This window comes from Felis catus, chromosome D3 (genome assembly GCF_018350175.1).
Source record: "Felis catus isolate Fca126 chromosome D3, F.catus_Fca126_mat1.0, whole genome shotgun sequence".
NCBI lineage: Eukaryota > Metazoa > Chordata > Mammalia > Carnivora > Felidae > Felis > Felis catus.
In genome coordinates, this window is record NC_058379.1 from 8,757,540 (window position 1) to 8,808,248 (window position 50,709).

General features: G+C 46.7%; 3 long non-coding RNA genes across 4 annotated transcripts in view; all 3 read left to right on the top strand.

Moving 5' to 3' along the window:
• Positions 1–9,281: 9,281 nt before the first annotated feature.
• On the top strand, positions 9,282–20,568 carry LOC109493034. Its single transcript, XR_002737074.2, has 6 exons — positions 9,282–9,477; positions 10,474–10,643; positions 10,964–11,105; positions 14,114–14,210; positions 17,034–17,213; positions 18,653–20,568. It is a non-coding gene; the product is annotated as an uncharacterized LOC109493034 (long non-coding RNA).
• A 273-nt stretch (positions 20,569–20,841) lies between these two features.
• LOC123381298 lies at positions 20,842–38,155 on the top strand. The gene is made up of 3 exons (XR_006588139.1): positions 20,842–21,075; positions 22,288–22,368; positions 37,853–38,155. It is a non-coding gene; the product is annotated as an uncharacterized LOC123381298 (long non-coding RNA).
• A 10,220-nt stretch (positions 38,156–48,375) lies between these two features.
• LOC123381247 overlaps positions 48,376–50,709 on the top strand; it is a 3,054-nt gene continuing 720 nt past the window's right edge. Inside the window, exons 1-4 of one of the 2 annotated variants that reach the window (XR_006588072.1) lie at positions 48,376–49,662; positions 49,793–49,848; positions 50,279–50,369; positions 50,494–50,565. This is a non-coding gene — a long non-coding RNA (uncharacterized LOC123381247). Of the gene's footprint in view, positions 49,663–49,792; positions 50,370–50,493; positions 50,566–50,709 lie in introns of both variants that reach the window. The other variant, XR_006588071.1, reaches the window with a different exon arrangement.

The window sequence follows — 50,709 nt, forward strand, 5'->3', positions numbered from 1 at the left end:
GGGGATGGGCCCACATTGGGTGCAATTTTCTCTCTAATGTTTTCTTTCCTAAATGGGAAGATGGTACATGGGGGCTTGTTATATTACTGTGTTTATTTTATTTTTTTATATATTACTGTTTACAATCAACTTCATTTAGGGACAACTTATGTACAGTAAAATGCACCCATTTTTAAGTGTATAGTTCCATGAATTTTGACCGGTGAATACACCCATGTAACCACCACCCGGTAAGATATAAAATATTTCCATTGCCCCTGAAATTTTCTCCGTGTCCTTTTGTAGTCAATCTGCCTCCACCCCCGAACTCCGGTTCCTGGCAAGGACTGATTTGCTTTCTACCATATAGATTAGATTTATCTTTTCTAGCATTTCAGCTGAATGGGATCACACAGAGTGAGCTCTTTCTGTGGCTGGTTTCTTTCACTCGGCATAATGGTTTTAAGATTCATACATGTTGTGTGTGTCAATAGTCCATTTGTTTTTAGTTCTGAGTGGTATCCCTAGTATGAATAGATAAGAATATGTTTATCCACTCACCTGTTGGGAGGCACCTGGGTTGTTTCCAGTCTGGGGACTTAATATCATTTTTTAAATGCCTGAGATGGTTCATTAAAAAATTTATTTATTTATTTATTTATTTATTTATTTATTTATTTATTTATTTATAAGTAGGCTTCATGCCCAGCACGGAGCCCCCCCATTAGACTTGGATTCACGACCCTGAGATTAAGACCTGAGCTGAGATCAAGAGTCGGACGCTTTACCAACTAACCCACTCAGGCACCCCAAAAATAAATATACAATTTGAGATAGTTAAAAAAAATTTTTTTTTGGTAACATTTACTTATTTTTGAGAGACAGAGAGAGATAGAGCACAAGTGGGGGAGGGGCAGAGAGGGAGGGAGACACAGAATCCAAAGCAGGCTCCAGGCTCCAGCTGTCAGCATAGAGCCTGTCGCGGGCCTTGAACCCACAAACCGTGAGATCATGACCTGAGCCGAAGTCAGACACCCAACCGACTGAACTGCAGTTACTTCATAATTCCCTGATCACTAAATCTTTTTTAAAACAAACAAACAAACAAACAAACAAACAAACAAACAAAACCAAACAGGGTTGCCTGCCTGGGTGGCTCAGTCGGTTGGGTATCTGACTTCGGCTCCTGAGAAAGCTTTTAAGAAAGAAAAAGAGGGGCATCTGGGTGGCTCAGATGCGTCCGACTTCAGCTCGGGTCATAATCTTGCAGTTCATGGACTCGAGCCCCACATCAGGCTCTGTGCTGACAGCTTGGAGCCCGGAGCCTGCTTCGGAGTCTGTGTCTCCCTCTCTCTCTGCCCCTCCCTCGCTCATGTTCTGTCTGTCTCTGTCTAGAAAATAAACACTAAAAAAAAAAAAAATTTTTTTTAAGGAAAAAGGAAATGCAAAGAACAAAAAATCATAATAAACTCTGTGACATCCCCTCCCCCTCATATTATTCTGGCAATTTTTCTGGTGTCCAACCCCAGGTCCAGCAGCAAGCCAATGCTTCCTTGCCAGCATGCTGCAAAACCACTGAACGCAGCCCATTGTGGGAGCTGAAGATGGGGCCCTGGGCAAAGAAACCGGTGCTCCCGAGAGACCGTGTTGGTTTCAGCACCAACCTGGCTTCTTCTCCTAAAAAATGTCGACTGCAGTTAAGGGGCTGCTGGCTTAGCTTAGAGAGCCTTCTGTGGATCTCGAATTTGTGTGGCCTGGTATGCCTGGCCCTCTAGCTCCCTTGATGAGAAGCTGAGCCACACATTGATGGTTTCTGGAATAAGTGCTTTCCGCTAGCCTTTCCATCTGCCCACACGTTGGCCTCCACCCAGCCTGGCCAGGAAGCTCTGTCCAGATTTTGGGGCCCTCCAGAGCCAAGCCAGAGCAGGCTCCCAGGGCCTGCCCCAGAGCAAATTGTCTTTTCTGCCTTTGTGTGTTCCAAGCTTATCTCCTCCCACACCACAGCCCTGTAATTAGAGGAACACTGTGGCCTCAGAGCCATTTGGGAAACAAAGGCTAACCTTGGGGAGGCCAGAGGGGCTGTAAGGAGGTGCAACACAGCCAGTTCCCCAACGTTGGCCACACTGTCCCTGAGTTCCCCTCCAAAGGCTCTTCCCTGCCACTCCAAAGTCCTCTTGGCTGGTGCTTGCCTATTACCTAGAGTCAAACCCCAGTCTGTCCCCTTAGTAGCTGGGTGACCTCGGGCAAGTGACATCTCTGAGCCTCAGTTGTATCATCTGTGAAGTGAGAATAGTGCCAGATTGGATGAAATTATGTATGTGGGCTGCATCTCATGGCACCTGAAACACAACATGATGGGCTGTATTTTCCAAAATTGGCCATGACAATATTTCCAGTCCCACTTGCTCTTCTAGAACCTTACCACTCCCCTACCAAGAGATGGAATCCAGGTTCCGGCCCCTTGAGTCTGGGTGTGACCATGACCACATCAGAAGTCGCTACGCGGCTCCCCAGGCCGTGTCTCAGAAGGTAGGATAGTCCATCTCGCTGTCTCCTGGCCTGAAATAAGTCAGACAGAGAAGGACAAAGACTGTATGTTCTCATTTACATACTGAATCTAAAAAAGTGGAACACAGAGAGAGTAGAATGGTGATTGCCTGGGGCTGGGGGGAGTGGGGGAAGTGGGAGATGTTGGTCAAAGAGCACGAACACCCAGCTCTGAGATAAATCAGATCCGGGCATTGAACGCACAGCATGGTGAGAACGGTTAACAATGCTGTATTGTATCCTTGAAAGTTGCTAAGAGAGTAGGTCTTTAATATTATCACTATACACACACACACACACACACACACACACACACACACACAATTATGTGAGGGGATAGAGGCAGTAACTAACCTAATTGTGGTCACCATGTTGCAATATATACACGTATCTAATCATTACTTCTCCACCTTAAACTTTTGTATGTTATATCTCAATAATATCTCAGTCAAGCTGGGGAGAAAAAGGTAGTAGGGCTTCCCATGACTCTCTCTTTCTCTTGGGACACCTGTTTTGGGAACACTGCCGCTGTGCTGTGAGGAAGCCAGGCCACATGCGGAGGGCCCGAGTAGGTGTTCTGGCCACAGCCCCAGGTGAGGTCCCAGTGAACGGCCAGCACCAACCATCACGCATGTGGGTGAAGGGTTTTCAGATGATTCTAGCATCCAAGTGGCCCTCTGAGCTCCCCCCTCCCCCCGGTTGACGCCAAGTAGAGCAGAGAGGAGCTGTCCTCATGGAACGCTGCCCAAATTGAGGATTTGTGAGCTGAATAAATGATCGCGTGATTGTTTTAAGCCACTATGTTTCAGGGTGTTTTGTTATACAGCAATAAACAACCAGAACACAACAGCCACGATAAACCTCATTATTGACGTCTCTCTTTTGCTCACACTTCCCACTCCTCATCCATCAGCAAATGCAAACACATCCCAGATTCAAGCCCAAGCCACTATCATCTCTCCCCTCCGTGCTCTCCATCACATCTCCAGCCTAGGTCCCCGCCACCTTCCCCCTTGCCATCGGCAGACCTTCTGGCCTCCTTGCGATGCCTCAGACATCTCAAGCATGTTCCCGTCTTAGAGCTGTTCCGTAGACAGAAATGCTTCCCCCCCCCCAGATGATTGTTCCCTCGCTCCATTCAAGTCTCTGCTCAGCTGTCACCCTGTCAGAGAGACCTTTTCTAATCACCCTGCCCCAAATTGCCCTCCTTCGCCAACCCTTCCATCTTGCTTCTCCCCTTACCTAGCTCTGTTTTTCTCCATGTCACTCTTCATCATCTGTCATTGTATTGTGTCTTTGTCTGCTTATTTTTTGTCGCCGTTTCTGTCTGCAGGGGTTTTTGTCTGCGTGGTTCACTGCTGATTTCCCAGTGCCTGGCATACACCAGGTGCTCACTAAAAATCTGTTGAATACACAAATGAATGGAAACTACTAACATTATAGTTGCAAAATGGGGATAATAATAGTTGGGGGCAGGAATCAGTGAAATGATATAGGTGAGTGCTTAACACTGCACTTGGCTCTGAGTGGGTGTGCATTGGAAGGTTGCTATTTGCCACTTGTCACAGGTGGGGGTGAGGCCTAGGGGACAGCATGTGGGGACAGTGAGGAGCAGCGGCCATCTGTGGTGCATCCCATGGAGTGAAGCAGGCCTCTGCCTTGCCCTGAAGTGTCCATCACTGCAGGATAAGAAAGCGATCCCTGGGGTCTGGGGTACTCTGGCCTCGCTGCTTTACAGGCTATTCGGGGCTTGTAAACCTTGTTTATTTTGATGGTAGGAATGGGACTAGGGGACAAATGGCTCTTTACTGATTTTATTTTCCAAAGCCCCAAATCAGCATTACAATATCAGCAACAAAATTACAAATTAAAACCACCACCCATATTCTTTCTCTGGTTTTTGTTTGTTTAGTAGTGATGTTCAAAAATAAAATCGGAGCACCTGGGTGGCTCAGGTGGCTACCCGTCCAACTCTTGATTTCAGCTCTGGTCATGATCTCACGGTTTGTGGTTTCAAGCCTCGCGACGGGCTCTTTGCTGACAGCTGGGAGCCTGGAGCCTGCTTCAGATTCTGTGTCTCCCTCTCTCTCTGCCCCTCCCCCGCCTGCACTCTTTCCCTCTCTCTCTCAAAAATAAACAAACATTAAAAAAAAAAAAAAAGAGGAGGAGGAGGAGGAGGAGATTTTGACACAGATGGGTGCAGAGGGAAGACTTGGAGAAGACACAGAGAGAAGATGGCCATCTATAAGCCAAAGGGAGAGACCTCAGAAGAAACCAACCCCACAGACACCTTGAGCTTGATCTTCTGGGCCTCAGAACTGTGAGAAAATGAACGTCTGTTGTTTAAGCCACGCAGTCGCTGGTACTTTGCTATGGCAGCCTGAGGAAACTAACACAACATGGTAAATATTTGGAAAATACAGAAAAGTGGAAAGAATAAACTCACACATGATTCTACCACCCAGCAAGCCCCCAGGAAACAGGGGGCACTGACCCTCTTCCTACCTCCTCACTCAGGATGGGGGAGACATTTCTGGCCTGTTGTCTTCAGAAAGCTGGGAGGGATTTTGTATTTGACGCAAACCGGCTGGCATTTGATGTTTTCAGATTGCTTTGGGCTTTTTGTTAAAAGGAGATGCTTCTTCTAAAAGGTGATAAAATTCCACACCACAGAATTTGAATGTGACCTGATTTAGAGTAAGGGTTGGCAAACTTTCTCTATAAAAGGCTAGATAGTACATATTTTTGACTTTCTGGGCCAGTCTCTGTCACAACTGCGCAACTCTGCCATGGTAACAAAAGCAGTCACAGACAATATATAAATGAATGGGTGTTGCCAATAAAACTTTATTTGCAAAAGCATGTGCCAGAACCATGGCCTTTGCTGACAACCCCTGGTTCAGAGGAGTGAGTTTTAATTTCAAATTTTAATTAGAAACAATTATCTTAAGGAGAAGGTCTCCATTGGTGCTTATAAGTCTTTAACAGTGTCCTAACCCTGATAATCTTTTTTTTTTTTTTTTTCCAGCATTTATTTATTTTTGGGACAGAGAGAGACAGAGCATGAACGGGGGAGGGGCAGAGAGAGAGGGAGACACAGAATCGGAAACAGGCTCCAGGCTCTGAGCCATCAGCCCAGAGCCCGACGCGGGGCTCGAAGTCCCGGACCGCGAGATCGTGACCTGGCTGAAGTCGGATGCTTAACCGACTGCGCCACCCAGGCGCCCCCCTTTTTTTTTTTTTAATGTTTATTTTTGAAAGAGAGAGAGAGAGAGGATGGGGAGAGGCAGCGAGAGAGGGAGACAGAATCTGAAGCAGGCTCCAGGCTCTGAGCTGTCAGCACAGAGTGCGATGCGGGGCTGGAACTCACAGACCTCGAGATCATGACCTGAGCTGAAGTCCGACACTTAACCGATTAAGCCACCCAGGTGCCCCGATAATCTCTTTTTAATAACGACAAATTAGACCTCAGGTCCAGTCCTTATGAGTGAAAATATTCTATTAGAACTTAAGGAAATTGTTTTGTCTTTGACTTATATGTACAGTTATCTTCTGTTTATGGCGAGTGACACTGGATTTCCATTTATGAAATCTTTCTTTTTTTAAATATTTATTTGTTTTGAGAGAGAGAGAGAGAGAGAGAGAGAGAAAGAAGCATGAACAGTGGAGGGGCAGAAAGAGAGAGGAGTGGGGAGAGAATCCCAAGCAGACTCCGAGCTGTCAGCCCAGAGACTGACACGGGGCTTGATTTCACAAACTGTGAAATCATGACCTGAGCCAGACACTTAACCAATTGAGCCACCCAGGCGCCCCTCCCCTTTCTCTCTCTCTCTCAAACAAACAAGCAAACAAACAAAAAGCTTTAAAATAGATTTTCAGTACAAAACTTGCAAGTTGGTTAAATATGCTCGATATGTAATAGTCCAGAGGGCATAAAGATATGGCAAACATTGTGAAGAAATTCGGAAAACACTGGCCTTTGACATACCCGATACTTTTATTGTATTTGCTCTGCCTAAATTTCGGTCTTTTGATCTACTATTCTGACAGGTAAACAAGTATCTTAGTCCAGTTGGGCTACTAGAACAAAAATATCATGGACTGACTGACATATAGACAACAAATACATATTTCTCATCAATCTGGAGGCCAGGAAGTTCAAGATCAAGGCGTCAGCAGGTTGGGTGTCTGGTGAGAGCCTGCTTCCTGGTTCACAGGTGGCTGTTTCCTTGCTGTGTCCTCACATAGCATAAGGGTTGACGGAGGTCTGTGGGATGTCTTATTAGAGCACTAATCTCATTTAAGAGCCTCCGTTTCTTTATCTGTAAACTGGGATAATACTGGCACATGCTTTGGTGGAGAGTGGAGAGTTAGATTCAGTAAGGCAATTCATGCAGAGGGTTCAGAGTTTGCCTGGAAGCAGCAAGAGTTCAGTAAAGGGTAGCTGTCACGATAACTATGTTGTTTCAGAAAGATAAAAGGAAGTTCAGTGCAATAATGTAAGAGTAGTGGACTTTGAGCCAGAAAGATTTGGTGTAAATATTAGATTGTCCATTAATTAGGCCAGTCACTCTGGACACATTAAACTTCTCAGCCTCAGTTTTCCTTATCTGAAAAATGGGAACAAGGTCCAAATGAGATTATATATATGATATCTCCTATTTAGGACTATTCAGGACTCTTCATTCTCTATTCAAAAATAAATATTTAAGGAGCACCCGGGTGGCCCAGTCGGTTGAGTGTCTGACTTCAGCTAAGGTCATGATTTTGCAGTTTGTAAGTTTGAGCCCCACGTCGGGCTCACTGCTGTTAGCCTGTCAGGGTAGAGTCCGATTCAGATCCTCTGTCCCCCTCTCTCTCTGCCCCTTCCCCCCTCAAAACAGAACGCATTAGAAAAAAAATCTCTTTAGAGACACCTGGGTGGCTGAGTTGGTTAAGCATATAACCCTTGGTTTCGCTCAGGTCATGATCTCATAGTTGGTGAGTTTGAGCCCCACATCAGGCTCTGTGCTAACAGCTTGGGACCTGCTTGAGATTCTCTCCCTCCCTCTCTCTCTGCCCCTCCCCTGCTCCCTTTCTCTCTTAAAATAAATAAGTAAATTTTTTAAAAAGTTAGCAAATATTTATTGGGGCACCTGGGTGGCTGAGTTGGTTAAGCATCTGACCCTTGACTTTTGCTCAGGTCTTGATCTCACAGTCTGTGAGTTCAGGCCCCACATTGGGCTCTGTACTGACAGTGCAGAGACTGCTTGGAACTCTCTCTCTCTCTCTCTCTCTCTCTCTCTCTCTCTGCCTCTCCTGCTCGTCCTCTCTCTCTCTCTCTCAATCTCAAAATAAATAAATAAATAAATAAATAAATAAATAAATAATAAAACTTCAAAAAAATATTTATTGGGCATCAGCTATGTCTGCTGTTTTGGATTCTAGGGCTATGGCAGTAAGCAAAACAGAACCCCTTCCCCATTCCAAAAAGATATAAATTATTACCTTTAGGCAGCACTTGGGGGAAGGTTGGGGACAATAGACAAGATAAGTAAACTATATAGAATGTTATAGAGTGATGTAATGAGGGAAGGGGGATAGACAATTGGGACTTTTATTTGAAGAATCCAAAAACCCAAGTCAAGTGGCTTAAGCAAAAAAGTTAAATGCTTACATGAATGAAGAGTGCACGCATAATTAAAAAACATTCAGGAGAGGCCTGGGTGGCTCAGTCGGTTGAGCGACCAACTTCAGATTGGGTCATGATCTCACATTAGTGGGCTCAAGCCCCACATCGGGCTCTGTGCTGACAGCTCAGAGCCTGAAGCCTGCTTTGGATTCTGTGTCTCCCTCTCTCTGTGCCCCTTTCCTGCTCACGCTGTCTCAAAAGATAAAATAAATAAAACGTTAAAGAAAAAAAAGAAAAAGAAAACATTCAGATGTGGCTTGATCCAGGAGCTCAAATGATGCTAACAGGGCTGGTCTCCATCTCATCTACGCACTCTCATCTACGCACTCAGTTTAGCTTCCTTTCGTGCTAACTCCACTCCCTTCATCAGATGCTGCCCAGTGGGTGGAAAGATGGCTGCTACCAGCTCCCACTCTCACAAGTCCAAGACCAGTGGAGAAGGGAGCCAACTCTCAGTCAACAGATGGAACCAAAGTCTTCCTCTGACTTTTCAGTGATCCAAACTGGGTTGGCAATCACTGTGGCCAGTGGCATGTGAGGCTCTGATTGGCCAGGGTTGGGTCACATGACCATCCTGGGCCCTGGAAGTGCAGTTGCCAGCGCGCAGAAAAAGTGAACCACTGGGGAAAAAAAAAAAAAAAAGTGAACCACTGGTAGGAGGAGGGGGATGTCCTGCAGAAAATCGAGGTGTCCTTCCCTAAAGAAGGGTGAAAAGATGGGAGGGAGTGGGTGAGGTGATCAGTAAATGGTGGTCGAAGTTGAAGATAGTGGTTGGCCTCCTTTCTCCCAAGTTCTAACCCGGTTGTCCTTGGCTGAGTCAGAAAATTATTTCTGAAAATTGTCCAGCAGTTTCTGACGTCTCCTGCCAAAAAAATGCAACAGTCGGAATATAAAGGCCCAGCTGCTCAATTAATGGGCCCGGCAGGAAGATGGACAGGTGTGTGTGCCGGTGAGCACAGGGAAGAGAAGAGAGGGAAGAGAGGGAAGAAGGCCGAGTTGCGGGGGGGGGGGGGGGGGGGGCGGGGGCAGTTCCAACCCCTGTTCATCTTCGGCGGCCTCAGGGGTGATCTGATATTGACGGATGTATCCGCTGCTTGTTTTCAGAGAAGGCAAGAGGTACCCGGGTTAGAGCAGAACAGGGGCGGAGGCCTCTGACAGGTGACAGAGATAAGAAGAGGGCTGGACTCCAGGAGCCCGCAGGACAGCCAAACTCATCAGGAGTCAGCCTGGTAACTGTCTCCTCCTTGCAAGGCTTGAGAACTTTCTCCGGTGACCTCCAGGTAACACAGTTCCTCCCCGCCCCCCCCCCCCCCCCGCCATGTGCCCAGAGCATAAAAAATGAAAGACAAAGAAAGATGGGTACCATAGAATTCATTGTGGCTGCATAGAACAGAAACTCAAGCATATACTGCTTTGTCTCTCATATAAAACCAGGTTCATGGGTGGGCAGCTCAGGGCTTGTGGGGGGGATCTGCAAAGTCATCAGAGACCAAGCTTTTCTGGCTTTTCCCTCTGTCCTCTTCTGAATTGGCTTAAGATCTCAAGGCCGCTGGAAAGTTTACTCTGCCCGTCCGAGGAAGGAACAAAGCAAAGGGCATGAATGTGTGATTCTATTAAAGTAGGAGCACAGATACTCCAGGGCACCAAAGGGGCCAAGATGGAGTGTTAACACTTCTTTCTAATAGCCCTCACTTCCCATCTTAGTGTCTTGCAACTGGCAGGTGTGCAGTAAATATTGCTGAGTGAATTGTGTCTTCCACAGCAGCAACTTCCTGCTTGTATGGAAAACTGAACATGCAACAACCACACCTGAGATTTATCGCACACTTGACTTCAAATCAGGCACAATGCTTACGGAAGCACCTTGCATGCATCTTTTTATTTATTAGAATTGTTTTTTAGTTGTGGTAAAGTGTGTTATTTTTTAGTAATGATTTTAACGTTTATTTATTTTTGAGAGAGAGGGAGACAGAGCATGAGCCAGGGAGGGGCAGAGAGAGAGGGAGACACAGAATAGGAAGCAGGCTCCAGACTCTGAGCTGTCAGCACAGAGCCCAACACGGGGATCGGACCCACGAATTGCAAGATCGTGACCTGGGCCGAAGTCGGATGCTTAACCAACTGCGCCACCCAGGTGCCCCATTAGTAATGATTTTAAACATCTGGGCTCTGAGGCCCAGAGAGGTTAAGTGACTTACCTGAAGTCACACAGTAAGTGGTGGATCATGGACTTGAATGCTCGTTTGCTTGACTCAAAAGGTCCTTTTCTTTATTAGGTGATCTTGCTTCCTTGGTTCTGAAGAAGCTATGTCAGGAGCTGTGTGCTGGAATATTCATTGCAATGTTATCAGATATTACGCTTATGAGAGGCTTATTTTGTGCCCAACTCTGTTCTAAGCGTTTTATGTGAATTATCCTGTGTAATCCTCCCAAACAGTCCTACGAGGTAAGTACTGTAATTATCCCAGTTTACAGATGTGGAAGCTGACTCACAGGGAAGTTAAGTACGTAGCCCTTGAGTGGCTGAGCTGGGATTCAAACCCAGGCAGTCTGGCTGCTGAGCCCATAGGACACGCTGTCCGTGTGTCCCCGACCTCCTTTCAGCAGCCACCTTTCTGTGCAAGCCCATCTGATTCTTCAAACCTCCCGTGCCACACTTGCACAACCCCAAGAGTGAGGACATTTTGCAACCTTGTCGCCTCACCCGCCTCCCTGGAGTCCCGGACCTCCTAACCACCCATACTTGGACTTGGCTCTGTCCACCAGGGCTGGCTCGGCAAGTGTGGGGGTGAACCAGAAGTGCCAGGGAGTTCACGTTTTCTGGGAGCATCCCTCAACGGATGACTGACTGCAGTTCTTGCTCTGCAAGATAAATACCCAGCTCCCTTGCCTCCAGGACAACTCTGAGGTATGTTCTATGGTTCCCAGTCCTCCCCAGCAGGAGTGAGCTCCAGCTGCCCACGGTGGTAATTTGCTTGGTAAAGTGTCCCTTTTGTATTAACTTCCCTCCTCTCCCTGTCTCCCTTTCCTACTCCCTTCCTCATATGTCCTGGAATCACCTCTCAAATAAGTAATTTGCAGTAGAGCCCTTGTCTCTGAGTCTCTTTACAGGAAACTCAAACCAAGTAGTATCTAAAGTCCTAACCATTACACGCTGCCTGGACATATCGATGTTGTTTGTAAGTGCAAACAAAACCAGCAACTTGGAAAAAAACCCGGAAGTCGCCTCAACAGGGAACTGGCTAAATCAAAATCAATCCTATCCCACTTTGTATTTTATTTTATTATTATTTTTTAAACGGTTCTTTATTTTGAGACACTGGGAGAGTAGGGGAGGGGCAGAGAGAGAGGGAGAGACAGAACCCCAAGCAGGCTTTGCCCCGTCAGCATGTAGCCTCACACAGAGCTCGGTATCTCACAAACCATGAGATCATAACCGGAGCTGAAATCAAGAGTTGGACGCATAACCGACGGAGCCACCCAGGAGCCCCTTACTTTATTACTTTTGATGCTCTGGGCGTGGTGTGGGGAGAGAATGGTGTTAACTGGGAGTTGCCAAGGGAAGCTCTCAAGTGCAAGTGTGTATGTTGTCGTGTATGCATGTGCGAATGTCTGCCTGAGTGCGATGTTACATGGGCACAGACCTCTTAGGTGAGCCGCTACCACACCATAAAAACTCGCCTGAAACTTCACGGTCATACAGTCCAGCCAAGAGCAGGCAAACGTTGACTAGTGGACCAATTTCTCTTTCCAGACAGCCTAACAGGAAGGGCATCTATTGATAAGATCAGCACAAACGAATTTGCCATTTGATGTGAATTTGCAGAGTTCAAGCCAGAGTACCTCCGGCTCTGGGTTTTCTGTTTTTGTGGGTTTTGAGGGGGGAGGGTTTCTTTCAAAAGGCCGGAGGCTGGAAGAGGAGTGTGTGGAGGAAGGAAACGGAGGCAGCTTAAACTAGAGACTGTTGTGGGGTTCTTGTCAACGAAAATTTTGCATATGTTTTTAAAAATGTTTCTTTTTTATTTTTGAGAGAGAGAGAGGGAGGGCACGTGTGAGCTGGGGAGGAGGAGAGAGGCGGGCAGAGGGTTTGAAGCAGGCTCTGTGCTGACAGCAGCGAGCGCGATGTGGGGCTCGAACTCACAAACTGTGAAATCATGATCTGAGCAGAAGTTGGATACTTAACCAACTGAGCCACCCAGGTGCCCCTAAATTTTACATAGTTTTTTTGCCAAGTTTTTTAGGGGTACTTTGCCAGAGCCTGACTCAGAGAGGTTACTATCCCAGTCTGAGGTCCAGGATCAGGCATTGGTCAGGCCTGGGATCTGAAATGTCAGCTGAGCTCAGGCAGTTAGGCATCAGACTCTTGATTTCAGCTCAGGTCTTGATCCCAGTGTTTTTATTTATTATCTTAAAAATAAATAAATAAGTGAAAGGTCAGCTGAACTGGTCCTTCCACCTGAGATAAAAGACCACGCCTCAGACCTTTCTCTCTCCTCTGAACAGAGCCCTTTCTCAACACCAAGTCCTTAGTGTACCTCATGTCATCTTATCCTCACCACAACCCTATGAAGTATAAGCACCCTTATTATTTTCCTATTACGGATGAGGAAAATGGGGCCCTAAGAAGCCAAGTGACTTATTTGTTCAACGACGCCCAGCCTTAGATATTTGGCAGAGCTGGGATTTGAGGCAAGGTCTGCCTTCCTCCCAAGCTCTCAACATTTCTTAGCAGCTGAGGGAGAATGTGTGAGTCAGCACTGCTGCATAACAAATAGCCCCAAGATTTCGGCGGCTTGCAACACACACACATTTCTTGTTCTCATTAATGTTTGTGCTTCTGCTGGGCTCTGCCCCATGGGCCTTCTTGTTCTGTGCCCTAAAGGACATGTCCATTCCTGGGGCGGAAGGGAAGTACAAGAAAGAAGGAGAAAACTCTAGCAATGCCCTTTAAAACTCTCTCTTGGAGGTGATGTGCAGCAGTCCCCCTCAAATCCAATTGGCCAAGTCAGTGGGGGCAGTGACGGACAATCCTTTTATAGGGAAAGTGGGAAGGGGTGAAAAGTGGAGAACAATAATACAATCTCCTGCCTTTTTGGTCACCAATATTAACTTCTCTCCCATCACTTAAAATACCATCCAACCCCCTCGAGAAAGACACCTCAAAAAGTCACATACAGCCATGATGGAAGGCTTGGAGCATAGGACGTGATGGTGTCTGCTTCATGTGTTAAGAGAATGTTGTCTTTGAAAACCTCTTCTGCAGGGCCTTGCACCACCGGGGAGGGATGAATAGGCTGTCACTGTTTCAGCCTCCTGTCGGACAAGCTGGGGAAAGGCATTTCAGCAGCGGGAGAGCTAGAAGACCAGCCAGGCCGGTCATAGCAAGAAATAACAACAGCAACAAACATATATTGTGCACTTCCTATGGGCCAGGCAGCATGTTAAGGGCTGTGTTTCATTATATCCCCACAGCAATACCTTTTTATGATTTGATCCCATTCATTCGCATTATCAACTCATTTTACAGATAAGAAGGCCAAGGCTTGGAGAGCTTGACCCCAGTTTATAGAACCACTTGCTTAACCATTGAGATAACTCCTCTCATTGCTTATTTTATATGGTGGTTTATGGCCCTGAGATATTAACCCTTCAATTTCTATAGGTGCCATCTCACTTCTAATGCCTTTAGTGGCCTCTGAGGCAGTCTAACACTCCCACCAAGCTCTCCCAACAGTCCCACTGGTCTACAAGTTTAGTTGCTTTCATAATGAGATACCAACTAGTAGTTACTGAAATAATATAGAAATGCATTTCTCTTTTATATAAATGTACAAATAGGCAGCCTTGGGCTAAGTGGCAGCTCTATAATCATTAGGTATCCAGGCTCCTTCCATCTTGTTTTTCTTCTATTTCCAGCACGTACCTCCCTTTTCGTGATACGGTATGGCTGCTATAGCACCTGCCATAACATCTGCATTCTAACCATGGAGACCTTATAAAGGGGAAATGAAAGGTATGTCTCATACTTTTAAGCATACTTCCTAGAGCTTATACATACAACTTCTATTTGCATCCTATCGGCTGGAAGGTAATCACATGGTTATATCTTGCTGCAATGAGGCTATGATGAAGTATAATCTCTATTCTGGTTGGCCTTGTGCGGTTTTATTACAAAAGGAAGAAGGGAGCACAACATCCGGGAAAACTTTTTTTTTTAAGTTTATTTATTTATTTTGAGAGACAGAGAGAGAGAGAGAGAGCACACGCAAGCAGGGGAAAGACAGAGAGAGAAGGAGAGAGAAAATCCCAAGCAGGCCCCACACTGTCAGTCCAGAGCCCAATGCGAGGCTCGAGCTCATGGACTGTGAGATCATGACCTGAGTGGAAATCAAGAGTCAGATGCTTAACTGACTGAGCCACCCAAGTGCCCCTTGGGGAAAACTTTCTAAAGAGGGTTTCACCAAGTCTGTTGGTGAGGTGCCCCAAACTGGTTAATAAATCAAACCACTACTCTTCCAATATATGCCCCAGATTAATTTAAAGCTGGGGCTGGGCCTTGCAATGGGTAGAGCAGAGAAAGGGGTGTGGTCTGGTCGGTTTCTCCTCTGGCTCCCAAATTCATTACACAAAATCCCTCTTTAAAAGGCTGTTTATGAGATGGGCTTGCATTTCTCTTGGGGCTTTTGCCCTTTACCCGATGCCAGCAAACTTTTCAAAGTCTCCTCTGACCACACTTGACAATGAGGTGAGTCCCCATGAATGGCTTTTTGATCTGTCGCTGTACAGGGTTAATCCCATAAGTGATGGGTTCAGATGGCTGCTTTGCTGCTTGCTTGCTGGCCATGTGATCTTGGGTGAATAACTTCACCTCTCTGAGCCTCAGTTTTTCCCTCTGTAAAATGAAGGTCACAGTAGTGCTTGCTGTATACAGCTATGTCAGGGGATGGATGAGATGACGGCGGGAAGTGTTTAGCCTGCTGCTTGGCCCTGAGCACTCAATACAATTGAATGATTATTACTTGTCTCAGCGAATTTTTAAAAAATAGAGTGTCTCCTTGAGCAACTGTTTAGAACAGTACCACCCATTAGAAATAGAATGTGAGCCACATGTGGAATTTGTATTTTTCCAGTAGCTACACTAAAAACGTGAAAAGAACAAGTAAAACTAATTTTTAAAATTTTTTTAAAGTTTTTTTTTAATTTATTCATTTAAGTAAGCTCTACACCCAATGTGGGGCTCAAACTCATGACCCTGAGATCAAAAGTCACATGGTCTTCCTTCCAAGCCAGCCGGGAGTCCCAAGAACAAGTGAAATTAATTTTAATTTAGCTCAATATATCCAAAGTGTCATTTCAGCATGTAATCAATATAAAGAAAAATATTCATGAAATATTTTTTACCCCCCCCCCATTTTTTAATGCATTAGGCTTCAAAATCCATTGTGTATTTTATACTGACAGCACACCTCGGTTTGGACCAGCCACATTCAAGGGCTCAGAACCACATGTGGAGAGTGGCCTCTGTATGAACAAGATAAACTTATCCTTCCCTGGTTTTGTCTCTGTGCATAGCCAAAGAAACATTATTGTACATCCAAATTGCTGGGACCTTGGCTGAGTCTATCTGCTGGAAGCTTTCAGCATATTCTTAGGTCACCGATCTCTAGAAAACAGAAAGTGAGGACATCTCCAGCCCCCACCAGCTTCCTCCAATCTCAGGGTTGCTGCCTCAACTACTGTCTTCTAGAGGCCCAGCAGAAAGGGTCTGATGCAGCAGCAAGTGCATATGTAAACGTACAGGAAAACGTCTGTAAGATTCTTACCAAATTGTTGAGAGGAACGTCAGAGCAGACTTTGTAGTAATGCCCCTGAATTTTCCCACTGAGAATGCATTCATGTGTTACTTATTTAAGCAAAAAATGAGAGAGAAAGAAAGGTAAAGGAGTGTAACCATGATTTGGAGTAAGTCTCCAAGAATTTGAACAGAAAACAGGGCAAGTGTGGAGACTACAAGATGGACCTTGGTACCAGCTGTCTGCATTTGCAGCCAGCCCTGCCATCTACCCGCTGGGTGACCTGGGGCAAGTTTCTTTCTTTTCTTTTCTTTTCTTTTCTTTTCTTTTCTTTTCTTTTCTTTTCTTTTCCTCTCTTTTCTTTTCTTTTCTTCTCTTTCTTCTTTCTTCTTTCTTTCTTTCTTTCTTTCTTTCTTTCTTTCTTTCTTTCTTCTTTCTTTTAATATTTATTTGGGGGGGGGAGGGGCAGAGAGAGAGGGAGACACAGAATCCAAAGCAGGCTCCAGGCTCTGAGCTGTCAGCACAGAGCCCCACATGGGGCTCGAACTCACGAGCTGTGAGATCGTGACCCGAGCCAAAGTTGGAGGCCCAACTGACTGAGCCACCCAGGCACCCCTGGGGCACGTTTCTTATGCTCTCTGGGCCTCAGTTTCTTAATAAAATGGGGAAAATCAGGGGACATATGCCCCTGGGTCGTTTTGAGGATTAAAAGCGTGAACACGGTAGGGTGTTGTGATCATGCCTGACAGAGAAAGTACTCAAAAAATGTTTTTGTGGTTTTTGGTTGGGAGAAGGTAGCAGGAAACTCTCTCAGTGAAGACACACTGAAGGGGGATCCGGATGAGGAGTCTGGATCTGCCATTACCTAGTTTGTGTGAACTTGGGTCTCAGTTTTATGCTAATACTAATTCTAATATTAACAACAGCAACGTACGTGTTTGCGTACTTACTATCACCCAGGAACCTCACGTGTTTTATTTCGTTGGCTATTCGCAACATCTCTCTGAGGCAGATGCTATTATTATTTCCCTTCTCCAAATGAGGAAACAGAGGCTAAGAGGTGTGAAGCAGCTTCCCCGAGGCCACACGGCTACTAAGGCCCAGAGGAGGGATTTGAATTCAGGGCTGTCTGCCAGATGGAAGAGCCTGAGGCGATGCCCACTGCACCACCCTGCCCCATCTGTACGGTCTTTCCCAGTTTTGCTGGTCTGTGATGCTGGGAGGTGAGTTGCATCCTGGGAGCTAAGAGTTCTGGTTTCAAGTGCTAGTTCTGTTGAGTTTCTGGACCCCAGAGTGGGCCTGTCAGTTTTGTCATCTGTAAACTGGGGCCAAGAAAATGCAGCACCCTGCATTTGAAGGTTGTCTTGCCAGCTTCCTTTAGACCTTTGCTACCTCTTTTTATCTTCCCAAACACCTCACTCATGAGGTCACAATGAAGATCACAGGATGTAGGTGGAAGGTCTTTGAGATGCTTAAATAGCACCAAGCTTCTAAGCCAGACTACCCAAGAGGAGGGGGAAGGAGGGAGTTGTAGGGAGAGAAATCCGAACCCAATTACATTAAAGGATGCATGTGGGGTTTTGAGAGAACAGTGACTTTTGCACAGAATCTCAGGAGGGAATGCACGGGCGCACACACGCATATGTCCTCACGTAGGCACACGTCTGAGACACCCTGGAAGCTGACATTTGGGGGATGGGGAACAAGGAAGTCGTTAAATTATCCAGCTGTTCTGTCTAAATATGTTGTACATCTGGCAGCCTGGAAACCTCTGGGTGACTTTTCACTTTACAGTCACCGTCTTGCTGTTTGGACTCAACCTTAGGGCTCTAGAGGAGGAAATAGGAAAGATGAAAAGAGAAACATGGGTAGATTGGAGGCAAGGGGGTTGATGGGGGGGGGGAAGCACAGAGAGAGAGAGAGAGAGAGACAGAGAGACAGACTGAGAGATAGACTTAGACACAAACATACAGAGACAGACAGACAGACAACAGGAGAGAAGCAGACAGGGGGAAGTGGGGGGAAAGAGAGTGAGGGAGAGGAGACCCAAGCAGAGAGACGGAGAGAGATAAACACAGAGACAGAGAAATTCACACAGAGGCAGAGACACAAACACAGGAAGAGATAGAAAGATAGATGAGATAGAGAGACTCACTCAGAGAAAGTCAGACCCGGACGTACAGGGTAAGAGAGAGAAAGAGACAAAGGTTGGGAGCAGAGAGACCCACACGCAGAGATGGAAGCGACACGGACACAGACACTCAGACATACTCCAAATGACAGATTCGCATGAAGAGATGGGCTGCCTGTCCAAGGAGGAAGTAGGGACAGAGCTGGAGAGGGACAAAGAGATTGCGATGGCGAGAGGCAAACACACAATGGAGCAGAGAATAGAGAGACAGAGAATAAGAGAAACGCTGAGAAAAAGGCAAAGAAACAGAGATCCACAAAGAGAAGAAAATAAACCATTCGAACAAAAAGAGCCGTCAGGATTTTCTGTTCTGCCAAAAAATCTTGGGAGTCAGAATGTGTTGTGTTAGGGCCTTAATGCAAAACATTAATCTCTTCAGAGGAAAGAGTGGGCTTTAAAATATGGTTTTGATGCAAGTAATTGCTCCCCAAACAGGAAATTATTTTATTCATTTTTTCCTTTTCTTCTTAGAACACCAGGACCTTCTGAGGAGCAACCAAAGACAGCATTTGAGTGTTTATCTACTTTCCGCAAACATCTCGCGTCAGCGGTTTCTTTTTAACAGGAGGAAAAAGTTTCTGGACAAGAATGAGGCCTCTTGATGAATGCTGTGGGGGCACAGAGTAGACTGCCATGTAGAAAGTGCTAGAACAGGGAAAGAAATCCTCTTGCACTTCTCAGGCTGATGGGCGATGAGTAGTGGCTTCTTAAAGTGCTCTCTCTGAAAAGGAGTTCTGAGGCCACATCTCAGGAAGGAGGATTGCTGTGATCCACAACGGATGTCTGTCACGCTCAGGGTGGCCATATCTCGGGAGCATGGTCCAAGATATTGACTGGGTGAACTGAGATGGCCAGCTTTAAACTGAAGCAGCCACTTTATCCTCAATGCTGCCTTCATGTCTAATGCATAGTTTTCTCAGTAACTGTTTTTTTTTTTTTTTTAACGAATTCTTTAATTTATACTTCTTTGGATGTGACTTCATTTGAGTCTGTCAGGTCCTACAGCTCAGTGATCCCTCCCAGAAGTGAGTGGCCAGGGAGTGCTGTGAGGAAGGCGGTGCTGTTTCTGTTTCATACACGTGGTCAGCAAAGAACTCACTGGCAGAGTGACATTTGAGCCAAGACTGAGGCAAGTGAGGGAGCAAACCATGAGGATATCTGGGGGACGATGTTCCAGGCAGTGGAAACAGCCAGTTCAAAGGCCCTGAGGCAGGACTGTGCTTGACATGTTTCAAGAACAGTGAAGAGGCTGGGATGGCTGGAATGAAGGGAGTGAGAGCCAGGGCAGTGGATGTTGTGGTGAGAGGTGCCTGAGACTAATTCCTATAGGGCTGCACGGTCATATTACAGGCTTTGGCTTTGACCCTGAGCAAGATATGGGCCATCAAAGGATTTAGAGCCTAGAATTGACTTACGTTTTAAGAGGATCCCTCTGGCTGCTGGGCTAAGAACAGACCAGGTAGAAGCAGTGAGGAGGTCACAGCGTTTCCAGATGAGAGGTGATGGTGGCTGGGTCAACAGTATAGAGATAGGGAGAAGTGGTCCGATTCTGGATATGTGTTGGAGGCAAGAGATGGCAGAATTTGCTAACGGATTGGATTAGGTGTGGGATGTGAGAGAATAAGAGAGTCAAGGGTGATCCAAGAGGACAAGAGAGTCAGGATGATCCCAAGTTTTGGCCTGAGCAATTGAAAGGATGGAGCTGCTACCATTCCCTGAGTCTGGGAGGGGCTAGTTTAAGGCAACAGATCAGGAGCTCAAGGTCAGACATGGATTCTGGGGTGAGATCATGGAATTCAACTGAAGGCGTACTGGCTGCATCAGGCGATTGCCCTTTCTTTTTTGCTCCTTCTATGGCCTCTTGGCATGTCTATATTTTGATTCTTCCTCTTCTCGTTGCAAACAAGTTTTCTCTGATTATTTTTTCAACATGCCTCAGCATGAAAACATCTGCCTCTACCCTGATCTGACTGGCTACTGCCTCTCTTAGTGTGTGGTTTAGAGCAGCAATTTTCAAATTGTGTGCCAAGGCACCTGGGGGTTCTGCAGCAAACTCATAGGGGCACCATGTAATGTTTTACATTTTCAAGGCAAATACAGTGATAGTTGACATCTCCCCGATGCCTCTTGAACTACTAGCTCAAGGTAGCTCAGTGCAGTTTCAGCATTAGATTGCACGACATTCCTTTCCATGCCGCCATATCTTTGTAAGGTGGGTTTTCCGTGGTTGTTGTAATAAAAAGCAATTGTTACTTGAAAGTCAACCTGGAACGGGAAAGAAGGTGTTGCCCAATCTGCTGCCAAGGTTTGAGAATTCACGCAGTGCCCCAACATCCCATTGACAGCAATTGTGATTAAGAATGAAATAAAAAAAAACTTTCTTTCAATTTATCTTTTCAGAGTCTAAGTTCTTAGGCCATAAATTCTTATGAACTTGTTTGGATCTAGCTACTTAATACATGGAACTGTTACCCATTTCTTTCCACTTAGCGCTTCCCCAAAAAAATGATGGAGAAAATAGATGTTTGCAGGGGAAGTTTGGGCGCGCCTGCTCGGGACAGCGTCTCTAATCGGTTACTGGCCAGCCAATGGGTTGTCTAGCTTTGGATCAGGTGACCATGACTGATCCAATCAGGTGTCCAGTTGGTCTAGGGCCCGCGTCCCGAGGAGGGGAGTGTGGGCGGGCAGGTGGGTAAATCACTTCCCTTAACCACATCCCTGACGCCAACTCGCGCGTAAACTGCAGAAACCTTACTCTAAGTCTCAGCCTGAGCCCTGCTGGTGTGGGGGAATTGTAAGATTCCAGAACTTGGTCACCTTTAAGACTCTTTCGATCCTTTAGGATCCATTTTGGCGTCCATCCCTCGTCTCTGACACGCCTGGCACACAATGTGGTAATTTCCAGTTTTCAGCTGCTGAGCCTTCCTGAATTTGGGACTTGCCCAGATAATGGCTCTCACGGGGGCAGGCGGCGCCCACTCCCAAGGAAGCAGAGGTTGGCGAGTCCTGTCTGAGCCTCGCCTGCAGCTGGCTCGACCCGTCAGATGCCCGCACCGAGGGTTTTGACCGTGGAGTCGGCAAAGCAGCAGGGACAGGGAGAAGTTGAGGGGGGCTGTGTGGGTGGTGTCGAAGCGGCAACACCGTCTATGTTCCGGGGCCAGCAGCGAGGTTGGCAGGAGCGTCGGTCCCTTGGCCGGCCTGGCTGGGTGGGCAGCACCAGCCGCAGTGGGAGGAGCCGTGTGTCCTCAGCGGCCTGGTCCGGGCAAGTTTCTGGCCGTGGGCCCTGCTGTGTGCCTGCCTTCTGTTTGTGCCTATTTTCTGACCTCGTTCTCCAGCCTTCCTGGCAATTGTGTGAGCTCAGCGCTCTCCCTGTCATAAATTCCCTTTCTGCTGAATTTAGTCAAGAGTCTGCTTCTGTATCTGGAGTTGCTACTAAAAACTGAACTGATTCTGGAACCCACTTTATTCATTTGTTGGTTGAAAAAAAAAATGATTCTGACATATATCTATCTATCTATCTATATATATATATTTGTCCAGTCTAAAGGCACTAATGAAACAAATTCCCATGTCTGCACCCACCGGCCATGAAAGAATAGCTTATGTGTCTCAGAAGTAGGGTGATCTTTGTTTTTTGAGTTTATTTATTTATTTTGAGAGAGAACGCGCATGAGCGCGTGTGTGCATGTGTGCGCAAGTGGGGAAGGGGCGGAAAGAGAGGGAGAGAGAGAATCCTAAGTAGGCTTGGGGCTGTCGACACAGGATCCAAGGTGGGGCTGGATCCCACCAACCGATCTCAGATCATGACCTGAAATCAAGAGTCCAATGCTTAACCAACTGAGACACCCAGGCGCCCCAGAAATAGGGTGATCTTATGTTCCGGTTTGTTTGGGACAGTTTTGGTTTGTACCTGTTATATGCCATAATTATAACTAGCATCCTCCCTTTCATCCCCAAAGTATGCCAGTTAGGCAACAGAATACGTGGTCACCTTACCCAGATGCCTCCTGTGTGTCTCCAGGATAGTCCCCATCCTAGACTCTTCCTTCCCTCAAATAACCACCGTCTGGAGGTTTGCTTTAATTATTCTCCCCTTTTCTTTACAGGTTAAGCACCAAAGCAAGAGCGCCTGGGTGGCTCAGTCGGTTAAGCGTCTGAATTCGGCTCAGGTCATGATCTCATGGCTGGTAAGTTCAAGACCCGTGTTGGGCTTTGTAATGTCAGCTCAGAGCCTGGAGCCTGCTTCAGATTCTGTGTGTGTGTCTGTCTGTCTCTCTGTCCCCCACCCCCACTCGTGCTCTCTCTGTCTCTCAAAAATAAATACACATTAAAAAAAAAAATAAACACCAAAACAATGCACTGTTTAGTTTTACCTGTTTTTGAGCTTTATATAAACAGAATCATACTGTTCATTTTGTGTGTGTGACTTGCTTCTTCCAGTTAGCGTTAGGCATGTGAGATTTATGCTTGTTGTTGCAAATTGCTGTCGTTTGTTTATTTTCCTGCTGCATAATATTCCATTACGTGAATATGCCACAGTTTATCCTTTTTCCTGTGGAAGAGCATGTAACCTGTTTCCAGGCTTTGTCATTATAAACAACGCTGTGAGGAATGTTCTTGCATGTGTCTTTTGGTGGACACCAGCAAGGGTTTCTTCAGGGCTTACCCCAAGGGAAGTTGCTGGCTCATTATTATGTACATAACCAACTTTATAATTTGTTTTTGCCAAACTGTTTTCTAGAAAGGAGGTTATCAATTATGTTAGTTTCCTAAAGCTGTTGTAGCAAATTTCCGCAACTTTGGTGGCTTAAAACAACAGAAATGTATTCTCTTACTTCTGGAAGCCAGAAGTCTGAAATCTGTATTATCAGGCTGAAATCAAAGTATGAGGGGGACCCTACTCCCTCTGGAGTCTCTAGGGCAGGATCCTTCCTTGCCTCCTCCAGCTTTTGGTGGCTCCAGATGTTCCGTGGCTTGTGACCCCATCACTCCAATCTCTGCCTCCAGGAGTTCACGGTTGGATGGTGAGATGGACATTAGTCAAATGTTGTGACAGAGGCAACTCTTAGGTGTTTCTAGAGCATTTGACCTAGCAGGGGGAGGTCAAGGGAGGCTTCCTGGAGGAGGTGACATTTCAGCTGAGACTTAAACGACTAGAAGAAGTTAGGTAGGTGGGAGGAGTCAAGGAAGTGGGAGAGGGTGTCTTAGGAAGAGAGAGTAGCAAAGGTAAAGGCTTGGAGTAAGAAACAGCATGACATATTGAGAAGGTGAATAGTTTAATGTGGTCAGAATGAAGACGAAGGCAGCGGAAGAAGTGGGAGGCTTTGCAGTCTAAGTTAAGGAATCTGAAATGAAATATGAATTAAAAGGTATATATTTCAAAGGATTCATAATTATGTGCTTGAGGTAAAATGTTCAGCTCTACATTGGAAATCAAAAGCCCCCTGACCATCCCAACTGTCCCAGGAGATGGTATCTAATAATGTTTGGGGGTACATCTTTTTTTTCCTTTTATTTTTTTAATGTTTATTTTATTTATTTATTTATTTATTTATTTATTTATTTATTTATTTATTTTAATGTTTCTTTCTTAGAGAGAGATCGAGTGTCAGAGTGTGAGTGGGGGAGGGGCAGAGAGAGAGGGAAACACAGAATCAGAAGCGGGCTCCAGGCTCTGAGCTGTCAGCGTGGAGCCTTATGTGGGGCTCGAATTTTTTTTTTTTTTTAAATGTTTATTTATTTTTGAGACAGGGAGAGACAGCATGAACAGGGGAGGGTCAGAGAGAGAGGGAGACACAGACTCTGAAGCAGGCTCCAGGCTCTGAGCTGTCAGCACAGAGCCTGACGTGGGGCTCGAACTCACGGACCGCGAGATCATGACCTGAGCCAAAGTCGGATGCTTAACCGACTGAGCCACCCAGGCGCCCCGGGGCTCGAATTCACAAACCTTGAGATCATAACCTGAGCGGAAGTTGGACGCTCAACCGACTGAGCCACCCAGGAGACATGATTTTTTCCTCTTAAAAATTGAGCTATAGCTGTATATAGGAAAATGTCCAACTGTTAAATACAGATGGGTGAATTTTTACCCACATTTTTATTCACATAATTATACTAAGATCAAGATAACAAACCAGCAAGTTTAGGGTCTTTCTAGATTTTTTTTCTTTTTATGAACCAATAATCATGTACATGTACATGAATGCACTAATAGGTATGAATTTATACTGAGTATACTAATACGCAATATAATTTTATGAATATGCAATTATCTTATTTTTCAAGAATGGGATCATCCTTAACTTAATATTCTGCAATATTCTTTTTTCATTTAACATGGACTTCCCCCTATCAATATGTAAAAATTAAGAGAAAAAAGGCGATTGGTTCATTTATTTACCCGTTCACTCAACAAATACTTTTTTTGAGGTTGTACAGTATGTTCAGCTGTCTGTCGTTGAAGGGCTTTAAACAGAGGAGTAACATAAAGAGGAACAATAGAATCAGTTTTACTTTGTAGATAGATCATTCTGGAAGTATGCTCTCCCTCAGTCCCTTGGGTGAAAGAGGAGGGGTAAAGCAATTCCCCACCGTGAGTGGCAGCTGCATTTTTCTTTTCATATTTTAAGTAGTTTTGAATAAGTACTACATTCAAGGGCTTCAACATTCAAAAGAGGCGAAGGGGCATTTAGTGCCGTCTTCCCTCTATCCCATCCCCCAACCACTCATTTCGGTGCCCAGAGACAGCTGCCATCACTAACTTTCTTATGCATTTTTCCAGAGGTAGTGAAGGCTCACATGAGCAAACATGGCATATGTTATTGTTTTCTTTTAGTCTTTTTAAAATTTGCCTCTTCCTACTCGACAACAGCTCTCGAGATCACTCCTATCAGTGCATACAGAGCATCCCCCAGGGTGCCAAGCCGGCTCAGTTGGTAGAGCATCTGACTCTTAAGCTCAGGGTCATGAGTTTGAGCCCCATATTGGGTGTAGAGATTACTTTAAAAAAATAATAATAAAGCTTTTTTTTAAAAAAGCATCCTCGTGCTTTTGGTGGCTGCATAGTTGTTTTCTACTCAGTGGAAGGACAACTCCTATTGTCAAACCTTGCCCAGAAGCCTGGTATCTTTTGCTCCCTGCCAGACTTCTCTGTGCCCCCAGCTGGCGGACACCTAGGTGGGCTGGGCTCTGAGAACTGGGAATATTCCTTGGCTTGACTGGGGAGTAAGGGGTGCTAGTGCCAGGAGGCCCCCGGGAGACATTCAGTGTCCCACTCTCTCTGTTACGTTGAGAAGCCGCCCTGGCTCATGTATAGTCTTTGCCCCTCATTCTTGTGTCCAGATGCATCACCAGTTGACCTTCGTGTTATCTTGCCCACGCTGACGTCCCTCCCACGTGAGCAGCTGTTCCGTGGCCGTCTTAGGGCCCCCAGGCCTGTGCCCACATATTCTGCCAGATAAGATCACCCTTGGTCGTGGATGAAATACTTATTTAATGAGTGCCTATGTGCCAGGCTGCCTGGTAGCCTTTTACAAGTTAATTCTTGTAACAGTCATGCCTAATAGGTACTGTTGTTCCCATTTTATGGATGAGGAAACAGAGTCCTCTTCCGTATGGACAGGGAAAGCCAGAGCTGGGTAATGGTGAAGCCTGAATTCGAACTCACTGATGCCAGACATGTTGGTTATCCTTGGTTATCCATCAAGCAGTAAGTACTCAATATGTATGTGCTGACTGAATGAGTGAATTTGAGAAATGTTTCCTGAGCAGGTCCTTTGTGTCAAACATTGGTCTAAGCGCCAGGGACTGAGCAGTGAAGTAGACAGCTTTCTCGGAGCTGAAATTCTAGTGGGGAAGACAATCTAAACAAGTAAGCAAATGAAAATAAGATAATTAGATAGCAATAAGAATTGTGGAGGAAATATAGTATGAGATACTAGGCAGTGGCTGGGGGAGTGAGGGCAGGTGGGTCATCTTTAGATAGGGACACAGTCTGTAAGGAAGTGAACTTTGGACTTAATCTGAGTGGCGAGAAGGAGTGAGGTGCACAAATATGTGGTGGAGAGGAGAGGATTCCAGGCGGAGGGAACAACACGTGCAAAGGGCCTGAGGTTGGCTCAAGCTTGGTGTGTTTAGGGAACAGAAAGAATACCAGTGTGGCCAGAGCAGGATATAAGGGACAGTGGTCGGAGTTGAAGTTCAAGATGCAGACAGGGGCCAGATCATTCAGGGGCTTGTCAGCCACATAAAGTCTTGGATGGCTTTAGTAGAGGAATGATATGTCCTCAGGTTGCTGTGTGGCAAATAGGCTGTGGGGTGGCAAGAGAGGAAGCAGGGGGCATATTGAGGAGGTTGCTGCCGTCCCCTGGCCTGGGAGGGTGGTGACCTGGACCAATGCGGGAGCCATGGAAACCAACAGAATGGGGATGCATTTTGAAAGGAGAGCTGGCAAAGTCTGTTGATGAATTATAGTTGGATGATGGGAGAAAAAGAAGAACCAAGGATAACTCCTTGGTTTCTGGCTCCAGCAGCCGGGTGGATGGTGATGGAGCCGTTTATTGAGATGGGAGGACGGGGATAAGTAGGTTGCGGTGGGGGCAGTTGGGGAGAGGGGAGGAGGAAATGGAACTCCGCTTCAGACCCAGGAAGTGCGCCCTGCCCATTAGACATCCCAGTGGACGTATCGGTTAGCAGCTGCGGGTAATGAGTCTGGGACTCAGGGGAGGAGGCAGGGCAGGAGGCTGATGAGTCATCACATTGATGGTATGAAAAGCCACAAGACTGGATGAGATTGTGTGGGAGTGAGTGAAGACAGATCCCTCCTCAAGAGACAGGAGGGTGATGAGGATGCACATTACCCAGGGTGGGGGACTAGCTTCTGGAATGGTGATGGAACGCCCAGCAAGCAGCTCAGCCTCAGACCCAGGGGGGCCCTGAGGGGCTCTGGCTGGGGTGTTCTGGAGGTAGATCTTAGCTGCCATCCACAGGCCTGTGTCCCAACGCCCTCATTCTGAAGGCCCTCAGACAGCATTACCCAGATTTGCTGTTTACCTAACGCTTTTTCCAAGGGCTTCAAAAGCTGGAGTCCCCGGGGAGACGCCGTTCTTCCCTTAGGGCCTTTGGTAGAATGCAGGCCAGGAAACTGGGACAGCAAGTACCTCATTCAAGGTCTCAAGGGTGGGTCTGTCTGCAGAACCATGAGGCAAACCCCTTATCCACCCACATCCATATTGGTTTGGTTTCTCATGAGGCTTCTGTTTTGCCAAGAGGGACGTGAAAATAAAATAGAACTTCCCAGAATAATTAAGATGTTTAGCAGTGGTGGAGTGGGAGAAGACTTCCCGAACAATAGAGCATGAGGAGAGAGAAGTGTAGTAGAGAAGTTTGGTAACGTTTGGCCTGTAATATGTAATATAACACTGTCCTTGGTCTCTACTTGGAACTTCAGCAAAATCTCTTGTACATAATGCCTTGGGGTTGAATTTGCCGTTTGGGGGTGAAACAATGTGCTTAAATGGGTTTCTGGAAAGTCCTGGGGTCGGAACCACATAAGAGTTATATTGGGAGTAATCTTAAGGGGGTTGAGGAATACAATGGAATGGTTCCTCCTCCAGACTGGAGCTCCTGCAAGTCAGGGAACACGCAAGACTCACTTCTGCATCCCCCTCAACCAGTACTGGGTGTGAACACAGCAGGGTCCCCATCAACCAGGACTGAGTGTGAACACAGCAGGGGATCAGGAATTGTTTGCAGAATGAATGAATCAACAGAGGAGTAGGTGAGTGAATGAGTGAAGTGTAAAGAAGGTTGTGCATAGGAAAGAGAGAGAAGAAAAGTGGGTGGTCACCGACAAGACAGGCAAAAGTTAAAAGGTCTGACAATATTGAGTTTTGGTAGTCAGTCCCCAGGATGGCCCCCAGTAGTTCTTGCCTCCTGATATTCACAGTGGTATGAGTTTCCTACGGCTGTGTGACAAATTGCCATGAATCGAGCAGCTCGAAACAACACTGGTTTATTCTCAGGTTTTGTAGGCAAGAAGTTCTTTGTTCAGGGTCTCCCAAGGCTGAAATCAAGGTGTCAGCGGGGATTATGATTCCCCTGAGGGTCAGAGATCTCTTCAAAGCATGGGGGCTGTTGGGAGCACCCCTTCCCTTCTGGCTGTATGTGTGGAGGCCCTGGTTCTCTCCCTAGTTATCAGCAGGGCAGCACTCTCAGCTCCTAGAGGCTGTTCTCACGTCCTGGCTACACAGCCTCCTTGACAGGCAGTTCATACATAGCTATTGGCTTCTTCAAGAATCTCTTGGATCTCTTCGAAGGCCTCACCTGATTAGTTCAGCCCCTCCCAGGGCATTCCCCCTTTGATTAAGTCAAAATCAACTGATTAGGGACCTTAATTACATCTGCAAAATCTCCTCTGCCCTATGACCTAACATAATCATGAGTGACATCCACTGTATTCACAAGTCCTACCCACATTCAAGGAGAGGAGATTCTATGGCACATGCACACCAGTGGGGAGGAAGCTTGGGGGCTGTTTTCATTTTTTTTATGTTTGTTTGTTTGTTTGTTTACTTATTTAATGTTTATTTATTTTTGAGAGAGAGACAGAGTGCATGTGGGGGAGGACCAGAGATAGAGGGAGACATAGAATCTAAAGCAGGCTCCAGGCTCTGAGCTGACAGCACAGAGCCTGACGTGCGGCTTGAACTCACAAACCACGAGATCATGACCTGGACCAAAGTTAGACACTCAACCGACTGAGCCACCCAGGTGCCCCGCTTGGGGTCTGTGTTAGAACTCTGCTACTATAGTACCTTTGTGTAAGATGCTCCCACACTGAATAGGGCTGACCTGTGTAATAACTAGAATGATATCTCAGAAATAATGGTGTGTGAACTCCACATCCAGGTCATAAAAGACACACATGGTGGCTTCCACTTTTCTCTCTCTCTTCGATTCCTCATTGTGGGGGGAGGGATGGGGTTGGAATATAGCTGCCATGTTGTGAGGATGCTCAAGCAGCCCCGAATATTACAAACATACACACATAAAGGATGAATTTATTAAAAACACATGGGGCTTCTGTCACTCAGACTCTGGCACCCAAGGCTGTCACAGAACAACTTGTAATCCTAAACTTCTCTCTCCTGATTCACATCATTCAGGCCCCAGGGAGAAGCTTCTCCGTATCTCTTAGGTCACGACCTCAAAATAACAGTCGTGTCCAAATGTAGTGTCATGGGTCGTACTGCTGCCTAATCGGAGATGGCCACTCCAGTTCTGGTTCTAGTGGAGGGATAATTGAGAGTTGCAAGCACTTAGATAAGAGCAAAGAGAAATGGATTAACTTGCAGATTCCTTCCTCTCTGATAGCATAAATGCATAAGGAATTCAGGCTGCTTTTTATGTTCCATTTTGTCCTTCTGGAGGTGCTCAGGCGTTAGTGCAATTTTTGTAACAACTACACGTGGCAATTGTAGGGAATAGATTCTAAAATGTCCCACAATGATTCTCACCTTCTGGCATTCATACTCCTGTGTAATCTCCCTTTAAGTGTGGATGGGACCCGTGACTCGATTTTAACGAATAGAATACAGCAACAAGGATAGGACTTCACATCTGTAATGACCTTGCATAGGATGTAACTACTGCTTGCTTGCGGATTCTCCCTATTGATGCTCTCCTTTGCTAGCTTTGTTGAAGTAAGCCACATTATGGAGAGGCCCCCACGGTACAAAACAAAACAAAACAAAACAAAAAGACTGGCGGGCAACCTCCAGCCAATAGCCAGAGAGGAGCTGAGACTGAGTCTGTCAGCCCATGAAGAATTGAATCCTGGACCACTACCTGGAAGCAGGTCCTTCCCCAGCTGAATCTCCGATGGGATCCCAGGCTTGGCCCACATCCTTTTTTTTTTTTTTAGTGTTTATTTATTTGTGAGAGAGACAGAGACAGCGTAAGCAGGAGAGAAAGAGGGAACAGAGGGTCTGTAGCAGGCTCTGTACTGACAGCAGAGATCTGTGCTGACAGCTGAACTGTGAGATCATGACCCGAGCTGAAATCGGATGGTTAACTGACTGAGCCACCCTCCCCTTGCCTTTTGATTTTAAAAGGTAATTTTAATTTAATAGAGAATTTAATTTTCACAGAAGAAGTTAATAAAATATTCTAGGAGAAAAATAACTTAAAAAAATTTTTTTAACGTTTATTTATTTTTGAGACAGACAGAGACAGAGCATGAACGGGGGAGGGGCAGAGAGAGAGGGAGACACAGAATCGGAAACAGGCTCCAGGCTCTGAGCCATCAGCCCAGAGCCCGACACGGGGCTCGAACTCACGGACCGCGAGATCGTGACCTGAGCCGAAGTGGGACGCTTAACCGACTGAGCCACCCAGGCACCCCAAAAAATAACTTTTAAAAACATAAAATATTTGGGGTGCCTGGGTGACTCAGTCGGTTAAGACTTTGGCTCAGGTCATATCTCATGGTTCATGAGTTCGAGCCCTGCATCGGGCTGTCTGCTGTCAGTGCAGAGCCTGCTTCGGATCCTGTCTTCCTCCCTCTGCCCTTCCTCCCCTGGCTGTCTCTCAAAAATAAATAAAAATTAAAAGTAAATAAAAGTAAAATATTTTAGTTTGTTAATTTTTTACATTTACTTTAATAATTCACATTTCTGGGGGCGCCTGGGTGGCTCAGTCGGTTAAGTGGCCAACTTCGGCTCAGGTCACGATCTCGCAGTCTGTGAGTTCGAGCCCCGCGTCAGGCTCTGGGCTGATGGCTCGGAGCCTGGAGCCTGTTTCCGATTCTGTGTCTCCCTCTCTCTCTGCCCCTCCCCCGTTCATGCTCTGTCTCTCTCTGTCCCAAAAATAAATAAACGTTAAAAAAATTCACATTTCTGATGAAAATATATTCAAGCTTTTATACTTCCATAGAATTTCATTTTATTTTTTATTCCTTTAGATCATCACGGTCAATAGCACAAACATTATGTAAAAACTTTTACTATAACGACATAATGAGCAATTTTGCTAAAATGAAGGCAAGAAGCCGTGCCTGGGTGGCTCAGTCAGTAAAGTGACCGATTCTGGTTTCGGTTCAGGTCATGAGCTCTCAGTTATTGGGTTCTGCACTGACAGTGTGGAGCCTGCTTGGGATTCTCTCCCCTCTGTCTCTGCCTCTACCCTGCACGTTCTCTCTCTCAAAATAAGTAAACTTAAAAATATAAAACAAAGGCAAGAAAAATTTTATGGAATAAATATATAATCCTTTGTTAATTATGTATTTTTAAATTATTCATTGAGAGGAGTTCCTGGGTGTCTCAGTTGGTCAAGCATCTACTTGATTTTGGCTCTGGTCATGGTCACCCTGTCGTGAGATGTTGTGCCCCTCCCCCACTTACGTGCACATGTGTATGTAGGCGCATGTGCACGCACTCTCTCTCAACACTGGCACATCAATACAATATCCAGGCACGTACAATCATCATTTAATTCACTCATCATTGATATTTTGCCAATTTTAGGACATATAAAAACCATAGCTTTACACATATTCCTTCACTTTGTTATAATGAACAAACTTCGTTTGTTAAAATAGGAGGTTAAAACATATTTTATTTGACAATTTGTAAACTTGTTTATACCATGAAGACTTTTAGACACACGGCCTGCAGGCCTCCGTTTGTACGCTTGTCCTGGGCCCTGTGGATGTTGGGGCAGGTCAGCCCAAGGTTACTCAGCTGGTAAACGGAGCCAAGATGCACACTCCCATCTGCTTGGACTCCAGGTCCAAGCTGTGTAAGATGTGACCTTCTCTGATTCAGCTCCCGGTGGAAGAGCTGTCACCTTGGGAAGCCCACAGAAGCTGGGACATTCAGTGGTCCTGGGCAAGGGTGACTACAGAATTCACAGGGCCTGGTGCAAAATGAAAATACGTTGTAGTTCTAATTAACAAGTTACTGAGAGTTTCCAAATGCTTACAGTAGATCGCTAACGTAAGCAAGAGGTCCTTGTGAGTGCAGGGTCCCGTGCAACTGCATGGGTTGTGTGCCATTGGTCCGGGAGCTTCCTGGAGCTGGCGACTGGATACTCCACCCTCACGTGGAATGGGTAGGATTGGGTGTGGCCAGAAGAAGAGGCAAGAGCAAATGGGAAATCAGGACCATCTATTTGGAGCACTTTCCTTTAAAAACAAATTTATTTAAATAAAAATGTTAAGTCATTTAAAGAAAAAAATTAAGGAAATAAAAGCATATGTTACATGCAGATATGGAAAAATTGTGACGACTCATTTGAACAACTGGAGCTTGGGAAGTTGCTATCTGTGTGTGAGTGTACAAGCATGTAATTGTCAGTGTGTGCACATGAGTCTTGTATGTGAATCTTTGCATCAGTGAAGATGAGTGTGTCTTTGAGTGTTGGTGTATTTGTGTAAAGTGAAAGTGTGTCTGAGCTTATGTGTACTGTCGTGTCAATGTGTGTAGGGAGATCTGGGTGGATGTGTGCATGTAAAGCTTTCTTACTCTGAACTTCTCCAAGGAGAATGTAAAACTGTCAACCTCTTGGGGTGCCTGGCTGACTCAGTCAGTAGAGCATGTGACTCTTGATCTCTGGGTCATGTGTTCAAGCCCCATTTTGGGCATAGGGATTACTTAAAAAATATTTTTTAAAATATGTTTTAATGTTTATTTATTTTTGAGAAAGAGAGAGACGGAGTGTGAGTGGAGGAGGGGCAAAGAGAGAGGGAGACACAGAATCCAAAGCGGGATCCAGGCTCTGAGCTGTCAGCACAGAGCTGGACGCGGGGCTCCAACTCACCAACCGGGAGATCATGACCTGAGCCGAAGTCAGATGCTTAATAGACTGAGCCACCCAGGCACCCCCCCCCCAAATTTTTTTAATTAAAAAAATTGTGGACTTGTTTACACTCGATCCATTTCTGATACCTGTGTGTCAGCTATTGCCCCAGTAACACTGTGCACAACCACAAACAGGGAAATGGGGGAGCACTGCTAAATGCGACGGGTATGAGTTTTCCTTTTAGGAGAATGAAAATGTTCTAAAACTGATTGTAGTGATGGTTGCACAACTGTGAACTTGCTAAAGAAAACATTGAATTGTACTATTTAAAAGGGTGAATTTTATCATATGTGGATTATGTCTTAATTAGGTGGTTAAACAACCACCGCAAACATTAATTTTCTTTTCTCTTTTTTTTAATGTTTATTTTTGGGAAAGACAGAATGTGAGTGGGGGAGGGACAAAGAGAGAGGGAGACACAGAATCCGAAGCAGGCTCCGGGCTCTGAGCTGTCAGCACAGAGCCCGACACGGGGCTCGAACTCACCAACCACGAGATCATGACCTGAACCAAAATCGGACGCTTAACCGACTGAGTGACCCAGGCGCCCCAAACATTGATTTTCTTGTTCATTGGTCTACAGGTGCAGGACGGCTCTTCTGAAACCAGCTGGGCTTGGCTCCTGGCTGCAGCTGAGTTCAGGTGTATGTTCCACATGTTTTATCTATGTGTCATCCTGTTCGGATGAACAACTGCTCAGGCATGTTCCTTTCGTGGTGAATAGCAGAAGTGCAAGGGAGCGAGTAGACACAAGTAAAGTTTCCTAACACCTTGGCTCAGAACTAGCACTAGAACTAGTCACTCCTGCCCACGTTGCATTGGCTGGAAAAAAGTCACATGTCCAAGTCCAACATCAACAGGACAGGGAAATATATTTGCCTCTCTCTCTCTCTCTCTCTCTCTCTCTCTCTCTCTCATACTTCAAGGCCATATGGGGGAAGAGAATAAAGAATCGAGAGTGGAAATCCAATGTGCCTCGTGTGTGTAGCATGTTGATCTTGCTCCTTTAGAGATTCGGTTAAAACAGACCGGACCACCCAGCTTCCGGGTCGGGCAGCTTAAGGTCTCCCCACAATTTCTGCCTGTTCCTGTATTTTGTTTCTTCTTGCCTCCTTCTTCCCCAAGCGTCAGCCGGTCTCAGAGCTCCTGTGCCTGAGTGAGCTACCTCACCTCCCCCCTGAGCCAGACCGAGGTGAGAGGCCCAGCGTCGTCACTAATGTTGAGAAGAAATGCAGTCTCGCTCAGCACTTAGTGCATTTAGGAACTTAGCTGAAGATTTCAAGGCTCACGGAGAAGACTTGCACGGCACATTGCACAACCTTCTGCTGTGTGTACGGCTCTACCATTCTCCCGTCTCTGCCCGGAGACCGCAGGGAAGACTTCCTAGAGGAGGTGACGTTTGACCAGATCTTGAAGGCTGAGGAGTTGGGCGCGAGACAAGGATGGGAAAGAACATTCCGGAGAGTGAGAACAGCAGAGATAAAGTGAGGAAACATCTGGAAGGGTTGAGAAGATGTAAATAGCTGGCATGGCAACGGTGGACGTTACGCTCGAGAGTGGAGGGAGTCGTGGAGGATGAGGCCAGAACGTCCCGCAGGTCCACGACCAGTACCGCTTGCACTGTGTTCAACTAGGCTAGAAATCATTTTCCAGGATTGCCTTCCCTGTGTGGTTCTGGGTTGGCACTGGCCACGAGAAAGATCTGAAAGTTCTGTGTGAGAATATGGAAGGTGGAAGTGAAACTGAAGCCGTGTGTGTGTGTGTGTGTGTTTTAATATTTTATTTTTTTAAGTTTTGAAAGAGCGTGAGTGGAGGAGGGGCAGAGAGAGGGGGACAGAGGATCCGAAGCAGGCTCCGCACGGTCAGCAGAGAGCCTGATGCAGGGCTCGAACTCATGAATTGTGAGATCACGACCTGAGCCGAAGTCGAACGCTTAACGGACTGAGCCACCCAGGCGCCCCCAAAGCCATTTTTTTTTAAATTTTTTTTAACGTTTATTTATTTTTGGGGGGACAGAGAGAGACAGAGCATGAACTGGGGAGGGGCAGAGAGAGAGGGAGACACAGAATCGGAAGCAGGCTCCGGGCTCCGAGCCATCAGCCCAGAGCCCGACGCGGGGCTCGAACTCACGGACTGTGAAATCGTGACCTGGCTGAAGTTGGACGCTTAACCAACTGAGCCACCCAGGGGCCCCTCAAAGCCATTTTTTTAATGCTCTGAAGGTCGAGGCAAGGTCCCAGGCACTGTGAACACAGGTTCCAGTTGTTCCTCTCCGTTGTCCTTGTGGCTCCAAGTTCATCCTTCCAGGTTCCAGTTTGGCCTTGCTCCAGTTCATGCCCAGCCCTCCCCCTTGACAGCTGATCCACAGGATGCAGAGACAAGATCATTGCCTAGGCTCCTCTACTGGCTTCCACAACTGTGTACCAGCTAATCCCTGTGATTCTGTCTTCTTCTTTTTTTAAGTTTACTTATTTATTTCGAAAGAGAGAGAGAGAGTGTGCAGGGGAGGTGGAGAGACAGAGGGAGACAGAGAATCCCAAACAGGCTGCACACTGTCAGCACAGAGCCCGGCGTGGGGCTCGAACCCACTGATCGTGAGATTCTGACATGAGCTGAAATCAAGAGTCGGACACCCAACCGACAGAGCCACCCAGGCGCCCCCATAATCCTGTCTTCTATGCTGTTCGTAGTGATTCTCTGGGGGCACCCTGACTAAAAAAGCCAGGATCACAGAGACTACTGTGTGCCACACCGAGGAGTTTGGGGTCATCTTTTAGCATTTTTTCCCCTCGACTTTCATCTGAGGGCCGCTGTGACAGAGGTAATGCTAACTGTCCGCCAAAGCCCTTCTTCCTGAGCATGTGGTTACATCTCCAGCCTCCTTTGCGTCTAGATGAAGTTCTTGCTGATAGAACGTGGGCTGAAGTGAAGTGTGCGCGTCCGGGCCTGGCACCCAGATCCTTCCATGTGACACTGTGGACTTGACCTCACTTCCCCAGTCTGCTGGCTGAATGAGGAAGTCCAAGTGGACCCCAAGGCCTGGAGGGTTACAGGGCCATTAGCCGCAAAGAACCTGGGTCCTTGAATGCTTCCACAGAGCCAGAGAGCCCCCACTGCCCTGCCTCGGCTGTGACTTGAGAACTAGAATTTTACTGGGTAAAGCCAGTAAGATGTGCAATTGCTAGAGTGGGTACCCCAACTTACTGAAAGCAGCCACCTTCACAGTCCTCTCCGTAACTTTTACCACCGTACCTTTGTTGCTTTAATCGCTTAAAAGAAACCCAATGCACTCTCTATATAACCTTAAATGTATTTAAAAAGAGAAACTTGTGGGGCGCCCTCGTGCCTCAGTTGGTTAAGCATCTGACTCTTGACCTCAGTCTAGGTCTTGATCTCAGGGCTGTGAGTTCAAGCCCCGCGTTGGGCTCTGCCTTGAGCGTGAAGCCTACTTTAAAAAAATAAGATAAATAAATAACAAAGAAAGAGCACTTCATGTTATTATCCATGAACAGAAAAGCAGAGAGACACTCATAGTAGAGAGACAGTAACAGTAAAAAATAAACACTGAGGGGCGCCTGGGTGGCTCAGTCGGTTGAGCGTCCGACTTCAGCTCAGGTCACGATCTCGTAGTCCGTGAGTTCGAGCCCCGCATCGGGCTCTGGGTTGATGGCTCGGAGCCTGGAGCCTGCTTCCGATTCTGTGTCTCCCTCTCTCTCTCTGCCCCTCCCCCGTTCATGCTCTGTCTCTCTCTGTCTCAAAAATAAATAAACGTTAAAAAAATTTTTTTTAAAAACACTGAAAAATCAAACAATGATGTGAAATTCTTGCTGTATCCTGGACCCAATAAGGGCTCTGGAACCTGAGACCTGCTCACACTTTGTCATGAAGGGAGATTAATGTGCGTTTGATAAGTGTTAAGGACAGGCTAGTACCAAACTGAGACTTTCTCTTTAAATGATCCTCAACCACCAGTGATGATCACACCACACTCTATGAAATTATCTGAGCAAAAGAAAGCTGAACAATTTAAAAACATGTTTTATTGCAGAAGATTGCAAAGGCATATACATAAATGTATGTCATACACGTGTATGATGCCCATCTGTACATTACCCAGTTTCAACAGCTATCAACTTTTCGCCATTCTAATACATCTGCTATCCATACAGCCCCACCCACCCCTCACTTCTTTTTCTTTCCTGGATTTTTTTCTAATTTTTTTAAATGTTCATTTCTGAGAGAGACAGAGCATGAGAAGGGGAGGGGCAGAGCGAGAAGGGGACACAGAATCTGAAGCAGGCTCCAGGCTCCGAGCTGTCAGCACACAGCCCGATGTGGGGCTCAACCTCATGAATCACGAGATCGTGACCTGAGCCGAAGTCGGACGCTTAACCGACTGAACCACCCAAGTGCCCCTTTCCTGAATTATTTTAAAATAAAACCCAAACATCATATAATTTCACCTACAAATACTTCAGTACATAGTTCTACTAATAAAGACATTTAAAAAATAAATAAGGACAATTAAAAAGCGATGCCATATTGTACTGAATACTCAGTCTGTGTTCAATTTTCCCTAATTACTGCACAAATGAGATTTTATACCCGATTTGTTTAAATCTGGACACAGCACATATTGCATTTGGTTGGTAGGCACGTAGTCTCTTCGAACCCCCTGTTTGATTGATTGCAGTAACTGGCCTCTCTCCACACCCAGCAATGTGACTTTGCAGCCTCTCCTACTGAGAGATGGGGATCTATTTCCCCACCTTGGAATCTGGGCTTGATCATGGGACTTGCTTTGGCCAACAGGATGCAGAAGTGATGCCGCATGATTTCTGGGTCCGGGCGGTGAGATGATCCCACGTATTCTCTTGGGCCCCTACCTCGGCCAGAGAACAAGCTCAGACAGCTTGCTGTGGGTAAGAGAATTTGTGGAGGAGGACTTTCCCGGCGAGGACATTCCAGATGAGCTGGTCCCCACCTGACCTGCCTGCTGACCGTAGATTCATGAACAAACCCAGCCTAGATCAGCTCAACTTGGCCCAGACCGAAAGAACTGCCCACCTGACCACAGACTCATGAGAAATAATAAATTGTTATTTTAAATCACTACATTCTAGTGTGATATTTTAACTTATGGTGGCAAACAAAGAACTGATACAAATCTACAAAAGTAAACAAATTTATACAAATATCATTAACTTAAGACAGTAGGTCATTGGTTCTTTAGTTCTTGACATTCTAAGACTTCTTCTAATTGCATTCTATGTGTCATTTAATGTTAGTCCTCTTATTTCTTGTACACTGGTGGTTAATCTTGAGCATGGATTCAATTAAGATTTGTTTTTGGCAAGAATACTTTCTAGAGATACATCCTCTGCACTACCCAGTAGGTACACAATGTCCGGTTATCCCATTTTGAATAGTGTTAAGATCTATCAGTGGTTTCAATCAATAATTTCAGACAAGGTTGGAATATCCAGAGAGACTTCCTGGAGGAGTCAGGCTTGAGTCGGACCCCTCTGAAGGACAAGTGGGATTTAGACAGGCCAACAGAAGTTGGAAATACTCCAAACGAGGAGGGAAGGGTGGTTAGTATGAGTCAGTGTTCTGAAAACGTGGAACAAGTGAAAAAGCGGTTAATTCTCCCTCATATCATTTTCCACTGTTATCCTCTGGTCTAGAGTCCAGAGTAGGAACCAGATCTTATCTCAGGTTTTAATTCTAATAAGTTGGTAATGGGTACATGGAGCACTTTGTTGGGACACATTGTGAAATTGCATTCCTACTTAGTGGCAAAGATTGCTGTGATTGACTGTTGTTGTCTCTCAAGGGCCTGGGATGCGGCATGGTGTTATGACTGCTGTGAATCTGCCCGAGATCAATGACTGTGTCCTCATTTCAGGGTCTTTGACATTGGATCCTAGAAAGAAATAAGGGCTAAGGAATACCTGGCATGACTTGTGGTAGACTTTCTGGTTGCTTACCAACCTTCATTCACCTTTTTGTCTTTTCTAACAGAACCTTAGGTATTAGATGGAAGAGACTAATTAAGACATAAACAGGGGCGCCCGGGTGGCTCAGTCAGTTAAGCATCTGACTTTGGCTCAGGTCATGATTTCACCATTGGTGGGTTCGAGCCCTGCGTTGGGCTCTGGGCTGACAGCTCAGAGCCTGGAGCCTGCTTTGGATTCTGTGTCTCCCTCTCTCCCTGCCCCTCCCCCACTCCCTCGCTCTCCCCAAAACAAATAAACATGAAAAAAAAAAAGACATAAACAATGACCTAGTTCTGGCCAGTAAGAAACAAGGGGATGGCTCCTCATTGGGCTTCTTTAGAATCTTTTTCTTCCTGAATTAAAAGAAATGTTTGAAGAGATGCTTCCCACCCTAACTTCCTTTGGGGGTGATTGCATGAGGACATGATGCCTAGAGCAGTGGCAGCCATTTTGTGACCATGGGGAGATATGGCCAACACATTAAGGATGGTGGGACAAAAAAAAAAGAAAGAATCTGGGTTTTTGATGAAGTTGTTGAGTTATGAACAAACTCTGGAACCTATTGCCAAATCTGTTGTTATGTAAAAAGTAAACCTCTATTATTTAATCCATGTTACACAAGCATTCTTTTACTTGTAGCCGAAGAAAACTCAAAGGACACACTGACCATCTCCATGCTTCATGGGTGTGGTTTGGGCTAGCCTTTGCAAACTGGGTGTAGTCCAGGCTAGCATTTTCATGGCTGAGTCATGAAATCAATTTAGTGGGTCATGACCAACATTTAAAAAATGAGACACAATATATAATACGAGAATGCACGGCACACAGAAAGGATAAATATTGTTTTCGCAGAACCCTTCTTTTAATTATGTGTGTTCCAGGTTAGGTTCTCCAAGGAAGTAGATCCTGAGACAGAATTTAGTGTTTGGGAGATTTATTAGGTACTGTTGTTGAGATCAACGCCCGTGGAAGGGAGAGGAAGGAAGCAGGAGTGTGCAGTGGGGAGAGGTCAAGCTGGGAGGGAGGTCCTGCGATGACCTTGACTAACCCCACAGGGAACAACGTAGCAGTTAAAATGGCTCTTCAGAATTGTCCTGAGTCGGGCCAAGATAGCCAGGCCCATATCTCCCCACCCGCCCTATCAATCACCGGACCTGAGCGACCCCTGGAAAAGGGTATGACCTTGGCCAAGGTGGCTCCCTTCAGTTGAGGCAGGGACTCAGCTCAAGGGCTTGACAGCTAGAGACTTTCTGCAGACCGCACTCCCAAAAGTTAACAAAGTCCTCCTTGGAGGAGGATGGAGCGCTTCCCGTCCATCTGTGTGTGTGTGTGTGTGTGTGTGTGTGTGTGTGTGTGTGTAAGAGTGAACCAGGTTGTAATGCAAATGGATTGCTGACTGTGTGTCCCGGTCAGAGTAGTCTGCAGGCCTCCAGCTGGGCTGTGTTGCACTTTGACCTGAGTTGTTTTCCTTCTAATTATCTTTTGGGGCGTAGTCACTTTTCCCAAGGCTCCATTTGCGAGAGTCAGCGCTGTCTTGGTGAGACAGCCCCCTGGCATATGTGAACACCAGGGCAAAGCCCAGCTGCTGGTGCCTCCCATGCATTAAGAAATGGCAGCTGCTGCCAATGTCCCCAAATGAAAAACGACTAAGGAAGATTAAAGCCAAGCAATGTCATTATCCCTGATGAAGCACACACGCAGGAGTCCTCCGCTCCTCCCTTGATCCTGTCTTGGCAGCCTCCTTTTCTACCCTCAGTTCATTTCTGTCTTCCTTCCCCAGCAGCTTGTCTTTAGCAAATTGTATTTTAAGTCATGTAATTATAAGTGGGTTAAAGCTCGGAGCAAGCTCTGCTCTTGGCAAAAATCCGGAGGAACCTCTCTTGCTGTTGGTTTTCGAAACCCTCCATTAGTGGCTCTGATTGTTGCCTGAATGGGGGCGGGCGGGAAGGAGGGTAAAAATCACGGGGGCTGTGCCTCTGCCCTCTGACCGGGAAAGGAGGCCCCAGCTTTCTGCGGAGGAGCCGGATTTACAGTCAGGTTTCCTGTGCGCCAGAATCCCTTGGGGTGGGGGGGTACGGGGGTGTGGAGGCTGCTAAAAATGCAGATTCCTGGGCCCTTCCCAAAGATCCAATGAGTTGGGCTGTCCAGGAGGGTGTGACTCAGAAATCTGCATTTTAAAAACTTCTCACCCTGAAATAATTCCACTCTTACAGAAAAGTTACAAAACTGGTGCAAAGGATTCATCTATCCCTTCCACCCCGATTTTCACCATTTTCTTCTATCACTTCTCTTTCTGTATATAAACGTGCACCTTATTGCCTTCCGCACTGTGTGAGAAGTGGCAAACGTGATGCCTCTTTACCTTTGCTTCTCTCCTAAGAACAATGACATTTTCTTACATGACTACAGCATACTTATCAAATTCAGGATATTTAGTATTGAGGCTGAGGAGGGAGCGTGGGGCAAGCTGAGGGCCAAGTACAGGCTAACAGCAACCCCTCCCTCCCCCCCCCCCCCCCCGAGGTGAGACACATGTGAGCCTCCTTGGACACTCCTGGCTGCCTGAGAACAAGGGAAAGGGAAGAAAGCAGGTGGTTGACAGATACAGATTACAGTCCTGCAGGACAGGAGTCTCCTTAGCGTACGGACAACTTCGTAAACTGCAAGAAAAGGGCAATCTTATCCATAGCCCGATCTCCAGAAACCTATAGACTCCGTTTCCTGGAGCCCTAATATCACCCCTCATCAGGATGGAAGGGGGTTTAAGTGCTTGCCATCGTGACGTCAGAAACAAAGGCAAATGAAAAATTAAATGCCCTGACTGCCTACAGCCCAGTGACGAGTCCTTGAAACAGGCAGGGTGACCTTCCCCTAGGAGCCCAGCTGACTCCGTGATGACACTTGGCTTGGGGCAAAAGGAAATCTTGGCTTAACATTACCCTGACCCCCCAGGATCCTGTGAGTCTCCTTAAACACATAAAAATCCCTTTGCAAGCCTCCTTTATCTTTAACCCCCAAGGGTGTGTTGGCAATTATACCCCAAGCGTATGACCCCTGACACGCATCAGAAGGGTCTCACGTCAGGGGTTTTGCTAAACAGCGCTAAATGGCGTTTCGCTAACAACAGCTAGCCCCTCAAGGTCCTGGAAACCGTGCTTCCAAAATTTCTTAGAGACTTGGGCTGTCCCTAACCCCCCTCCCAACCTGAAGGTATATAATCAGTCGCCCTTCACAACCCCGGTGCGGCTCTTCCTGCCCACGGGTCCTGTCCCCGTGCTTTAAAAAAATCACCTTTTTGCACCAAAGATGTCTTCAAGAATTCTTTCTTGGTCGTTGGCTCTGATCCCCACCATCACCCCAAAAACCCATCAATACAATACTATATTATCTAATCTACAGTACATAGCAAATGTCTTTAATTGTCCCCCTCTTTTTAAGATAAGTTTTTTAAAAGTGTATATATTTATTTTGAGAGAGATAGAGAGAGAAAGAGAGAGAGAGAGAGAGAGAGAGAGAGAGAGAGAGAGAGAGACAATCCCAAGCAGGCTCCTCACTGTCAGCAGGGAGCCTGACACTGGGCTCAAACCTACGAACCGCAAGATCATGACCTCAGCGGAAATCAAGAGTCCAACGCTTAACTGACTGAGCTACCCAGGCGCCCCTGTCCCCGACTCTAATAATCCAGAATCACAGAGTGCTTTTGGTTGCCATTTCTTTTTGTCTCTTTTAATCTGACGTTTCCGCAGCCTTTCTTTTTTTGTTTTTAGGTGGGTTGGTTTTTATTTTATTTTATTTTATTTTATTTTATTTTATTTTATTTTATTCTATTTTAGTCATTCATGACCTTGACATTTTTGAAGCATCTAGACCAGTTGTTTGACTTGCATTTGTCTGGGGAACCTGTATTGTTAACATCTCCGTTGACCTTGAGCTCTTTGGAAAGATTGGGCAGCCCAGGCTAAGACACAGATGCTCCAGACTCTTACCTCTCAGTAATGCCGATGTCCAGAGGATTTGGAAACAGTAGCTTTGTGGGGCACCAGATTTAGCTCCTCAGTGAGGTTTTGAGTTTGGGGCCTTTTTTTTTTTTTAAGATCCGATTTGCTCAGAACTCAAATCCAAGAGATCTCTTTAATTGTCTGCATTACTAAGCTGGTGCAGTCTGAAGGGATCCCGCTGGGCTTTTAATTTCTCCGACTTTGATCCGCTGCAAGGCGGGAGGATTCTGGCAAGGTCAGCCAGCAGGCTACTGGTTCCGGGTGGGAGGGGGGTACTGGTGGGAAGCAGCGAGAGGGCAACTCTTCCTCCACACACAGGACGTGTGGGGACCTGCAGGTGCTTGGCTGGCTTTCCTCACGGTCCTCCTGACCCGCCCAGGGTGAGACTTCACTGCATTTGCAGATGAGGGGCTGAGGCTCCGAAAAGTGCCACTTATCCTTCAGGGCTTACTTAGGGAGCACCTGAGCTGGGGTTTGAACCTAAGTCTGTCGGACTCCAAAGCCTGTGCGTACTTAGCCATTAAGTCCCCCTTCTCTCCAGGGAAAAATACAAACAAGGTCATAGGAAAGCTCCAGGAGAAACCCCAAGTCTGGCTCCGGGGAGCATGCGATTTGACCCAGCCACTGGCATAACTGAGGCTATGCGCTGTCTGTGCTGGGCGTCTGTCCCTGTCTGGCAGCTGGTCTTTAGACCTCGCCACCAGCAACTGTCTGGATGCATGCTGGAGCCAGACAGCCTCAGTTCCAGTTCTGACTCTGCCCTTAGTAGCGGTGCGCCCTTGGGCAGTGATGGTTGTTTCTTGGTTGCTCTAGACCCAGGCCTCCTTCCCCTCACCTGCTTTCTGTACCCAGGAGGCAGGACACTTTCTTGCCCTCTCCTTCTGGTTGGGTTTGGCCAATGGGAGCCTGGAGGGGGGTGGAGGTTGGGAGGGGAGGGAGGTCAGGGTATTTATCTTCCCATCTCCTGCTGGTGGGGACGCCCTGCGTTCTTCTACTGAAGGCCACAGTTTCAGCCAGGCCTCTCTCGTGGCCAGGATAGCTGTATGTCTGGGTTCTGGTAGCCTCCCCTTTCCTCTTGCTCAGAGCCAGGGCGGAAGGGGCTCCTTGCTGTTGCTATCCCCAGGTTATTGCACTGGTCCTTACAGGTGTCCCATACTCTGCCCACACCTGTGCCGATGGACCCCTTATTAAACTCTTCCATTTAACTAATTTCTCTAGAAGGAAGAGGAGGGAGGCAGGAAAAGACTTCGCAGAGGAGGTGCTTCTGACCAGATCCTGGAAAGATGAGCAGGCTTAAGACAGCAAAGAGGGGGGAAAGGCATTCTAGGGAGAGGGAACAGCATGTGCAAAGCCACCGTCCTACCAAAAACTACTTTCATTGAGGGTTTACTATTAGCTAAGGTTTGTGCTAAGCCCTTCGCAGGCATCAACTCATGATAATCTTATGAGGTTGGTACAATCACCTCCATCTTGCAGATGAGGAAATTGAGGTGCAGAGAGCTCAAGCAACTTGCTTACATAGTTGGAGAGACAGTGAGACTCTGGGGCCCAGGCTGTAGCCACCATCCTTTCTCTGGGGCATGAAGACAAATTTGTAGCCTGAATGGGAATTCTTGGAACAGGAGGGCAGGAGTGGGTCCGCTCACTCCTTATCTTGGGACCAGAAGCCTTAGGGGCACTTTGTTTGGCTGGGTGGCAGGACAACGCCCAGCATCACATGCTCCAATCCCTGCTCAACCGCTTCCAAGCCTTGTCACCTTGGCAGGTTGCCTAACCTCTCTGTGCCTTGACTTTCCCTTCTATAAAATGGGGATAACCACATCACCTATCTCATAGGATTACGGTAAAGATTAAGTAAGTCAATGTCGTAAAAGCCCCCAGAACAGCATCTGGTGACTCCTGTGAGTTACATTATGTTTGCTGTCACCATCATCATCATTGTCACCATCTCATTATCTATTGAAGACCCGTGGGTGTGTGGAGCTGAAAGAATTGAGCTCCTTTGGTGAATTCACTCCTCCCCCGCTGCCTGGGTCTGAACTGGTCTCTGGCAGGTCATTTTAGCTCTTTGTCCTCCTCTGCCAAATGGATACCTTTCCCCCCGACTCTCTGGCCTTCAGACCCTCTCAGAAGGAGGATAACCCTGTCTGGCCTTGAGAATTCTGAGGCTTTATACTTCAGGATTGAAGTGAGAGCTCTTATGAGTCGCCATCACCTTCGGGAGGGCAGGCTGGATCCAGCTCCCTGCCACAAGCTGTCCTAACGTCCCAACGTCTCATTCACTCCCATGCTCATTCAATGCCTTTATTGAGCACCTACTGTATGCCTGTCACTGTGAATGGTGCAGGGGCAGGACCGCAGCAAGGAAAATAGGAGATGGAGATGTTCCCGCTTTTATGAAGCTAACGCGCTAGAGGGGGTGACAGACAGCAAGAAAGTAAACAGCAAACAAATATATAGTAGCAGAGAAAAACAGATAATGGCAATGAAAATAGAAACAAAAGCAAAGCAGCGAAAGGCAACAGAGATTGACTGAGAGGAGGTGGGAGGGGTGGTGTATGAGTATTTTAGACTCAAGGAGGTGCCTCTTCCCAGGATGCCCTGGGATATTCTGGGACACCTGGGATGCCCCAGTAAAGTTCCCCCGGCAATTTGTTGCTGACACTGCCTTCCTTCCTGAGGGGTCTTCTGTCTATGTCTCTCACCTGCTCCAATGCATTCTCCATACTGTGGCCGACGTGGTCTTTCCAAATTTGAGCATGTCACCCACGTGCTTCTCACCGTGGCTAGGAGGCCTCAAGTCCCCACTGCAGCCCATCAGACCTGCCTAGTCTAGTCTTTTCTACCTCCAGCCTCAACTTTGGTCATGCCGCCTCCCATGGCAGGGCCCAGCCATTTAGGCTGCCTCACTCCTATCTGCCGGAATACCCTGCCTGCTGTTTGCATCAGGAAGACCCACTCCTCTATCTCAAATGTCTCTTCCTCCAGGAAGTCTTCCATAACTACATCCGACCCTCCAGTTATAAATTGCCACCACCTCCTGGGACTTTCCTACATAGAACTCACCACAGTTGGTTATTATACATCTGTATGCCATTTAATGAATGTCTGACTTCCCATCAGAATATAAACCCTCTGAAGGCAGGGAGCTGGTCCGTCTTGTTCACAGCTGTATCCCCAGCACCTAGAACAGTACCTGACATTTAGTAGTAGCCTTATAAATGTTTTTGAGTGAATGGCTGGAGCTACAAAGAGGAATTAAGGAACCATCAATCACCAGCAAACAGATTCTTGTAAAATCTGATAAACATGATTATAAAGGTACAGTATGTCAGACACTGAGTAGAGATCCAGAAGAGGTAACAAGTAACACTGTGTGGCAGGGAAAAGCATTGGACATTTGATAGAAATCATGTGATTCATCCTGTTTCCCTTTTTGCCTTGGCTGCCTGGAGATGTCTGCCCATTCTTCTTGTGCCCGCTCATCTTTCCTGCATCTTTTTATTGGAAGTTCCCTCAGAGCCCTGATCAAAGATAGTAGGTCCTCAACCAGAAATGAAATGGAAACATTGATGAGGGTTTCTCTTGAGGGAAAATTGTACTCTCTACCGCCTCCTCCAGAAACACTCGCACGAGTGCATAGAGATGTTCTCTGCGCTGGTAGCGTGGAGCCTGCTTGGGACTCTGTCTCTCCTTCTCTCTGCCCTTCACCCCTGTGTGCATGCACGCTCTCTCTCTCTCTCTCAAAATAAATAAATAAACTTTTAAAAATCTTTAAAAAAGATGTTCAGTGCAGCATTGTGTATAAACAAGTGGAAACAATTGTCCATCAGTAGGACCTGGTCGATAAGGGTGTATCTGCCACCAAAGAGACTGAAGTAGATGTGTTCCTGTAGGTCTCAAATTTCAGTGTATAAAAGCAGGTACTTAGAAAATACAGATTGCTTCTGCCCTCCCAGTTCTGATTCAGTGGAGCCTAGGAAGCTGCTTTTTATTTTATTATTTAAAAAAATTTTTTTAAGTTTATTTATTTTTGAGAGAGAGAGATAGAGAGAGTGAGCGGGGGTGGGGCAGAGAGAGAGGTAGAGAGAATCCCAAGCAGGCTCCACACTGTCAGCCCAGAGCCCCATGCGGGGCTTGAACTCACACCCTGTGATATCATGACCTGAGCCAAAACCGAGAGTTGGACACTTAACCAACTGAGCCACCTGGGTGCCCCTATTTATTTTGTTTTTGAGAGAGAGAGAGAGAGCACGAGCGGAGGAGAGGGACAGAGGAAGAGAGAGAATCTTAAGCAGGCTCCCCACCCAGCACAGAGCCCGACACAGGACTGGATCCCACGACTCTGGGATCATGATCTGAGCTGAAATCAAGAGTCGGACACTCAACCAACCGCACCACCCAGGTGCCCCAGAGCCTGCATTTTAAAAGAGCATTCTAGAGGATGCGACGTGGAGAGACAGCAGCCCGATCCTGAGCTACTGCTGGTATTGACATGGGAAGTGGCTCAAGACAAAGCATCAAGTGGAAAATCAAGTGTCAGTCTGTTTACGTGTGTGTTCATGGCAAATTTTGGTTGAGCCTTACCCAGACCAGCCCTTTGCGAGGCGTTCTATGCAATATCTCGCCTAGGAAGTAGGAGCTATTATTATCCCCATTTTACAGATGAGAAATTGAGGCACAGAGCGGTGATGTCCGTAGCCCATGGTCCGTAGCTGGTTAGGGGCAAAACTGGGATTTGAACCCAGATGTATTTGATTCCAGATACACCTATCCATATTGCCTAGATATGTGTGAAACATATAAGCATATGTTTGACCCCACGTAGGGTTAAAAACGTATTCTTTAAGTGCTATTACCCCATTAAAACAAAAATCAGCGTATTTATTTTTTGAGTAGAAAATACATTCACATGATTCGGAAACAATAAAACTGTATGAAAAGGTGTTCTGGGACGTTTCCCTCCATTCTCTGTCTCCCAGTTACCCACTCCCCATCCCAGGTAACCCTGTTGTGAACCTCCTCAATATCCTTAGGCAGATAAGGCAAATGTGAAAGCTAGGTAGTTTCCAGAGATCTGAAGAGAGCTAAGCTGAAATGCCAACAGATGTTACTTCTAGAACAATAAGAAGCCGAGGAGGTAGGAGGTGGAGCCTGGTTTCCGAGCCTGGCTGCCTGGGTTCAAATCTCAGCTGCCAGGCGGGGTGCAAATTACTTCACCTCTCTGTGCCTTGCTTTCCTCATCTGTAAAGTGGGAGTAATAATGATTCTCAAGGGAGAGATTCTGTCAGCTACTGTTTATTAAGCCCTTGCAGTAAGCCCAGCACATAATGAATCTCGCAGAAGCGTTTTCCCTCTGAATGTATCGAAACACGTGGGCACTTAAAGAAGTTTCTACTCTCAACTACCCATTCAGAGTTCTTGGGTCTGGGTTCTGCCGCCTGCATTTTTCACAAGTCCTAGAGCGTACTAAATTAAGAGAGCCCTCCAGGAGAGTTCTGGGTTGCTCCTGGGTCCTGTTGGATACTTGCTAGTTTGTTGGGATCTAAGACAATTGGCTCATTTTGAAATCAGAAAAGAATAGAAATTGTCCCCTCCAAGAAAAACTTGCCGTGCTCCCAAGAAGGGGTTTCCTACCCACATTCAGAGTCCAAGTGCTGAACTCCCTGTGAAAAGGCCCAGGAATCCAGTCCTGTCTCGGGTCTCCTCAGTTGGCTGTGCCCACTCACCCCCACCCTTACTTACCACCTTCAGGCTCTTCCCAGTTTCACAGGAAGCCAAGTCCCGCCTCACCCAGGCTCCTGACAACAGGTTGGAGAAGTAATAAATTGTGCAAGTTAATTCAAGGGCCACCTTTGCCCTCTTAGGAGCACAAATTGTTCCTGAGGAGTTTGGCTTGCTTCCTGGAGACAAAAGGAGACACTAATTTACCTCTGACTGCTCTTTGGGCATTAAAACAGGTCCCAGTGTTCTCTCGGGGCAAGTACCTGTCATTTACCTAATCAGCGAACCTGACCGAATCCGGGCACACCCCTCCCTGGCACAGAAAACACTGACTTCTTTTTCTTCCCTCTTATTTGCTACCAGGATGTTTTGCTCATTATCGCAATCATTGCTAACATTTATTGCCAATTTACCAAGCTCTTTATACCCATTAATGTAATTTCTCCCAAGGACCTTCTAGGGCAGAACTGTCATTACCCCCATTTCACAGGAGAGCAAATTGAGGCCAGGAGAGCTGTGGCAAGCACTGCTATGTATCTCCCAATGTCCATTTCAAAGCAAAAGAAATCCCATTTTTAGCAGGGAACATGGCCACTTGGAATTTCCCAGCCTCCTTTGTGGGTAGGTGGTGACATGTGACTCAATTATGGCTAACAGAAGGAAGGGTTCTGGAGAACCCTGAGCCAAGGTGGATATGCTCCCTTTGCTGGTGCTTCTTTGTCCCTTCTTCTACTTGCAGTCTGGAACACAAATGCCGCCCTCTTGGACCACGAGGCGGGACCCTGGACGGAAGTGCGTCTGGCTGGGAGGATCCTGTGTCCCTGATGCTGCTCGACACTCTAACCAGGCCTGGCCTGGACTTTTCCATCAGAGAGAAATAAGCTCCGTTCTTCTTTAACAGGTGCCACCTAGCGTGGGAAAATCGGAAGCCAAGGGGCCATCTCTACCCAGCCCATTTGAAAGGGAATCTGGGTGAGGATTTGGGGCCACAGGCAATGGGGGCTGAGGGAATCCACTCCTTTATTCCACAGAAGTTGGTGAGAGCACACCACGGGCCAGCCCTGTGTTAAATGCTGGAGCCTTCCAGGTAAGGGGCTTGGGGGTTTGCCGTGTGGGCCCCAGTCCTTCCCATCCCTATACGCTTGGCATTGCTGTCCCTCCGGTCAAGAAGCAGAGTCCGTTTCTCCAGCCCTCCAGTCTGGACTTGGCCGTGTGGCTTGCTTTGGCCTGGTAGGCATTAGCAAACATGATGCAAGCAGCGGCTTGTGCACTGGGGATCGTTCGTTGCTGCTGGGAATCCTGCAATCACCGCTGTGCGAATGAGCCCGGCTGGGGCTGGCCTGCTGGGTGAGGAGGGGTGCGCGGTCATTGAGCCCGCTGCCGAACACGTGAGTGAGGATCTCCTGGATCTCCCAGTCCCATTTAAGCCACTCCAGGCCGGAGCTACCCAGAGTAGTGAGAAATAATAAATGTTTGTTGTTTTAAGCCACTGAATTTTGGGGTGTTTTGTCATTCAGCAAAAGCCAGCTTGCTCGAGGGCTATCGGTGCGCACGCTCTGGCTACAAGCTACAAGAGGATTCATCATTTCACAGATCAAGAAGTTGGAGGTGGGTTGGGCAGTGCTGATATAGCAGCTCAGTGATGCGAGAAAGGACCTCGATTTTCTCTATCTGACCCGTCACCTTCAGTGCGTTGCCTCATTTCCTAACCTTGTCCCCTCATGTTGTCAAGATAGCTGCCATGTACCCCAGACCTCATGTCCTTAGAAGACAGCATCCCAAAGGTGAAGTCGTGACTCAGCAGGTAAGAGCCTTTTTTTTTTGGTGCAGCTCTTTATCAGGTATAAAAATATTTCCCCGAAGTTTCCACCTTCAGTTCCATTGGCTAAGACTGGGTCATGTGTCCGCACCTACACCAATCGCGGGCAGAGAGAAATAGGATTGGCAT